This window comes from Chondrus crispus, genomic scaffold, assembly GCF_000350225.1.
Source record: "Chondrus crispus Stackhouse genomic scaffold, scaffold_29, whole genome shotgun sequence".
Lineage (NCBI taxonomy): Eukaryota > Rhodophyta > Florideophyceae > Gigartinales > Gigartinaceae > Chondrus > Chondrus crispus.
This window is the reverse complement of record NW_005179194.1, coordinates 399,048-468,998: the sequence shown is the minus strand read 5'-3', so window position 1 is coordinate 468,998 and position 69,951 is coordinate 399,048. Positions and strand designations below refer to the sequence as shown.

Genomic DNA, 69,951 nt, shown 5'->3' with positions numbered 1-69,951 from the left:
GTTGAACGCGCTTCCGTATAGGTACGGCCGTAGGGTGAGGATGCTCCACACTACGGCCCAGCGTTCCTTTTCGGTAGTCGTATAATTGCGCTCCGCGTCGGTCAACGCGCGGCTCCAATATCCGATCGGTCGAGTACCTCCATCGGGTTGCTCCTGTAGAAGGGCGCAACCCACTTTGTGTCCGCACGCGTCGGTGTCCAGCGTATATTTCCGTCCGTAGCGGGGCAGCGCGAGGATTGGCGGCGCCACGAGGCGCCGCTTCAATTCCTCAAACGCCGCGTATTCCGTATCGGTTAATATCTCGAACTCGTAGGGCTGATTCTTGCCGGTCTTCTTGTTCAGCGGCGCGGCGATCCTCGCGAATCCTTGCACAAACCGTCGGTACACGTTGCACATCCCGAGAAAGGATCGCAGTTCCGTTTGGTTCGTAGGCGCGCGCGCGCGCTCGATCGCGATGACGTTGCGTCGCTCCACCTCCAATCGTCCCGGACGAATGACGTGCCCGAGATAGGTTACGGAGGTGTCGAAAAACGCGCACTTCGCCAATTTTAGCGACACGCCCGCGGTATGTAGAAGCCGTAGTACCTCGCGCACGTGTGCCATATGTTCCGTAACGGTTCGCGAGTAGACGATGACGTCATCGAGGTAGACCAGCGCGGTCTCCCATTTCACGCGGGACAGGATGATGTCGACCGCTCGTTGAAATGTCGCGGGCGCGTTTTTGAGACCGAACGGCATGCGTAGAAAGCGGTAGATGCCCGATTGCGACGCGAACGTAGTTTTGTCGCGGTCCTCCTCGGCGGTCTCCACCTGCCAATACCCGCTATTACAGTCTAGCGTGGTAAAGACAGTGGCATCGCCGAGCGAGTCGATACATTCGTCAATGCGCGGTAGTGGGTAGGAGTCGCGAACCGTAACGGCGTTTAGCTTGCGATAGTCCACGCAGAACTGCATGGTCCCGTCCTTTTTAGGGACGAAGACCACGGGGCTCGCCCACTCGGCCGATGTCGATTCGATGACTCCCGCGCGCAGCATGCGGTCGATTTCCTTCTTCTCCTTCTCGCGCGCGATGGGTCCGGCTCGGTAGGGTGCTTGGTAGATCGGCTTCGCACCGGGCTTCAGCTCGATGCGATGCTTCGTAGCATCGATCTTACGCAAGTGGCCGGACCACATGTCCTTGAACTCGGACAGCATGTCCATAATTTCCGACCGGACGGTACTGTCTTCTGCACCAATATGGACGTCTTCTTCCCACGAGCGGGTCTTCTCCGCGTCCGTATCGGTCCGCTCATCCGCGTTAGCGGGATTGCCACTGTGGGCGTCGTCCGTTTCCGGTTCTTCGCGTCGCGCGCCTCCTCCCGTAGCGGTGGTGGATTTAATTCTGCCATCGTCCGTAACGGGTCCTTCTCGTCGCGCACATTCCTCCGCGGGTGAGGAATTAATCCCGCCTTCGTCCGTAGCGGATTCTTTGCGACGCGCGTATCCTTCCGTAGCGGTGGAGGATTTTCTTCTGCCATCGTCCGTAACTGGTTGTTCGCGTCGCGCCTGTTCCTCCGTAGCGGTCGAGGAATTATTTTTGTTCCCTCCCCCTTCCTTAGCGTCGGCCTCTCCGGGGACCGGCACGCCAAGTGTCAGGATGTGTGTGGGGGAAGGCAGCGCGAGACCAACAACGGTATGCTTGGGGACGTGGGCCGCGCGGCTTCCAAAGTTGCTAACGAGCACCGTAAACGGCTCGCCCGGGAGGAGGTCCATGACCCCCTGGGCCATCAGGCATAAATTCTTATGCGCCGTTTTGGGGTGGTTTTGCAGGAAGCAAAGCCCCCCAACCGGTGTTGCGACGCGTACCATCGCTTGGGTCATCGGAGGTATCGTCACCCCCTTGACCACGCGAATTTTCCGTGACGGTACGTTCGTCGGGAACTGCGCGCGCTTCCGGTCGGCCGAATTTTCCTCCTGCGGGAGCTGCTGCGACGGTCCCCTCGAGGCCATCTTGCGGTCGTGCCTCGAGGGTGTGACTCCCGTCAGCGCTACGGACGGCGCATGATGGAACAGCACCTTCCTCTGCGGTGGCAGGATCGCCTTCACGTGGCGATCCAGGAACGTGGTTCCGAGGATACAGTCCACCGCGAGGTTGGTGACGACCAAGAACGGTACGCGCGCGACGAACTCACCAATCCGGACGTACAGCTTGAGCTCGCCGAGGGCCTTCATCGACCTATTCGAAGCGTCGATGAGCGGCGGGCTCCGCGCGGACTGGATGGCAGCGCGCCACGGTTCTGCCACACAGCGTAGGTGGATTAGATTCGGGCCGGCGCCTGAATCTAGAACCGGCGTGATGGCGCGCATCATCGCGCGTCGTTGTCCGACCGTTGCGGTGACCTTGTAATTTTGCTTCTTTAAGAAGCAAATTGCCGCTTCGTCCGTTCGGCTCTGCGATTGCGCGCGTACCGAAGCGATCGGCGGGGTGCCTTGTTTATTGAGGCTTGGCACGGGGAGGATCGTCGACGCCTCTACGCGTCCTCCCCGGCTTCCCCCGTCAACCCAAGGTCCTCGGGCCCCTCGTCCGTCAGCGGTAGCGCGTGTTCTTCCGATTGGACGGTCTCGCGCGGCTCGACCACGTTGATGCCCGTGGGAGCCTGCGCACGCGAATTTCGCCACGCGGTCGGCGGTTGACGCTCGAACGGCGAGCCTGGGCGGAGACCTTGACGGATCCGAAGCTTTTGGTAATTGGCCTCGCGGGCCTGCAAAAGCTTCGAACGCAGCGCGCTATCCGACACCACAGGACATTGCTCCTGTCGGTGGGTCAGGTCCAGACAGAACCGACACGGCGGGGGTCCAGGTAATCCTGGATTGAAGAACCGGACCCGCTGGTTCTGTACTGGCCTTCCGTACGGATATGCGCGCGCGTCACCTTGTTGGGCGGGCGCCATCGGTGCGCCCGCCGGGGACGAGGCAGGTGACGGATGGTAGCTAGTCGGCGGCGAGCTAAGCGAGCTCGGCGTCGCCGACTGGTCCGTCACCGCCAGTATCTCCTCCGTTTTGGTTCCGCGCGCTGTCGGGAGTTCAGACAGGGACTCGACCGACAGCACGCGCCTTGTCCGCGCGTTGCGCGTGAATCTTCTTACCGAATCGGACGGTGCTTGAGGCGACGCGAAGGAGGTCGCCTGTCTTCGAGCCGAGCGGTGCGTTTCGCCTATCGCTTGCGCGTAGCGTGCCACCGCTTGGTAGTCCACGCCCGGATGCGTCGCCAGATAGTTCCGCACCTGCGCGCACGTCGCTGGCAGAAGTTCCTCAACGAAAAGGGACTTCAAGCGCCTGTCCGAAAATACGGTTCCGCAGCGCAACGCCTTGTCCCACAACTGGTTACTGTACACCTCCTCCGTCATATTAGAGCTCTGACGGAAGGAGGTGACATCACCGACCGCTTCGGAAATAACTTCGTCCGTCGCGTACGTGGGTAATAAAAAGTTAACAAGTTCCGCGTAGGTTTCGAGCATATCGTGCTGCTCCGCATCGACCGCCATGGTGTTCCCGTGTAGCCTGGACTGGAGCAAGGCGTGAGCCTGCCCAGTCAAATAGAACTGGAAACACCATACGTCCGCGCCTTCGCTGACCCCATTGTGGTCGCAGGCCATCTTGAAGCGCGCGAGAAACCCTAGCACCGCGATTGGATCTTGACCACCGAACGTGTCGGTTTTCAGCTGGACGTCCAACTTCTTCCGATAGCGGTTAACTCGCCGCGCGGTACTCGCGTTGTAGCGCGCGCTGCCATTTTCCAGCCTATACGTGCGGTAGTCGACGGCCTTGGTGAACAGGTCGTTCAGCGGCCTGATCACCGGCAACCGTTTCGGATCCCGCCTCGGGGCAGACCGGCGGTCTCTGCCCCTGCGATGGCAGTCTCCTCCGCCGCCGGGGCTACTGTAGCCGTCCAGGTCGGAGTCTTCTCGCCGGAACCGACGTCGGTCGCGCGCATTGCGACCTCTGCGGTCGCTTCTGCGCGATTCGTCCGACTCAGTGTCGTCGTCATCGGAGGGGTATCCACCTCCTCCGGCATCGCGGTATCGCGTCCTTCGCGGTTATCATCGGAGGGGTAACCGACCCCTCCGGCATCGCGGTATCGCGCGTAGCGTCCGTCGCGGTTCTTGCGCGTCGCCCTGTGGCGACGTCTTGGGTCTTCTTCCTCGGAGGGGATTTCTGTACCCTCCGAGTTATATCCTTGAGCGCCGGGTGCGCTTCTTCTGCTCGACCGATACGGCTGTCGCTTTTCTGTCGCGACGCGCCCCGGGCGGTTTTCTGTCCCGCGGGGGCCAGCCGTATCGGCGAGTACGGGAGGGCCATTTTCTGTGGGCCCTCCTGTAGCACCATAAATTGGTGGGAGGTAAATGGTCTTACCCTCCGGGTGAGGGGCCATTATACCGATCCCGGGTGTGGCGCCGATCGGTTCAGCGTGCGGTAGCGTAAAATCCGGAGCGGTTGAGTCGCGCTGCGCGTGCGCGTCGACTCCTGCTTCGGCGGGAAAGGTCGTGGCCAGACGATTGGCCACGGCGGAGCTGATCGCTCCCTTTAGAGCCGTACCGGACGGGGATTCTTCGTCCATAGTAGCGAGCGCTGTCACCACCTCGCGTTGGACTAGAGCGGGTAGTAGCTCGTCCAAATGCGGTGGTATCGCGCTGCGCACGTGCTCGTCTACGAGTGCGGGCACCGTTCGGTCAAGGCACACGCGCGCGACCTGGGGGAGTTCTGTAGTGAGGAACTCCTCGACGCACGCCTGCAGGCGCGGCTGAATCGCGTCGACCATCCATTGGACGCGATTCTCAGTGCCTGCCGACGCGGCCGGCGTAACATCCGATGCGGACGTTCGCGTGCGGCCCGGTTGCGGTGGCGGTCGCAGCAGGGCTTCCGGGTTCTCCACCCGGGGGCGCGGTGCGCCACTGCCACCGCGGGTGCTCAGACGCCCGGAGGCGGAGTCTCCCCCTTGATCCGGTCGTTTCATCGTCGAATGCGCTTCGCGATCGACGCGGTGATTTCTCAACCTTTTCCGTCCGTACGGTTCTGCGCGCGATCGAGCGACTACGCGTGCGGCTCAACCTCGAGAGTTATCCCCTCCACAAGAGTACCAAGTGTGGGATAACTCCTCTCCGCCCTGGGTTGGGTGAGAGGCGGAGGCTTTAGCGAGGGAGCACGCGGCGCGGACGCGACGCGCCAATTGAACCGATCGGACGAGCTCGCGAAAAGGGAGTGGCTCACTGGCCGGTTACGCGCAGTCGCCCCGTGGTGCGTGAATGGGAGCGACCGGTAACGGGTTAGAAGCCAGCGCGCGCGACAGACAACCGAAAACGGACGTACGTAGGCGCGAAAGGGTCGGGGGCGAGCTTGCCCCCGTTTACTGGTGGGGACGGGTGCCAGGTCTTAACCCCGCAGAGGGACGCCTCGGACACCTGTCCCAGTACAGTAGTACAGTACCTGCCGCCTAGTGCGTGCCGTGTACTGTACACAATTAAAAAACTAGCGCCATAATTGCTACTACCGCGCGGACGCTGCTACTACACGTGTGCACTACTGTACACGCGTGTTGCTTACAGACTCCCGCACGGATGACACGTGTGCTAACGCGCACACGTAACACGCGTAGACTACCGCTCGGACGACACGTGCACTACTGTACACGTACGCCAGATTACGACCGCTCGGCATGCGCGCGCGCTCGCTACACGTGGGCACAGCCGCCCACGTGTATACCGTATACGGCCGTCCGATGACCTCCGCGCGCTCGCGCCGGTCATTATACTACAGTACTCCACAGTAGTGATCCAAAGTAGAATTGGATCACAACTGTACTGCCCGGCCGCCGGAGGTCGACGTACTTAGGGGCCGAGGCAGTACGACCCCAGAACAAAGGGGGGCAGCGACCCCTTTGACCAGAACGGGGGGAGAAGCAGATCGTCCCGGCGGGTTATTCTTGAGGGCCGAAAGCACACGCTCCCCAGTTTGGTCGTTCCACCGCCTGGTGGAAGCGTATACCTATTGAGACCTATCCCCTCCGGGGTCGCAATTCCACTCCCCCGTTGACCGGAGTCATAACCGCCGCCCTCGTAGAGAGGTTGGTGCCGTTGTAATTTTACCGCTGCCGTGGACACCCCCTCCGTGACGGTGTAAAACCGAACCGGAAGGATCCATAGTATTACAAGAAATGACAGGAGAAGGTCAGTCAAGAACCAGGGCAAGAGGGAAAGAGAAAAGAAGGGAATCGGAAAAATGAATATAAGTGTTGCTGTGTTAGAGACAAGGGAAAGGTTGATCGTATTGTAATAGGGAAAAGTTCAGAACGTACTTGGGCGTCGATGGAGATATTTCGCACTGTAGACAACCCAAGACCAAAGGAATTCACATATTGGAGAGGCGGAGGCATTGCGCAATGGTGCATGAAAGTAAGTGCTGTCACACTCACAGAAAATGGAACTCGAAGCGAGTGGAAATACGTTTCCCTACTATAGTGTTTCTAACAAGTACTGTTGGTTTATCCTTCTCATAACTTTCTGCCGGGAGATTTCAACAAGCTGCACGTGCTTTCAATTCTGTTGATATTTCATGAGGAAGCCCAATTGCTAACTGCATTGAATTTTTTCATGTATCAGCCCAATTGTTAACTGTTTTGCTTGACTGCCACCATTTGCAGGTACAAAAATCAAATAGGCTTGAATTGAGATGACCCACAAAGGATGTGAAAGTTTCGTCATGGATGACGTTTAGGCACTGCAATGAACCAAATTGCACGTCGTTCATGTTTCCGCAACGACTTAAATACTAGACTCATTTATTAGTAATAGAGAAGGTGGAAAAGACGCGAGCACAGGCGAAAGAGCGAATACTGTGCCTAGAAACTGCTTACATACATTTATGGAAGCGTCGTGAGCAGAGATTCCCGCATCACGGCCATAGGGGGTATACTTAGTCCAACAGCAGATATTGAAATAGCACAGAGAAATTACACGTACTGAAAATACCAACAAGGCAAAATTTCAGGAGTAATGCAGAGTCCTTTCCAAAAGACCGGGCAATTGTGTAGTAGAAGCGTCACCTCTAACCAAGAACGCACTGCTATATCCGTCACTTATATTTGCCCCCTCATTGTCTCTACAAGACAACACCACACGCACGCGGTTTCCTGTGTTCGCTTCCGTCTCTATCATGGCCCCGCTTCTCGCTAATCACGCTGCCGCCGCATTGCAGCTCCTTGCTGATAACGCCGTCGAGGGCGATGACGAGATCCCACAGTTTAGCCCACATGGACTTTTATTGAATTCAGATGACGAGGCTGGCTCCCCGTGCCCCTTCTTTGATAAATTTTCAATGAGGGCGGCCCTGAAGCTACTTGGAATACGACGAACTTACTCCTTCGAAATTTTGAACTTCTGCGGAGTAACTTGTCGAATTTTTTACTCCGATAAACAGCTTGGACGGGGACTGAGATCGAATGTCTCTAGGAAAGACGCAGTTGCAGTTACTATGACAGTGCCCAAACACAGAGGTCAGTAGGATCTGTTGGCACGAGTGTTCGACAAGAAGGGTCCCACATTTGAACGTATGGTCACACGTTTTCTGTCATTGATTTCTCAATGTGTCTTTGATTGCTGCGTGGAGAAGGTTGGCAATCTCAGTAAAGTGGGGGATCTCCAACAATTTCAGCATAACTTCAAGTCGACTCCAGAAGCTCTTTATGCGACAGATGTAACGTTTTCGCAAGCATTCAGACTTAGCGGAAGTATCGACGAAGGGAAGGGGTAGTTGAGCGGAAAAGATAAGCTCTATGCATGGGAAGTGGAATTTTCTGTAATGTATAAGGGAATTTCGCTAGGAATGATTACGCAGTACCCGAGTTCTGTGTATGACTTTGAACTAGTACAACGAAAACACAACTGGAATTTATAGCAGTCAGCGAAAAGAGGACCTGAAGGAGAGTTAGAAGATTTCGGGAAAGAGAGTGTGCAGTATACGCAAATGTGCGCAGCATTTTTCGACATAGACAATCGAGCGGTGCACAAAATATTGCGGGGAGTGACGCTTTGATGAAGCCAAGGAACGCACCACTGCCTCTTAGTGATGACAGGTACAGCCGCAAACTGGTACGCGTCAGAATCATTATAGAGCATTTGTTTGGGAGGCTTTGTGGGCTGTGGACTCTCCTGTTCCGAAAGTAGAGATGGAGAAAGTTCATATGCGATGATTACTTTCGCATTGGCGATGCACAGGCTAATTGCCACATCAATTAACAGCCTCTGCCTGAAACGGACTAAGAGTCATTTACTCGCATTCATAATTGCATGCATCGGATTGCTGCAACTGCTGTTGGGAAGAGGCGAAGGGTGTTCCAGAGGTGCAGGGAACGGCACAAGTAACGTGTCAACCATCGCCCTCCATTCACGCAATATGACTCTGAGTTTCTTAACTTTGAATAATAAGTACAGGAGAGGTCCCGATATTTTGCCATATTTGTTAGTGCCAGCTCCGATATAGTGCTAACCTTCTGCGGGTGGCACGAATTTTGAGCCAATAACGAAGGGTCTCCAGGGAGGCAGTTGGATGGACATGTACTGCCCGAGAGCCGCTGCCGCCGCGGAAAGATATTATGGAGTTGCCAACTCGAATAGAGACTATGGCGGAAAAAGGCAGGGTCGATGATGCAATTGGACATCTGCAAAAGTGTAGGCTGGCATTTATGGCTGCGAAAAAGGAGGAAGTCAATGCAACGGCTCGGCAGCTACTAATAACAGAAATGCATGATTAGAATTGATTCTGTAGTGAAGATACAAAGCATGAGTGATGGCGTCCTTCGAGCGGTCTTTCTGAGCAGTGATGCAAGGAAGTGTTTGCAAAAAAGCCGTAAATCTTATTATCTAACAGTGCCTGGTTCGATGTAGTGCCGTTTTCGGCCCACTGAAACAGCGTAGCACTATATCGCGACCCCCCTGTACTCAAATATGGCGCAACTGAGTTTCTTTTTTGATTGCCTGAGGCCCTACAGTATTAAAACAAATTATTCAATTATTTTGTTTTCACAGAATATCCCATTTGTGCCAGTCCTGGTCACATTAACGGCCTTAGAGCACGTCTATCGGTGCATGTTAAATATCTAAATTCTCATATTTGGCCATTTAGCGTAGCATTCTGCAAGTCTATTCGACGTTATTTATGTATCCTAACATGGTAAATATGTAAATCGAGATGTATCCACGACCGTTTTTTGCTCACGTTTTAGCTATTTAACCTTTAACACGGCTGTACAACGTCCAACCACATGCAGACGACTCGACAGATACCACACCTGTCCACAACGCCCTGAGCTCCTCCCGCCAAAATGGCAATCGCAAGTTCATGATATCCCGCCATCGTCAATATTCCTGGCTGCAACGGCTGCCAACTCAAGTCGAGCTTCCAAACCTCTGACTGCAAACCACTGCACTACTTTCCCTTCCGAATCCCGTTCCCTCAAGCACACAGACACTTTTCCCTTACACGACAACACGCTCCTCCCATAATGACGATTCCACGAACTCCCTCCATGTTCGCAGCCGCTACAGCTCCACTCTCGCCCTTGCCGCCAACAGTTCCCCCAAACACTCCAGCATCTGTTGCTGTTACGCCCATGCAGAGTAATGATTCTCACGTTATGGATATGATGTCTCTGAAGATTAAGGGATCGAACTTTACCCCTGCCGACGACATGGTACTGGCTGATGCGTGGATTGAAGCGACCCGAATCACTACGGAGCAGAACACAGAGACCTTTTGGGATAATATTCGTACGCACTTTAACTCCAACCCCACAGCGAAGTATGCGCGTACGAATACATCTCTGAAGAACAGATGGGCTCTGGTGCAGCGCGTGACGCAGAAATATCTTTCTGCCGATAAGATATATCGCTCACGGAGCCCATCAGGTGAAACAGAAGAGCATATAAAGGAGCATGTCATGACATACTACTGCGAACGGAACATCTTAATGAAGGATGGGGTTAAGAAGTTGTCTGCGTCTATCAGGTTTATTGGTGTCGTCGAGAAGGTCGCGGAACATCCAAAATTCTCCATCGCTGTTGGTGGGGGATCTTCGAGCAGTGCTGCAGGATATATTTCTTCGAGCAGTGAAGGAATACTGAATCGGAACCCGGGCATTTCCATTTTCATGGACCCTACTGATAGTGCACCATCTGGAGCTCCCTCTATCTCTACAGAGCACAACAGCTATGCTGGGAATATTCGCTTCACTTCTCCCTCATCCTACCGCCCCGTCGGCGTGAAGCGTCAGAAAGCAGAAGCCGTTCTTGGCCACAAAACTAATCACGTTGCTCATGCGGTTCACAAGGTTGGTGATGCCGTTCGGTTCAGCGCAAGGGCGAAGCAGACGGTATCGACGTTGGCGCTGAAGTTTAAGATTGTACGAGAGATGAATCTAGATGCGGCTACACTCAATCAACATCTCCAGAATCTCCTCAATGAAGCAAGTGCAATGAATGGCGATGACAAGGACGCATTTTTCTCTGGTGAGAGCGCAAATTCACCAGCCGCGGCACCAGCCAGTGCGCAGGTACCTACACAAGAGCCAACCGCGCAGCCGACAGACACCGTCGATGAAATGTGTGACAAATGAAACTTTTTACTGCGTAGCATGGCAAAGTCCAAGTCCTAGGGGAGCGCCCGGTTTGTAGCGAAGCGGAGCCCTCACGTTGTGGTGCCCCAAATCCTTCTTCCCCAAAATAACTATACCCTTGCCCATGCCATAAATTGTCTCGTTGGACATAACAGCCAACGGGGGAAACCCCGGTCATACCAAGGGCAAGCATGTTGAAAGGAATATCCTCACAATTCAAATTCTCGTCTACAATATTCGTAAGCCGCTTTAGTGGGGACAAATTGTGTTCCATGAGAATGGACCGATGAGCAAACATTCCCTTCGTTAGGAAAACGTTATACCCTGGGGATATATCCGTGGAATAGGTCTCGGGGGTGGAATGCCATCCTCTCGGATAAAAGCCGACCAGTCTCGCCGGGTTCTGCTTCCGCACTTCAAACGCCATTCCAAACGCGGGCTCTGGCAAAAATATATCATCATCACAAATATAGACGCAATTTGATTACATTTGCGATGAAAAATACCAAGTGTTCAATGACTCATCCTTCGGAAACAAAAACATGACTTTCTCGTGCGAGGCCTTCTCGTGAGGCCTTTTTCGCGTTTTGCCGCACCACTCAAACCTCCTTGACAAAATCCAATTTCGCAAACCAAACCGACAACTCTCGGCAACTCTTTCTATCATAGGTGAACAGCAAAACGGATACGCCGCCATCCTCCCCCTCAGAAATCACAATAGTTGTTTACAGAGCAGTCCCACTCCCCACATGCACTGACCCCCTCATATGACATGCCGCCGGCGGCACATCCTTCACCATTTTTCACCATTCAACCATCGCCCTAATCGTAATGTGGCCCCGTCCCTCGGCTTCCCAGACGTTCCACGGCTTCGCATCAACCGAATACTGTAAAATATCCTTCCTCTGCATGCTCTTCTTCCTGACATTCGCATATCGGCCACTACCCGCGATGAGTCCGGGAAGAAGAGGCACATGTCGCAATTTTGTGCGGCAGGCGGAGCAAAAAACACACGCGCCAATCGCGCGTGTTCCACACACATCCCCGCCCGCGTAAAATCTACTCCATCACTAAACGGTTCCACTTCACTGTTATCCTTTACTGCGCTCCTTGACTGTTCCACAAGTAGTGCGACAACTCTTCATGCAGCCGTATATGATCCGCTTTGCTTGTGACAAGGACATTTCTCTCTAGCAATGCCGCAAGTCCAGTACTACCCGAGGCGGGCACTTCCTGCTCCACATGTCCAGCATTAACACTTGCTACTACACTCGCCTCAAAAAACTCCTCCACTAAGGAGTTATTGGCGGTGTCCTCCACGGTGGGGTCTTCATTAATATATGTCTTCACAATCATATTGTGGATGAGAACGCAGACATCGCTGATGAGAATGTAGTGCAATATGGGGCTCTACAGGGGGGGGGGTGGAAAGAAAGGAAAATAATTGGATATGACAAGTAGTCCGGGTTGGGGGACACACGTGTGAATAATTGCACAGATTTGATTTTTAATTATTTTATTTTATTTAGTTAATTAGTTGGCATTATTTTTGCTGACATTAGATTAGATCTAGGATCTAGCGCCGAGAGCTACTGTAGTGGCTCCGGCCGGGCGATATATACCTTAGCCCTCTGACCACCAAGTCAGTAAAGGTAACCCGAGTTGCCGGAGTTAGATCTCGCCTTCGTCGAAGACCGCTTCCGTTCACGCGACGCGCTTCACTTCTACGCTGCTAACGACATCCTCTATTGCTCGAGGTCCCCTTTCCTTATCCTTTTACCATTTCTATCTCTAATTCCTATCCTTTTCTATCTCCACATCTATTTTTCCCTTAATTGTGTTGGTTCCATCGGAGTCGGTCGCGACCGATCCGGTGTTGGTGTGATTGCCATCGGGCTGCACGTAGGTCGTAGCGCTGCTACAGTTTCCTATTCCGTCGGAAGGCTGTTGCCACGACGCCTCCCTCGAAGGTCTTATCATACAAGACAGTGTTGGTACCACCAACCGCGGTTGCGATCGCATTGGTGTCGGTGTTTTGCCATCGGGCAACACGTTGGTCGTAGCGTTGCTACATAGTTACGATCCCGTCGGGTAGCGCCGAACAAGCCCACGTCGAAGACCCTGAATCATACGCAAGGTGCTGAAGACGCTCGTCGAACATTGGCCTTACAACCCAGCGAACCGCGGTTACATTCTCGTACACAAGCCCAACCCGCACTCGCCGAGCACTCAAGTCTTCAAAAGTCTCTACCACCGTTATCCTCCTGGGCCGGGCATCTTTCCTTACCCCCCCGTCGGAGTTGAGCTACCGTGGGCCGCAAGCCCACACAAGGGGAAAGGGAGTCTCGAACGATCCGTAGCGCGTGCCATCGGCAGTGGTTGTTTCTGTTGCTGTTTTTCTTCTTTTTGTTTGACCGTCGGACTTTGTTCGCGGCCTGCCAGGCACATTGCGCTACAGAGAATGATCCCATTGTCGCTCCATTCATGACGTTCTTGTCGGAGGATTTTGAACCGTCCTTGTAGGAATCCGAAGACGCGTTCAACATCCTTTCTTCTTCCCTCCTGACATTTTGTCATGTGACTATATCTGGCGTTTGGCGGTGCATGTATTGGGACCAAAATGGCCCATGTGCGGTAGATTCCATACCCCAACATATACAATTGCCAGTTTCTATGCTGTCCGTTCATGTAAAACCCTTCCGGTAGAGTCATACGACGGTCGCCACCAAGGATATCATTGCATAGGGGACTATTATCTAAAACAGTAATGTCGTTGTTAGTATCGGCCCGCCCAGAGGACCAATGCCAGCAATAAAGATCTGAATCCACCATAGCTTTGCAACTGATATTAGACAACTTCCCAGCTTTCGGGTTATGACACTGCCCCTTGAACTCTTTGGGACAGTTCTTCCAGTGCAGGTGTACGCAATCTACGCAACCAATGCACCCTGGAAACCCCGATGCGGCGTATTTACTTTCTATTTCCCGTAGTTCTGGTAAAGTTGGTTGTCGGTTAAGGAGCATGGGCCCATATTATTGCTTCAGTGCCATTAGAAAGGAGCGAAAGTATGTACGCTGTGACTCAACACTCATACAGGCCATGTGGTCCATTTACTTGAACGACAAGCCCGTGGCGAGACGACGAAGGGGTGACAGGATTTTCTGATGCTAAGTAATCCCGTGTTTCCCAGCAGTATCTTTCTTCTGACGAAACACTGCATAATCGCTCACTAGTTCATTGTGAAGCTGATTATACAGGGGAAGGGGAATGCGGAAGATGGCGCGAAAGTTGGATGGGGGTTAGCGTGGATGTGGGGCCAAGTAGTCTGTGAACCAAGAGCACAGCCCCCACTCGATCGTCCTGGAATTGCGCACGCGTCCGACGAAGCTGCTACGCACTGTCGCGGTTTGATCCGCGGTGATGGCGTTGAGTAGTGTTTCAATGACGCTGTGCTCATCATCACCGTCAAATATGTCTACTATTGTGTCCTCTAGTGTCTATTATCCCAGCGATTTGGATTAATTAATCCTCGGTTTTGGATTAATTAATCCTCATGGAACAGTTGGTGGAGAGGTGCTGGCAAGTACTAAAAGCCCTGGCTTAGGCCCCTTTATGTTGCTTTACGACTCGAAGGAGTGCGTAGAAAGCACGTGGGATGTGAAGCATATCCTTCCCTTGGACGAGTCGCATATGAAGACCTCTTTTGAGCTCTCTTCACGGCACTGCGAGCGCACTCGCGTCGTCCTCTTGCCGAATACAACGCAATTCTTCTGCGCCCGCGCCGACGTCTCCGTGCTGTTGCGTGTCTTCTTCCTCGTCTTCGTCGGCGTTGCGTGCGGGCCGAGGCCTGACGTCGGGGTCAAGACAGCCGCGCCTTCACCAACTGACGCGCGAGTGCGCAGCCCGACAACGTCGTAGTTGTTGTCCACCAGCTCCAACGCCAGCTGCTCATAGAATTCGTTCTGTAGCATAGTTCGCAGCGGCCCCCTCGAGCCCGTGTGCAGCAGACATGCGTCGACGATAACCATGCCCAGAAGAGACATGCCTACCCTCATAGACCAGTCGTGCGTCACGTATGTTCGCTCCAGCCTTAGGTCGTCCTGTCGACAGCGGTTATGCTGATCAATGCGCGCACAGGCGGAATAGTAGACCTCAGCGCACTGTGGCTGCTCGACCGTGAGCGCAACCCGTACTGGGCCGGCCTCAGTCTGGAGCCAGCGACTGCGCTCGTACGGGGCGCCTGCAGCAGCGCTGGACGCGGACGAGATAAAGTACCGCCGCTCGCGGTCGACCCAGACCAAAGCCATCTCCGCCACGTCACCGTTTTCGTCCTCATGTGCGAACGACAGCCAGCGTCCCCTGTTTGCTACTGGCTTCGCCTTCAGCAGGCGCATGGGGAACTTCCTCGTCGCCGTCTTGACCACGCCGATGAAGCGCAGGCCTCGTGACCGCAGATGAGCTGTCGCCTCGTAGCTCGCAAAGTACGAGTCAGCACAAACGATGCGTGCTCCGGCACCAAGCCAGGGGCGCAGCAGTCTGTCCAGCACAACAGTGCCGTGGCCCAGCCCCTCCTCTCGCTCACTTCGACGCTCCTCCTCGTGCTCGGCCGTCGTCACCAGCTGCAATTGCATCATCACGCCACTCCTTCCGCACGCCGAGGTTTGGACTTCGCAGCCGTTCTCCGGCTTGCGGTCTATCGCCACATAATGTGGGAGCCCGTGCTCAATCCAGTGCCCGCCCTGCCCATACCACCGGCTCATACTCTCGTCAACGCAGATGAGGTCGGACGGCACGAAGTTTGCGCTCCGATGGTGGTCGATGGCCTCAACGAAGTCATCAACTAGTCTCCAGCGGTGCTTCTCGGACAGCTCATCCGCTGTGCGCTCGCCCTGCTGGCTGAGCACCGGGGAGGACCAGATGTCCTCAAACCTGTTGCGGGGCATGCCAGTCTTGCTGCCAAAGCACGGAGCGGAGAGCAAGCGGTTCCTCGCATTGACAGCCCACAGCTCCCTCCGCTTCCCGAAGGAGTATCTTGTTCACAAGATGAGAATCCCAAAGAACTTCAGCAGCTCCCCTGTACTCACCGCCTGCTTCCCTTTGTCCTGCAGCACCTCCGACGTCCACTGCACCATCTTGAGCAGATGGGGGTGCGGCAGTGCCGCCATAAAAAAGTCGAGTGGGCGCCGCGTCGACGAGGATCCAGAGTCACCCCCTTCAACAATTGATTGCCCTCCTACGCTTCTCATTTCCCAACTTCGACGCGGCACCGCCCCCCCAACCGGCTCTAAAACCTCTTTCTGACGCCACAATTCTCCATGCGCGTCGTAGGTGGTCTGAGTTTGCAGTGGCGGCTCTGGAGTGGGTGATTCGTTTTGCTCAGGGGTACTGTAAGCACCACTGCCCGTCTGCCCGGCGCTTTGCCCTTGCTCAGCTTGACGGGGCACAGGGGTCGCTGGGCTGCTCTGATGCTGCTGCTGCGGTGCAGGAGTGACCAGGGGAGGATCCCTGAGCGTGACACTGCGCACACCGATGCGCCTGTCCCGCTGACCGGCCAGAGAATCCCACCTCACGGTGAGGAAGATGCTCACCCTCCCTTTTCAGGCCTCCTTTTCCACCCTCAGCACCCCCCCTGACACCAGGGTCTCCTTGTAAAGAGACCCGTAGAATCGTTTAGACTCCGCTTCTCCCAAGGCAAGGTGCGCCCTAGCGTGTACTCGCGCCCCAATCCGCTGTTTTGCCAGAGACGACATGGTCGAGCGCAGCGTGACCTTGAGCTTGGCGTGGTGGCCCTTTTTGCCGGTGGAGGTTATGATAGCTCGATGTAAAAGGCGCCCATCGCCTCCAAGCTAATAAAAAGGCTGCTGAATCGATTCCCGGTGTCCATTTGCTCTCAAGTCCAGCCGTTTACCGTCCAGCATGGTGCTGGAAAAAGGATTAATTAATCCTCGTGGGATAATAGACACTAGGTCCGAGGAAGACGAAGAACTCATTGCTTGTTATGCTGGGTTTGGTTGCTCACGAAAAACGAGCACAGCACGTCGCCGTTACAGGCCTCGTTCTCATGAGCATACTGCCTCTCTGCGTTGACCAATGGGTGTCAAGATTAGCCTAGCATAGCCCATGGTCCAACAGTAGGGCACGTATTTAGCACGTCGATTAATAGACATGCGCCGATTTAGCACAAGTAAAATTTTGCAATTTGGTCCTTTAACATACATATTTAACAGGCAGCGATAGACGTGCTCTTAGTGACCCGCGTATCTGCTGTAGTAGATGTTAAAACTAATTCTGTCGTTACGCCGCAACCAAAGCAACTTTTCGTGTTCGAAAACTCTTCCAAAACATTTCGCATTCATTTTTCGTTTAATTGAAGGTAAAATTTAGTAGAAACGAAGCAGAAATTTTAAATTTTCAGCAGGCAACTTGGCAGGCAGCACTTTCAATTACATGGGTTCACTGTCACGGTCATTCTCGAGTAATTCAATATTGCTGACCTTCTGTTCTTCTATTTCCTCTTCTATTGACTTCCTCGTCGCAAGAAGCGTTTTCAACTTCATTTGCAGATATACTAACAACTCTGCCTCTGCAAAATATTCCTCCCTTGATAAGTTGTTAAGTTTCGTAATCTGAAATGCCCTTTGTACTACTTCATGTACTTTCGCTCCTTCTGCTGACTTTCTATTATTTTCTAATCTCTTCGTATATTTTTCAGACGTACTTAACCCATGCACGTTTTGTTCTTGAAATACATCAAGTTTATTATAAAATAGAAAACGAGCCCCTCGCACGGCTTCAATACACTCATTTTCAGCGATGCTCAAATCTTTCGAGTCGTCAAGTATGATGTCATTTGCTTCGCAGTATGTCTCTAAAAATCGTTTTGTCGAAAACTCGTCCAGTTTTGGTCCTTTGTGAACAAATGGATTGTCGAAGGAGAGCTGCCCATCTCCTATGCAAAGACCATCCTCGTCGATTTTTCTTTTTCTTTGCATCGAAGTACCTCAACGCTTTGGACGAACGTGACTCGAAGTTTGATTTAGAGCTTCCAGGGCTTCATGAAATGAAGTTAAGAGACAACATAAACGTTCACTGTCAGATGTTCTTGGTTGTTTCTTTATGTAGACGTAAATCTGTAAATATGATCAAAACTTGACTGCGAACCATCCAGGCAACAGATTCTCTCCACTAAAACATTTTCTTAATCGCTGGAAGATGACGGTCATGCGAAGAGGACCTGCAGTGCCATTGGAACGAATGAAGCCTTCATTAATGCTTTGAAAGAAAATAGAGAGAACGTTCATATTTTCAAGACTTCTTTTAGGATTTTTGGCTAAAAATGTATCGATCGTGCATGGGCAGCTTTATGAACCTTGCAGTCCTCTGAGACAACTTTTGCAACCATGAAACAGTCAAAAATGAAGCAGCTGTTTATGAAAATCAGATTCGAGACTTCACGTCACAAGATATGGTAACTTGCATTGAAGAAGTTGGGAGAACTCTCTACAACGATTTCCAGAACTGTAACAATATTTCAGAGTGTATTCTTCGGGGATGTGTAAATTTCAAACGACAAAGGGGCAATGACCTAAATATGGACATCATCTCCCCCAACTATTGAAATAGCTTGCAGCGTTACGCCGCACCCACGTAAAGGACTACGGTAGTCCTTTGCGTGGGTTCCTAGTCCACAAAACGTTTCTGAATTTAAGAGAAATATGATAAGACTGAATTCCTCTCTAAAGTTTCTCAAAATTGCTCAAAGTTTGTGTTTGTCCAAACCAGAACAAAAAATGATGCTGAAGGTCCCCAATAGATCAAATGGAGTGTGAACATATTCGTTTGGTGGAGTCGAAAGACTCGCCGTAAACCTAAAAATGAGCTGCAAAAATAGAATTAAAGACAACGTTTGGAGGGTACATGTGAAAAGCTTAGCCTTCATCGGCGGTAGTATTCATTTTGCTCTCTTCAGGGCCCTTGTCTAAACGTTTTGCATCTTGAAATTGGATACAGGCTCTCACGAGCTTCTACTAATGTAAGGCAAGGAGGAAGATTTCAGTACGTACGCCTTTTTTATTTTCTATAACACAACAGACTTACTATGTGAAATTATATGTACGCAATTACTACACTATCAATTTCAAGGTTGAAATAGAAATAAACTACATTGTCCAAATCGTACGTTAAAGCATTGACAGAGAAGGATTCCTGTACCAAATAAACTTAAACAGGACTAGTAGAGGGATTGAAAGGAAAGACTTATACTTCCACATGGGTACAAGATCTGCATTGAAGTGATCGCCAGCGGAGTACAAAATATCGACAGCGTCTTGTCTAAAGGGAAGCTTTGGGAAGAGGGGGAATTGCGGCACTGCGGATCCTTTTATTAACCCTAGGAGCCCCCAAAAATGCAACCACAGGTGTGCTCAACTAAGGATCCGCATTTCAATTAATACTGAACAAAGGAGCCATTACGTCTATTTCTGTTTTGCTGCGCAGTTCAATTGCTATGCCCTATGTAAGAAACCACTGATATTTGCTTCTTCCAAGTGAACAAGTTCCGTCAGCAGGTCTCCATTTAAAATTTTCAATCTACAGCTGACTTGCCCCAATTCGAAATAAAATTAACCACAGGAAAATTCGGAACAAGACTGCAACGAGCGTCCCTAAAACCTTACGTGATCTAGACGCTAGCTCCAAATCTTCACATCCAGACATAAACAAGGGATGTGAACGGAAAAATGAAATGAAAATGGCGAATGGAACCGCTGCAATATTATCACGTAGTACGTGATAATATTGCAGCGGTTCCATTCAGGACTACTAGTCCCGAGTGGTTGTTGTGGTTTGAAGCACTCGACAGTGGTCGTTAATAAATCAGAAAGAAAAGAGAGCAATATGTAAAGCACATGGATTACCGGCAGAGAAAATGCAGATATCAATCCCCAAATTATGGTCCAAAGAGGACCTTAACCATGATATCAGGTCTACTGTCCGGAGGTACATAAAAAGAGACCAAGGTACCCAGATTATTATTATTATTTTATTCTTGCGCCTTGAGGGGTGTTGTGGTATACGGGCTACTTGAACGAAAGTTTAGAAAATCTTCATGTCACGAGGAAGGAACATTCAATTTATAAGGAACCTAACAAATTATACATATAGCTGTCACTCATGCTAATCGTAAATCGGCAAATAAGGGGAAAATATATGCCTTCTATTCCCATTGCACACTAAGTGCGCAATAGGTTTTTCATGATTTTTGGCAATGCCCCAATGCGCCCTTAAGTGCGCAATGGAGGCAAAAATAGGGGTACATTTGACTTCAGATTGCCTTCAAATTGTATCGATGTGTGTCTTTTGAACTAAATGATTAATCTGTACCATCCGATACGATCACACTGCAACTTCAACATTTAAAATCGGCCAACTGGTTGCCTGTCAACCGCCAGCGGCGAGAGAATCAATCCGTTGCCTCGGAAACATGGCGACAGTCAGTGAGGACGTACAAATGAATCCTCCGGATCACACTGGAGACTCAACAGAACCAGCAGGTCGAGGAGGGTTGCAAGGTAACGCTCGAGGTCGCGGCAGGGGTCGCGGCAGGGGTCAAGGGCGTGGTACTGCAACGAAAGAGATTTCTCAATCAATTCCGGGATCCGGAACATTTGAGGAGCAGAACACAGAAATAACCATTAATCACCGCACGATACATAAAAGGAGACGTTAAACTGAAGAGGAAAGACGAGAGGGGCGGCTACGGGAGCGCCCTCGAAGGCGGCAGCAGACAGAAGCGCCATCCGATCAAATTCGTCTTATACGACAGAAGGCTAGTACTACACAGGTACTTACAAGAGCTCCGTCGCGGAGAATAGACGGTCAAACACCGCAATAAGAGTGCAAGAAACTATCTGTAGACGCTCTTTCGGGCCGGCCCAGGAGGAAGTCCGCATACGCAACGCTCTGGCTTGTAGCTAGCTGGGCGCGGCGGGGTGGCAGCAACGATGTTAGGGTGTCTATTCTCCTCTGTTTTCGCCTCACATGCGCTGTCGCGGCCGGTGGAGAGCTTGAGCAGCTCGAGGTCGAAGCCGAAGTTCGCGAGCCACTCGTCGTTGCGGTCCTTTGCAGTGGGTTTGTAATTCCTGTCCTTGTCGAAGTAGTCTTTGCGAACAGCATCGCGCGGGCGATGAGCGGGGAGACGCTCCGGCGTGCAGAAAGAGAATGAGATGTGAGAGGTGCAGTTGTGGCAGAGGCTTTGTCGCGGAAGGCCGCGAAGCCGAAGCGAGAGGGGTCACGAGTAGGGGAGCTGTCGCGCGGGCGGCGCAGGAAGGAAGGCGTGTGGAGGCGGCGCGTGGAGGAGGGGATGCAGGTTGGGGTGACGGATGGGTCGTGGGAGAGGGTGAAGGGTGGGGTTGGGAGGTTGGAGGAGCGGTGGAACTGCGAGGCTCGGAAGGCCGACATGGTTGATGGAGTGAGGCGTAGATTTAGTAATACGATGCCCATGGATTGAAACGGATTCTTGGACGATATTATTTACCTGATGCACGAATTCAGCCCACAAACTGTTGCCCTCCGATGTCAAATTTGTTTCTGAGACGGTGTTAGGATTCCATGTTGTGGATGGATCCGAACTTTTCGGAAGAGAAGGCCGCAAATGTCTGCTCACAGACGCAGAAAAATTCGATGTGGGAGGCTGCGCGGTAAGGTCCGAACATCCAGCCTCGTTATAAGAGGCTTCTAGTCTTCGATTCTCGACGCCGGGGATACGGCCCTGTGCTGAAAGTCTTTTTCCTGTACAGACGCCGTAGGGCTCCGACGCATTTTTTCCCATTCTTTGCGGACCGTTGGATGGTGGAGGAGCAAGGACTTCAACAGCAGGTTCCACACAGTCTTTTCTAAATATTAGACGGGAGGAATAGCGCCGTGTCCTCGGTGCAATGTCAGCTGTGGGTGAAGTCCTTGAAACAAAAACAGGAACAGAAGTGGGTGTTGAATCTTGAGCCCCCTTCGAACTTGGAGGTAATGGTAATTGAAGGGAAGCAGGTGCGGTAGTGTGGAGAGATGCGCGCGTTGTTGAAGGGGGCGGAGACGGGGACGACGCCGTTTCAGTAGACTGCAAAGAACGTTTTTGTAAATGAGAGGACGACGGAGGTCGCGATGAAACCAGGTTTGAAGGAAGTGGAGAAGCTGGAGGAGAACAGGCTGGGTGCGTGGTAGCTGGGGGGGTGATGAAGAACTTTGTGATTGCTGGGCGGGCTTAGACGCGGAAGGCGAAGTGTTTTCCTGGGAAGTGGAGTGGGTCTTCGAAATTGCAGGGAAGTTTTGGACACCACTCTGCGTAAACATCGGAACGGCACGTCTGAAAGGGGACCCCATCAAGACTTGAAGCGCGGCAAACTGGACCTGCGACAGTTTCTGTTTGGGCTGGGAACGGTTTCGAAGGTCGTTCCACTTGTTTCGCGGGAAAAAGACAGTGAAGCTTTCGGAAGCATATATGAGTGAATACCAAAAAAAGAGCTTACATATTCGTACGAGCCCAGAACGTTTTTTTGTTTGAGCGCAAATAAATCTGGGCGAGCTTGTTCTGATGCCACCTCCTACAGCTACAGGTGTGGTACCGAGATCATATAAATTTCGAAAAACTTTTTGAAGCAATTTTGTAGATATTGAAATTGACATTAGCGATAAGATGATGCGGATAGGGGCATGGTATTGGCAGAATGTGTTGTCAATGAAGAGATTTTTGGGACGAGAAACCATTAGCAATGATGAAAAGCCCACGGAAATGCAGTCTCTGGTACCTGGGATACTCATTGAGGTCCTGTGGGACATCGAAACAATTAAAAGGGAAGGACGGAGGCGTGGTGAGAGAACGATTGAATCTGTTTGGTGGCGAGCAGAGTTGGTGACCAAGGAGGTGGTCGCCGGAAAAGTGAAGGCAAAACTGAAGTATGTTGCACGTGAGGGATTCGATGAACAGCACGGGGATGTATGGATTCTTCAGGATTATATTCGCTTAGTGGAAGATGACACCACTCAGTTGCGGTGGCGCTTTTACGAGTGCTCAGGACAGATTAGCTATGACACACATGGAGAACATATCATTCGTCAGAGCGGGAATGATGCTTGTAATGGGGAGATGGGAGAAAACTCAGGAATTTATAGCGTGGAGGGGAAAGTTGCTACGCTTTTATCTCGAGTTGAAGAAATCTAGCGCATGGTTGTGGGGCAGGTTCAATTCTTTTCTCGGATCGGGTCCGGATCAACAGCAGAACGGCAATGTGCACGTCTCCTAAATACTTTGAGACAGAAAACATTGGTACTCATCCAGAAGCCGGTGCCTAACTTTAGACCGCGACGAAGCGACACAGAGGAGGACTCACATTTCGAAGAAAGCTCCTCGGGAAGCATTCGCTCTGAGGTAGACTGTACATTGGAAGAGTATGAGAACTTGGCCCGCGCTGTTCATTCCTTGTCTGGTACTGTTCAGTTCAAGCCATCGTTCCAAGAAACGCAGTATCCTGCTGCTTGCACCCAGCTCGCGGAGATAACTTTCCCCTCATGCCAAGAGTTGTGCACAATTATGGGCATCAAATCTGTCGCGGATATGAAAACTTCTGTGCGACGTAAGAAAGGAGGAGGAAAAAAAGGAACGGTGCATGAAGCAATTCGTCTTCTGGGGTTGTATATCGCATATGAGATCGATGAGAATTCAGCGGCGGCGATGTTGGTTGGAAAATGTGTGTCACACGTGCGTCGCTATGAGACTGTGGATGCCCTTGTCCGAATGAGACGAGAGTTCGATCTGCGAAGCATGTCGTACACTCACCCTCTCTCAAAATCATTGCTGCAAGCAATTGATCTTGGAAGGAATGTGTTCGCGGCGAGGCTTTCAGCCACACCAAGCGAGGTTTCCGAGGTGCAGGCTGTGGAGACTGTTTTCTCACAGCTGAAAACTTTCTCGATGCGGTGGCGTCCCATGCTCCAGCCATCCAGTCGAGCCTGGAGCAGGGCTACATGTGTTTCTGAACACGTGTGCGGGTCTCTCGAAGTAGAACTCCCGTACTTCATTATAAGGGACTTTGAGGCTGTGTCCGAGGTCAGCTCTTTTGTGACAGATGAGTACTTGACGCACGTCTTTGGTACATAAGGTCAAGCAAAAATTAATATCTAGTCATGTACCTCGTTATAGTCACCTCTACAAAATGTGACAGCCACAGAGACTTCATAGCGTTGTCGAACACATCCGTGCAAACGCGATAAACAATGCAGTAAAAACCGTTCTTTTGCAGAAAGAAGCCCCTTCGTCCCGGGTGGCGAATATTTTTTAGCAACGCGCGAGGCTGCAACATCCTTAATCTGCCATCTAAGGCCATACTGCGGATTGGCACCAGCGTCCTGCGATGAACTAGATATCTGAATGAGAGCGTACTAGGTTAGGAAGTGGGCACAGGACTGCAATTCGGCGACGCATGAACTGTACACACGGGTTAGGTGTTGGGCTTTGCGTTGATTTTGTGATGTGATGAGTTTGTTCTGATGGAAAAAAGTGCGTTATCTCACCTTGTCAAAGGTTCTGACAAGTTTCTGCTTAACAGCTCTCTGCCCTGGGCACCATGGACATCGTCAAATGTTACAGAAATTGTGACTCACAGCCCTTGCACAACTGCGCATTTTTGACGCGTTAATTTTGTGTTTGCAAGTCATTTCCTTGCTTTTAAACAATATTTGGAATGTTCATAAACAAAACTTCTGTTGTTTCAGAAAAAGTGACGATGTACCGTTCATAGACAACATTGAGAATGTTTCTTAGGTCTAAATGTATTGCCGCCACACATACAATAGTACTGTTATTATTGCAATCTAATTACCGTCCTTGGACAATAATATTAATGTTTTCCATGTCAAAAAATGCTTTTGGACAACGTTTCGTAAGTTCTTTAAAACTATAGTCCAAAAACAATACCTTTTATTGCTTTTCACGGTTTTGCCGACGCAGTGTCGCGGACGTGCGCGAAGTGTTCCGTTACGACCTTGGAGTAGATGATAACATCATCCAGGTAGACCAGTGCGGTTTCCCATTTTACCCGCGACAGTATAATGTCGACGGCCCGTGAAAGGTAGCGGGGGCATTCTTCAAACCGAACGGCATGCGGAGGAAACGGTACAACCCGCAGTGCGACGCGAACGTCATCTTGTCGTGGTCCTCCTCGGCGATTTCTACTTGCCAATACCCGCTGTTGCAATCCAGCGCGGTAAAGACATTAGCGTCGCCGAGGGAATCGATGCACTCGTCCATCCTCGGCAACGGATAGGAATCCCGAAAGGTGACTGCGTTGAGCTTTCTGTAGTCGACACAGAACCGCATGGTACCATCCTTTTTAGGGACGAATACCACGGGGTTTGCCCATTCGGCCGTGGCGGGTTCGATTACCCCTGCCCGGAGCATGCGGTCGATCTCCGTTTTCTCGTTCTCCCGTGCGGTTGGTCCGGCGCGGTAAGGCGCCTGGTAAATCGGGCGAGCACCGCGCTTGAGCTCAATGCGGTGCTTCGTGGCCTCGATTTTTCCCAGCTGGCCGGTCCACATCCCCTTCAATTCGGACAGTACCTCGAAGACATCCGAGCGTACCTCCTCGCCCTGGGCACCGATGTGGACGTCCTCATGCCAGGCGTTGGGGTCCTCCTCAGGGGCGGCGGTGTCTTCGGGTTTATCCGTTCCAACCGCCCCGAGGGGCGCCTTGGGCGGCGTGGCTTGTTCAGCCCCGCCCTTGTCCGTACGGTTGTCGGCGGCTTCTTCCGCGTCATCCTTTGCGGTTGAGAGGTTGGAATTAAATATCCCTCCCCCTCCCTTAGCTTCGGCCGCTTCCGCGGCCGAGTCGCCAAGGGTCAGGATGTGAGTGGGCGACGGAAGAGCCAGTCCGACTACGGTATGCTTCGGGATGTGAACCGAGCGGTGCCCAAAATTGCTGAGCATTACAGAGAACGGTTTTTCGGGGACAGCATCCATGGACCCCTGTGCCATGAGGGTCAAATTCTTGTGCGCGGTTTTTGGGGAGTTCTGCAAAAAACATAACCCCCCCACCGGCGTGGCGACCGTCACCATGGCCTGCGTCATCGGGGGAATTGTCACCCCTCTGACGAGGCGGATCTTCCGTGACTCTGTGTTGGCGGGGAACGCCACCTTCTTCCGTTCCGGTTTATCCGACGGCAGTAGTTGTTGTGCGGTGCTCCTCGAGGCCATCTTGCGGTCGTGCCTCGAGGGGGTTGTTCCGACCAACGCCACGGGTGGCGCGTCGTGGAACACGACCTTCCGTTGCGGTGGGAGGATCGCCTTGACGTGGCGATCCAGGAAAGTCGTACCGAGGATACAGTCCACGGCGAGGCTCGTGACTACCAGGAACGGGACGCGCGCCACAAACACACCGATTCGGACGAGCAGGGGGATTCCCCCTAGTGCCTTCATCGCGCGGTTTGACGCGTCGATGAGCGCTGGGCTCCGAACCGGTTTTATCGATGGTCGCCACGACTTGGCGACACACCGTAAATGGATGAGGTTCGGGCCGGCTCCTGAGTCAAGCACTGGCGTGATGGAGACCATCAACGCCTGCTTCTGACCAACCGTCGCGGAGATCTTGTAATTCTGGTTCTTGAAGAAGCAGATGGCCTGGACTTCTGTTCGGTTACCCGGCTGCGCTTCCACTGGCGCAGCCGGATCGAGGGTGCCTAAGCTTCTGAGGCTGGGCACGGGGAGAGACGTCGTCGCCTCTACGCGTCCTCCCCGGCTTCCCCCGTGAGCAGCAAGTCCTCGCGGGTTTCATCCGCGGCTTGCGCCACGCAGTCTTCGGCATGGTCGGGGTGCGGTTCCTCGACCACGTTGACGCCCGCGGGGGCCGTTTGACGCTGGTTTCGCCAAGCGGACGGCCCCTGGCGGTTGAACGGGGATCGCGGGCGGAGGCCTTGCCGGATGCGTAGCTTCTGGTAGTTGGCCTCTCGTGCCTCCAGAAGCTTGGCTCGCAGGCCCGCATCGGCAACGACGGGGCACTCCTCTTGTCGGTGCGTGGTGTCGAGTCAGAACCGGCACTGTGGCGGTTCGGGGAACCTCCCGCCGGAGAACCGGACCCGTGTATCCTGTCCTTGCCTCCCGTACAGTCCTGTGCGCACGTCGCCAGGGTTGGCGGGCGGAACCGGGGCGCTCGCCGTCGAAGCTGCTGGCGACGGATAATAACTCGTCATCGGCGAGCTCATCGAGGTTGGCGTGGCGGTTTAGTCCGTCACGGCCAGGATTGCTTCTTCAGCAAACCCCCCGGCCGTCGGGATGTCGGATGCCGACTCAACCGACAGCACGGGCCCCGTCCTTGCGGTGCGGTCGAATCTTCTGGCTGCTCCGGGCGGCCCTCGATGCGCCATAGCTGACATCCCCTGTCGACGGGAAGCCCGATTGGTTTCCCCGATCGCTTGCGCATAGCGAGCGACGGATTGGTAGTCCACATTCGGGTGCGTGGCGAGGTAATTACGAACTTGCGCGCACGTGGCGGGCAGTAACCCCTCGACGAACAGGGACTTCAACCGCCTGTCGGAGAATACCGTACCGCAGCGGAGTGCCTTGTCCCAGAGGTGGTTACTGTAGACCTCCTCCGTCATGTTTGAACTTTGACGGAAGGAGGTCACATCTCCAACCGCTTCGGAAGTTACCTCGTCGGTAGCATAGGTGCGCAACAGAAAGTTGACCACCTGCGGGTATGTCCGGAGCAGCTCGCGCCGCTCCACGTCAACTGCCATGGTGTTTCCATTGAGACGGGACTGGAGTAAGGCGTGAGCCTGCCCGGTGAGGTAGAATTGGAAACACCACACGGCGGCTCCTTCGGTAATCCCGTTGTGGTCGCACGCCATCTTGAGGCGTGCGAGGAATCCCAATACCGCAATCAGATCTTGACCGCTGAACGTGTGGGACCTCATCTGCACGTCCAGTTTCTTCCGGTAACGGTTAATGTGCCGCGCTACTGTAGAGTCGTAGCGCGAGCTACGCCGTTCCAGGCGGTAGGTCTTGTAGTTGACGGCCTTGGTAAACAGGTCATTGAGGGGCCTGATTACCGTGGGCCGTCGCTCGTCGCTCTTCGGGGCAGCCCGGCGGTGTCTGCTCGAGCGACGACGTTCCTCATCCGACTCGGTGTGGTAGTCCTCCGAGTCGGACGGGTCGTGCCGGTGCCGGTCTCGGCTTCTATCGCGGCGTGTCCTGTGGCCCCGCCTGCGAGAGTCTTCCGAACCGGATGGGTCATCATCGGAGGGGTATCCTCCCCCTCCGGCATCGCGGTATCGCCCGTGGCGTGCCTCGCGGTTATCGCGGTATCGCCAGCGGCGTCCCTCGCGGTCTTCATCCGTCCTGTGACGGGGGTCTTCTGCGTCGGAATACCGGGTGTATTCCGCTTCGGTCCTGTGCGTGCCGGGTGCACGTCTTCTGCTCAACCGGTGCGGGTCCCGATTCTCTGTCTCGGGGAGCCCCAGGCGGTTGTCTGTCCCGCGGGGGTCGCCCGTACCGGCGAGTATGGGGAGGACATTTCTGTGGTCCTCCCTGTAGCACCGTGAACGGTTGGGAGATAGATGGCTCTGCCCTCCGGGTGAGGGTCCATCCTATCAATCCCGGGTACGGCGTCGATCGGATCAGCGATATTAAAGCTTGAGCCCGGAACGGTTTCACGGCGCGGCGCCGGCGGCGGTACCGCGCCTCCCGTTTCGGTAAATGTCGTGGCCAGACGGATGGCCACGGCGGAGCTAATAGCTCCCTTTAGAGCCAATGCGGTGGGAGATTCGTCCTCCTCCGCGGCGAGCTCTGCCACCACCTCGTCGCGTAAGAGGGTGGCGATCTTCTCGTCCAGCAGGGCGCGGAGCGCGGTGTCCGCATGCTCCGCCACCAGTCTTGGTGCCGTTCGGTCAAGGCAAACCTGGACGACCTGATGTAATTCCTCAGCGAAGAAATCCTCCATCCAGGTTTGTAGTCGCGGGAGTAACGCGTCGTACAGTACTTGTACGCGGTTTCCCCCACCAGCCGGTAGCCCGGCGATGGTGTCGGAAACGGAAGGGGTCTTCTGGCCCCTGGTAGACGGCGGGCGTAGCAGGGCTTCCGGATTGTCGATCTGGGGGCGCTGTGCGCCTCTGCCACTGCGGGTACTTGCTCGCCCGGAGGTGGTATCTTCTCGGGCGGAATCCGCACGGTTCATCGATGATCACTGGCGATCGACGCGGTGATTTTCGACCTCTTTCAATCCGATCGGTAATTGCTCGCGCTGGCAATCCAGTGCGGGCTCAACCTCTTGTGGTTATACCCTCCACAAGAGTGCCAAAATATGGTATAACTACCTTCGTCCCGACCACTCGGAAACGAGGGGGGCTAGAGGTAAAGGAGCGCGCGCCGCTGGGTAACCCACGCGCGAACGCAAACCGTACGGAAGGACTAGAAAAGAGGGAAGGCTCACGTGGCCGGTGACGCGCAGCCGGTTGGTGGTGTTAGATCCGGACGGCCGGTCACGGGTTAGAAGCCTGAGACTAAAAGGGAAACCGGAACGGGATAGCAATTAGCCGTCAAGGGAAGGGAGGCGAGTCTGCCTCCCGTTTACTGGAACGGGGCAGGTGCCCCCGGTCTTAACCCCTAAGTGGGACGCTAGGACACCTGTCCCGCTACAGTAGCTGTTACTTACTGTATACCAGCTACTGTGCTAAATTGGCTAATTTGTGCCATTAACTACTCATTACTAGTTAGCCACCGTACGGATTGTACACGTGCGCCCGTGGCCACGATCCCGGCTAACGGTTGTGCCACGTGTTACTCGTGGGCACGCCCGCTGTTACCGGCTGTCCTACGTCGGACCCTTGCGGTGCTACTGTACACGGCGGCGGGCGCGTGTACGCCCGCTCGCCACAGTTGCACCCGCCCTCCCGCGCGGTTATCATCTCTCCGGGGGGTTGTGGTACGGAATTATACTACAATGTAGACGAGTCTGGTGATAATTGAGCCGTAGACAAATGCAGGTACCTTCGCATTTTCGAGTAACAGCATTGAAAAGTTCTAGATGGCTTGTTGAATTGAGGCCGGGTCGCAATGGCTGAGTTAATCGAGAACAACCGCTCGGAATCGCCTCAAGAACACGCCTGGTGCTTCACCGTTGTTTCGTGTGCAGGTGAAAACTTGGCGCGTCATCTGGACGAGTCGTCGAATGCCATCTGTGGGTGAATCTTTGGCGTCCAGATTCACGATATATTTGACGAGGTGCACTTCCTCATTCAGATTCTCGGTGCCGTTATCGTCTCTATCAAGGTGGATCACGCCAGCAGCTATGGCTTGTTCGCCTTGTGACGCAAAGACATGACCAAACGCGTTACAGAGCACTAGTACGAGCGCAATGAGAATCCCCTTTATTCTTTTATCTCCTCCATTCGCAAAAACGTTTGACTGTTGAGACCCAAAGCATCAGACCTTTTCTCCATCTGAACTTGTTTGGGGTAGTGCTTAAATGCGGTGGTAGTAACATATCATTTCCCGGAGTAGAACCCATGTCTGGGCCCATAGCTGTGAAATGCATCAAACTAGACATTGGTAAATAGGTGACAAAAGACAGTGGACACACTTCTACTCTACAGGCACAGAGTAGAGTACAAGTGCTCGCAGAGGATTCGCTTGCCCCTCTCCTTCTTTTGAGCGTCTAGATACCACTTCTCTTATACAGGACTTGTGGCGTTGTTTGCGAAGCCGATGGGCGACTCGTTAGCATTCACCAAGTGAGCATTCGCAGTGTGTTGATGCTGGGATATCTACTCTACGATGGAGGGGCATTGCAAAGGTGGCCAATACGTTCATTGCATTCTATTTGTTCATAGTTGCATTAATCATTCAAAATAGAGATAGCTGTTGCTTAGTCAACTAGCTGACTGTCACAACTGTACAGTCCATACCGCTCAATAGTGCAGTACCGTGCCACGCGGTGAAATACTGGACTATTGTCGTATTGCACTACTTAATGGAAGATCTCGCCAATCACTTTTACAGCGTAGCTTTACTTGAAGAAATATACGCTGCACACGTGTCGAAAGTTGTGACAAGCGGCTTTGACGTGCACTATTGACGGTTTGCACTAATCACAACTGCACCATTGAGGAGGTACTCTCTGCACTATATTTTTATATTTTGAATTTGAAAATCAAACCGATAACTCCCGCCCTCGCTTGGTGGGACTTGAGACCTGCGAATGGTTCGATAAAACGTAAGCACCACTACGGATGCCAACCCACACGTTGTATGTAGCATGGTGTTATATGCGCGCTTTCAGGGACAGAAAATCACCTTCATTCCCCTGTATCAACGTCTTGCTGTTTGAAAGAAAAAGACCAGTCACAACTAGCGTGCACTTCGGGGCTGCGCGCCGGAGATAACCTCGATTGAAAGCTTAGAGCAGTCGAAAACTACCAAACAGCAAGAAATCTCTTGCTACGGACTTTATCATTGCGACTTGACGGGTTTATTGGGTGACTAACGCAGAGCCATACCGGAATGTCAAAACCACGCAAGGATATATTGCAGGATTCCTTAGAGGCAGCTTTGCACAACTCATTTCTGGATGCCGAAGCACATGAGGGGCTAGTCTCTGCAACAACACGATACTTTGGACTAAGCGATCATAGTGGAGTGCAAAAGCTCTTGGAAGACGTCTCCGCAGTTCTATGGGGAGTCATGCGCGCTCAAGTTGATGACTGGACATCTGAACGTGGGCTAGGTGAGATTTTGAAAGTAGTCGACGAGCAGTGCCTTCGAACGATCCCTCAAGCACTTGCGAACGGAACCCCTACGGCGTTGGCTGAACCGTCCTTGAGCATGCCCAGTTCGTCATACGGTGAGGTTCGGTACTCTTGCAAGCGGCAGCAGTTGGAAGTATTGCGGAAAGACCTCGCCTCTCGGACTCTTGACATGGAAGAGATTAAAGAGCAGCTTGCCGCAGAGGCAGAAAGAGCTGCAATTCTCAGCCAAAAGGTTGCGACTTTTGGGGAGAAAGGCCTTCCGGCGATCTGAGATCAATCTCGCAGACGTCACCCAGTTAGAATTGTTGTAGTCCAAGGCGACAAACCGCTAGGGTGCTGCATTTCGCGGTTTGTATCGATAGGACCAAAGAACGACGTCAGGCTTTTGTTTGACTGGTGCGGGAAGCGTGTTCGAGCACACACGTTTTCGGCGGATATTACGACTTAGCAGTCTGTACTCCAAATCAATACAAACGGATTCTCTGGCACTGAAGCAACAACGTTTGGGCACGCTGATTGCTGCCATCGCTGTGTTGCTTTTCGGCTTGTTGGCTCTGTGATCAGCTCTTAGACATTCACGATAACCGACATGTATTGTCGACTTGGCTATCCACCTCCGTTTCCCGACTCGATGCTCTAAGCACTCACCGAATTCAAATTTCGGTGGGGTTTTTTCGCAAAGCGCCACGTAAGCTTCGAGAGAAGGGAGAGTCCGGAGTGCTCCATGTCATTGCTACTTAAAGGCATAATGCGGATGAACATTAAATTGAGTTTCTGTTACCCCTGGGCAGCATTCACATCGCCTTTCACAGATTTGTGAATTAGTCCGGCTGCGAGTCTTGTGGAGCATTTCGCGTTGCGGTGGGAGACATGGAAAGCGCACAGCAGATGGAGCAGATGTTGCTCCAGCCAGGCTGACACGTGGGATTCTCAAAATGCTCAGCCGGAATGGGCAACTGATGTTGAGACTGTTTGGAAGAGCTGTGGTTCATGGAGAGTACCGGAAACGTCATGTCCGCCAAAGTTTGGAGAGTTGGCACATAAGCACCTCCACATGTATTTACACTTAATACTGATATGGATAATACATCCTTTCTTCAAACTTGCTACCGAACCACTGGTCGGGTTCAATGCAAAAACCCATGCAGAGTGGGGATTCTCGGATTTTTGACACATACTGTAGCGACTGCTGCGAGATAACACAGCAATGATAGATGGTCTGACCAAATTTGGCCATTAGACTGTTCGAGATCATCTTATCCCCCTGTCACCTCTCGTTGGACGCTTCTGTTTCTACGGTATAATGCGGTGTTGTTGTTCCCAAAACCGGAACCGACTCGGGAATCCTTTGGGATTTCACCTATTCCGAAGTCATCGGCTTCTAATTTACCGGCTTGTCGAAACTGGGAAATTGCGGTTTTCATGACAGATAGCGTTTCGAGTGCAGCCGATGGTTCCTTCTTCTTGACTGCTTTTGTCAATTTCTTCAGAGCTCCTTCGTAAGCATCCGCTTGTGAGTTCATTTTCTCCAGGAATTTAGCGCTGATACTGAGTCCCCCTCCACCTAGAGAGCTCGTGTACAAGCGCATGGGAAGAAGTGCATCACGAAGTTCTTCCTTCTCAATTTCTGCAACTTCGCTCCACTCGTTGTTCCGTACCGCTTGCTCGGCGTCGGGAAGTGCATCCCATGCCAGCTTCACGCGGGGTAAGTAGCGCTTTCGTGCCGTGGGAAAATAGTATTGTCCGCGAAGGTTACTCTCGATTTCGACTTCAGCTTCGGTGGGCTGCCCAATACCAGCTCTCTTCCGTTCTGCAGCGGCCTGCAATTCGCGTTGCTTTTCGAGTCGGACACGTTTCTCTTCTGCGACCCGCGCTCGCTCCTCCTCTATTTCTTCAGGAGTTTTTTCTTCGCGAAGAGATCCCAGCAGCTTTTCTTTACTTGGTTTCCCGGGCTTGAGTGCATACGAAGGGCGCGGAAGACAAATTGCGGCGACAGAAAAGCCGGCGAGACGTATTGCTGAGCGTCGAGAGATGGGCGCTGCGCTCATGTTCACGAATGCACTGTTGTTCCAGCCCATGATGCATGCTCAAGCCCCACCAGAATATTGATAAATTGATATTTGTGAGAGCAACTGTCTAGGATTCTGATGGGTTAGTTGTGCGTTGATGGAATGTTCATAACATGAGAGAAAGACTCAATGCAAAAGTGGCCGAGGTGGACAGACAGAATGCTCTTACTTTTTTGTTTGTGAGGGTCGCAAGGCAGCCAGACTTGCAACTAGAGACCTGGAGATGTGTAGAGATAGAGATAGAAAGTAAACGCAATAGGATTCGGTTTTCACGGTTGAGAGGAGAAATTTAGGAGATGATATCCATGACCATTCGTGGCAGGGATGGCCTGGAATACTGTAAAGGCCTGGAATAGAGAACGGAATGTTGGGAGGATGTAGGAGGAGCGGCTTAATTGCGGTACACACGTGTCGATGACTTCCCTACCTGTTGATCTCAACTTCGTATCTACACTTTTTGGCTCTCAAGAGCCAAAAAGTGTAGATACTGTACGAAGTTCGCTGATCTCGCGTGACACGTGGACTCTAAATGATGTGTAACACGTGTGCAACGTGCGGGCATCGCATAAATAGCAAAGTAGGACCTTTTGCGAGCCTCGATACCCAGAGTTTTGGACACCACAGGCGAGAATCATTTGGTCTGGGAGCCATTAGGCTCACGACGGTATTAGCCTGGACATAGCACGGTGCGGGCTACCAAAGCAAGCTCATGTTTCGACAAAGAGGGCTAGCAGTGGCCAGCCGGACGGCATTGGTATATCGGACATCTACCTCCGAGAAGAAACTGGACCAGGTCTGGAGGTTACATGTCTTGCAGCGGCTCAATCGTAGTTATTGTACAAACTTACCACCAGAATGTGATGACCCAGAATTCGCTCGCGTACTAAAGGCATCACATGATGATCTAGTGCGCGAGGTTTTCATTCCTGCCTCCGGCGAACAAAGTTTTACACTGGACCCGACTATCGATTATAGCAAAGATTTCGACTGGGCCGAGTTTGAGCGTCGCTTTGGACTGGATCATGATGAAGAAAATCTCTTTGATGAAGATAGTCTCTTTTGTGATGATGGAGAACAAATACGGAGAAAAACACGAACCACGAGAAAAAAGCCGGACGAAGAGCCCGGGAAGTTCACTTCTAGTGCCGATAATTGCTACAGTTTTACCAAGCGTGACGAAAAGGGATCACATGCTATGAGTCCTGACTGCGCTGTGGATTACTGCGACGAGGAGAGGCCAGAGGGACAGTGGCACACTTTGAACCGTCGAGTGGCATCTGAACCGATCAAAGAAGATGGGAAAGTCGCAGTGGATGGACCAAATTTATTGCAACACGCATTCATGGAACGAGAAATTCCGGTCCATAGAGGTGGCAAGCAAATACCCCCTGGGGTTGCACAAACATTTCAACAGCCGGTGAACCACAAACGACCAGGATATGAGCGACGAGTGATGAGCATGGAGCGAGAGATGGAGAGAGTTGCGGAGCAAGTCCTATGCAAAGCGGACTCTACTTGGTACAAGGCGGGAGCGAATATTGAGCGACTCTTGCTTTCTCCCAATATGAAGAACCTAACCCTATTTTACACTATTGACAGTCAGGCCCGTAGACCTTCGTCATGGTGGCGAAAGATAAATGCGAAATCGGCTAGTTCTTTGAGAGCAGCCTTGGCCCAAAACCTTAAAACAAAGTACGTACCAAGGGTATACTTTGAGGAAGCGACCATCAATAAGACCAGCCGCGTTACACCTGCAGAAAGCAAACTTGATATCCTCTTCGATAAGATTGCGGCTGAACGTGAAATGAAAGTTCATACCGCCGAAGAAAGTGAAGTCGGGGAGTAAATGACTAAATCACTGTTGCTCTGCTGAGAAGAGTCATGATGCGGGTTTGAAACCTGAATACGTTGCAGTGATTCCCAGTGAGTAGTCCGTGACTGTGTTATTGACGAAACCAGCGTCCTTCATCATAGACACAAACTCGTCTTGAGCTGGAAATTGACGAATGCTTTCAACCAAATATCGGTAGGCTGCCTCATCACCAGCAATGTATTTTCCGATGGCCGGAATGACTTTAAATGAGTAGGCATCGTAAAATGCCGCAGCCGGTGGGTTATCCACCTTTGCAAATTCCAACATCATAAACCTACCTCCTTTCTTAAGGACCCTAAAGGCCTCTGCAAGGGCCCTGTCAACTTGTGGGACGTTTCTCATACCAAATGAGATTGCGTAAACATCAAACTCGCCATCCGGAAACGGCAAACTTTCTGCATTGGCTTCGACAAATCGAACAGCCTTTTCACCTATGCTTGCCTCGCGGGCCCTTTTTTGACCGACCTCAAGCATTTTGGGATTGATGTCTGCCACAACTACCGGTGCGGTTCCACCTGTTCTGGCTGCAACACGAAATGCGATGTCCGCGGTGCCACCTGCGCAATCAAGGATACGCATTCCACGAGTTGGTGCCATATCAGCAACGAAAGCTGATTTCCATAAACGATGCACTCCAAGGGACATGGCGTCGTTCATGACATCGTAAGAGGGGGCAACTGAGCCGAAAACTCGGCCTACTAAACCTTGTTTTTCAGACATCGGGACTCTCGAGAAACCGAAATGAGTTTCGCCTGAACCTTTCTCTTTATCCGGAGACCCGTGCGATGAGTGACCATTTGCGGCTTTTGCAGAACAGTTTCGAGTTGCCAGAGCACCTTGTCGAAGCATGCGAAGTGCTATTCTCGAGTTCTGCCGTAGTGCTCGGCACGAGGAAAGCATTGTGGACGAGTTCGTGGGTACTTACAAAGCGCAGCGAGCAAGAAGCAAAGAGGATTGCTTCTCTTTGCTACTGTGTCTGGTTTGTTCTCCAGTATACATGCGATGCACAGGTTGCCTATTCGAGAGATCTGTAGACGAAGAATGTCCTTCAACTAGTCGTGGGGCGATTAGACAGGTAGGTTGGATGATGTGCAACCGAGCGAGAATCTCACAGGAATCTGCATGTACCGAACCTTCGAGTGTTACGAACTCGGAAGCGGATTGGATAGGTATCCTACTCCACGTTTGTAAATCTTTCGATCAGGATGGTTCAGGATGGAGGCTAGTCGTTGGTCAATTCTTGAGTGTGTATCTTCTTTAAAAATTGGAGGTTTCTTTATGCCCAGCAAACCAAGACCGCCACACTAATGTCTGTGGCCTGCAGCATTTCTTCCTTCATAACAGCAGACTTGCGCTGCAGATATTGACCTCCCTCATCACTAAGCATCTTTTTCTGCAGCTTCTTTGGCAATTCAGGTGCAGTGACCGAGAGCAGCAATGGCTCGATCATCTAAAGTACTCGTTAATGCGGCCTCCCGCGCGGTGCGGACGTTCCAACTGAGGGTAAGTTTCTGGCCCTGCGCTGCGTGCCGTATGCCTTACGCTTCTGCCGTCTCTTCACAAGTTTCCGAATTCTAACGTTTTTCGATGTTCACGTATGGAAATCAAACTATCGAACATTGCAAAACGCGTTAGAATTCTGGATTGCACAATGCGATGGATCCAACGAAAACTTCAGCCTTAAGTACGACAGTTGTTCCAACATCTCTGGTCCACTTGCGTACTGTTCATTCAAGCTCCGCCCGAGACAGCAAAGTTGCCCACTTGAAGGGCATGCAGCCTTCAAATCGCGCGGAGTATGTCGTGACTAAACTTGATGATCTTGTGAATTGGGCTCGAAACAACTCGTTATGGCCAATGACTTTCGGGCTCGCGTGCTGCGCAGTTGAGATGATGCAGGCCGGTGCTTCGCGTTACGACCTAGACCGCTTCGGTTTTCTTTTCCGCCCATCCCCGCGTCAATCGGATTGCATGATCGTTGCTGGCACACTCACCAACAAAATGGCCCCGGCTCTGCGAAAAGTCTACGATCAGATGCCCGAACCGCGTTGGGTTATCTCCATGGGTTCCTGTGCAAATGGAGGGGGTTATTATCACTACTCGTATTCAGTCGTGCGCGGCTGTGATCGAATTGTTCCAGTCGATATTTACGTCCCAGGATGCCCTCCGACTGCTGAAGCGTTGCTGTACGTTGTACAAGTTGCCCCTCCGTATGGTCTAGCTCGATGATTCTATATTTCATTCAGGGCCTTGACTAACAATATCTCTTCATTGCGTGCGTTTGACCGTTTTTGCCTTCTCACATCACTCGCGCACCCTTTTAGATGTACGTTTTGATCCACTGCAAATTCTTGACATGCGGGGAGCAGGGAGGGAAGGAGGTCACTAACATCTCTGCTGATCCAATCACGATTTGCGTTTGCTCTCCGTGCGTGCTACAGACGGGCTTATGCAACTACAAAAGAAAATCAAGAGACAAAATACTATGTATGCATGGCTGAAGCAATAGATTAGGCTGCCTTTTAGAAAGTGTTCGCGTCTCCGTGAGTTCACGCTTGCGTATTTGGGTGCCTTTAGTCAGAATTTTTGAGACGCGTGCCTGCTTCACAATTGCTGTACGCCTCACGAGTATACTTTATGGTCACTTCGGAGTCAAATTGCTAGTCCGTCCGCTGAATGGCATCGCATACTACACGCCTTGAAGCTCCGTGCGTTGTAGGCTTCCATTCCCGCGCGACGTCCACTTTCTTGCGTACCGAATGATGTATGGAGTGGCAAGCATTGACAATGCAGTCGCCCCGTTGATCATTCTCGCTTCTGAGGCGGAAAACAGTTGCAGGGCCTGGCCCTTTGAAGCAATGACGAATGTAAATTCCCCTGCCTGAGCGATTGCTGATCCACATGCCATTGAAAGACGCATTGGCAAGCCTCCCAATGCACAAATTACTAGTCCCATTACAAGAGTCTTGACTAGTAAAATCACAACCAACAAGACGGCCATCTTCATGAAATTCTGATAAAAGTAACGCCAGTGGATCATCATCCCAACAGAGATGAAGAACACGGCAGAGAATATACTTCGAATGCTCGATATGCAGTCCTCCACTCTCGCCTTGTGACGCGATTCTGAAAGCATGATTCCTGCAGTAAATGCCCCGAGTTCGATAGCGAGGCCCATCTCTTCTGATAGATATGACATAGCGAGGCAAAAGACAACGCATCCTATCGTAAAGACTTCCTGACTCTTTGCGGCGTCGAGCCGTTCTGATAGCGACGGAAGTACAAACTCAGCCAAAATCAAGCTAAGCATTACAAAGCATCCAAGTCGTAACATCGCGCTGAGGAGCTCCTCCACGAACTGTCCCAAAGAGCCCTGCAATGTGGGTAACAAGGCCAAAATCAGCCCAATCATGACATCTTGAAACACCAGCAAACCTAGCATTACCTTTCTGCTTCGTGGAGCATCAAAACTTAACGGCATCGACATCGACTTCGTCGGGCCCGACACACTCTGCGAGTCTGCTTGGCTGCTGGGATCGTGTTTGTACTTATCGTCGCCGCCTTCCGCGCTTGCCCCCGCCTCCCCGTGGCCATTTTGAGCTGAACCAGACCCGTGGCCGTGGCCTGCGCCTGGAAGGCACTGTAATACAACGGCAGTAGATGAAAGCGAAACGGCCAGCCCAAGTGCGACGGCCTCCGGAATCGTCTTCACGAGTGCAAGAACGAGGGAAAGGAAGCCGGTTCCGAAAACGACCCCAAACATGCTGGTGATACCGCCGACGACAACGACGCGACGGACGCCTTGCAGTTCTGTGATGGAAAACTCGATGCCGAGGGAGAAGAGAAGAAAAGCAATTCCTAGAGAGGCGAGAGTCTCAACCTCGACGAGCTCTGTAACTACACCAAAACCACCAGGACCGATAGTCATGCCACCAAGTAAAAAACCGATTAGGGGGGGTTGTCTGAAGTTGGTAGCGATGACGCCGCCGATGGTAGCTGCAAGAAAGACAAGAACTAAATCTTTGACAAAAACAATGTCTTCTTGCAAGGTCATTCTAGGATCTTTAGAAGGGTCTTTTGTTTGCTTGAGATTGGAGAGTTGCTTAAAAAGCAAATCGAACTCGCCCGCGCCGACGGAAAGGGTTTCACCGTCAATGGTGATGTCGTGAGTGCCGGGGGTGCGGTCGGCCTGTTTGAGAGCATCCTCTTCGTTCTTCTTTTTGAAAAGAAGCTTGAGCAATGCGGCGACTTCCTTCTCGCTCAGGAGGCCGTCATTGTCGAGGTCAAAATGTTCAAACAGACGAGACGGGATGTGTGCGGCGGGTTGTGTTGGTGGCGCTAATGGAACCGCGGGTGGGGAGAGATTTTGAGAAGATTCGGAGAGCGGTAATCGCAAATGTACCGAAATGGGGGTAGAAAATTTGAGACCATGGTCTGTTGCGGCGGCGCGCTCATAGGGGTGGGCGGTTGAGGGAGGGAAGAAGTGGATGAGGGATAAGGTGATGCAAAGGAAAAAGATTGGCCAGCGACCGCGAGCCATCGCGGCGTTGCTATGAAGACTGGCAGTCTCTTGCCGGCATGAATTGAGTCGAACAAGACGGTGGCAGGGGGGAAAGGAGCCGTAAGACTCTACCGCGGAGAATCAGAGGGCGAACAAGAATTTTCCTGACGGTGAACTGATGTGCACGTAACGGTGTGGGTCTTTGCATCAGGATAAAAATTAATGAGAAAAGAAAAAAACAAACACAAGCATTGATCTTTGAAGTGTCATTCTCATCCCGGCCCCAGCAGGGATGTTTTCACAATTGAAGCCCTCGTTTTGAGAACCACACCGATACTGCACATAGGCTTTACAGTTATCAATTCTGAAAGAATGCGTTTTACTGTCCTATTGTGATTCGCGTTGCGTACGGACACAAAGGTATGGAGGGATATGTCTCACTCGCACGGGCAAGAGATTCGGCACCAACTCGCCGGCTCCCTCCTCCTCAGAGGAGGAGGAGAAGGTTGCTTTCCGTTTATAAACTACATCCCCAACGCCTCACTGCACGTAACACTAGCTCAATTCTACTTTCGCATCAATTGCGTGCGGAATTGCTAATTCCGTCTGTGCATGTATGCTTGGCTTGCTGACGGCTATCATCGTGCTTGCTAGTTGATGGCACACACCCGCAGGGTGTTTGCTTGTTCAATTACGACATTACCTTGATGCCCAATTAGAGCATTATGACATGCAATTGTGTTTGCCAGTCGTGCATGGATGCTCTTCCAATCATGGATGCGTGGGCCGTCAATCAACGACGTTGACACTCCCCCCAGTCGTGATAGTTGGCCACTATTGCGACTAACGCCTTCAGGGGACACAGTTGTGGTGCTACCAGTCATCTTTGTCCAAAGCCTTCTTAGAGTCTAACGTCACAGTCATGATTCCAGATGCACACAACACGTTGAGGCGTTTGGACATTGTTGCATTCCTTTTTGTGAGAGCATCTGAAAGGTTCTCTTTTCCCGGGATCCACCTGACAACATTGAGCTCCTTTGACTCGAAGCTATTTCGGATTCTCTGCACAGTTTGGCGTAGCCTGTATTCACGACCCTCGTGTAGGGTAGTCACAGTGTCCCACAATGCTTTAGAGTCTACGTTCAATTCGTGCTTGACGGGGTTTGACGGAAACAGGGTGTTCACCGCCACCTTGAAATAGTAACCTCGATCGTCCCCGGTTGCTGCTGCGAGAATTTCTGCCCCGTATGAGGAGTGAGAGACTCTTTGTTGCTTATGTGACGTCCAGTCCAGCATATGGAAGACGTTCTGTTCGCCAATGCCACTTCTAGATAGTATGCCGGTGAATGAACCCGTCTGGCCATAGTCGCGGTTGGTTGGATGTGAAGCGTCTGAGAAAGAACACAGGGAGACATCAGTTGGGTTCTCAATTTTTCTGAACATAATGCGCGGATCGAGCTTGCGCAGTTCAGCCACCATCTGGTTTGCTTCACAAAGATGGGCTACCTTGAGCTTTCCAAGGCGTTGCTGCATTAAGGAGACGACAAGCGAGGCCTGGGGCATGACTCCATTTCCAAGGTACAGCAAGGTACCAGCAAGGCTGCGGAATTGTATTACTTCCTGTGCATTAGCATTTGACTCCTGCATTTTGCGTCTTGTGCGAGTCAGGTCGATTGTGCGTATACGCTTCCAATATTTCTGCATCGAGAGTTCGAGACTCCCATCCGGTTCCATGTATATTTCACATCCGCCAAACATGTATAAAGGGCCGTCGACAACCTTCCCCACTACGAACCGTTGTTTCAGCTTTGCAATAAATTCATCAATTGTGCCATGTTTCCCCGCAACTAGGAAATCGTCGCTCAATTTAGCAACAAGTAAAACGATGGACCCTGCTTCGTTTCGCCTAACGTAGAGCTGGCTTATGCCGAATACCCTGCTGAGGCCTCCGGTTGTCAACATCCACTCCTCTGCTGCGATCATCCACTGTCTACCAGCTTCGACTATGCCATAAGGCAATTTTGTCAGCTTCCAGAGGATTCCTCTGCTGTAAAGCTCATTGTAGTGCCATTCCCTGGGAGCCCGAACATAAATGTTTCGTTGAATGGGTCCACTCTGGAGGTATGCGCCCTTGATATCTGCAGTCTTAACCGAAAATGCCAGAAATGTAACAAGAGAAAGCATCAAGCGTATAATGCCGAGTTGGGCATTGGACGAGTCCTTCCGTATGCTATCCTTGTCGTCGTCTTCGTTTCCGTGAGGGCACAAGCGTGCCTTCAGTGTTCTGCGTCCCTCTTCATCGGTCTTAACCTTGTAAACTACGTGCGAGCTCACCACATTCGCATCGGCTGGTACCTCCGACTCGTGCACTGTCTCGTACGCACCGACCCAGTTAGAGTCATGTTCTTTTTGGAAGGCTTCATCTACTATCCACGACGGCGCAAATTCCAATTTCTTGCGCGTGACCTGGTTTGTACCAATCTGATCGTAAATATCCTCCATAACTCTTGGTCTGTGAGATTCTAATTCACATATCTCACCTGTTGGGCCCGTCACTCGATCTGCGCATCTGTCGATGTCCATGCTTGCTTCGTTTGTGTCTGCTTTTATTATCTTAGTCCTATCGAGTGCCATGAATTGCTGTTCTGGGCCTGCCACTGTGTCGCAGCCGACGTCAGCTGTTGCACCTGTGCTTGTTGCTTGTTTGGTTGTGATGAGAGCATTGACATCTGTCGGATGTTGTGCGTTGTCCGACATTTCAACATCCTCCCCCTCATCCGACAGAGTCCCGATTTCCTGTTCTAGCGAACAGCTCATCAGTTCCTGGGTTAGAGGCGACTGCGGGGCCAGACGTACATCTTCATATGCAGGTTTCATTGGTGGACCCCTGCTCACTCCTCCGTTGACAATTCTGCTGGCTTCAAGATAATAAGGATGTACACAAATAACTTGTGCACGCACCCACTCGTTTTTCTCGCTTCCTTTTGTAGAGGAGTGCCATACCCAAATTATGTCCCCCGTGCTGTACGCTGCTTTCCTGGCGTGGTTGCTGGAGTTTGATTTGAGGGCACGCTGGAGTGCCCTTGTTGCCATTTGCTCAACATGGGCATTTAGCAGCTCCTTCGGGACGACTGTAGACGGTATTCCGAGTACAGAGGGTTGGTAACCCCTCACCAGTTGGAAGGAACTGAGAATGCGCGATCCAGAGAAAAAGTTTGACATGAATATTGCCCTGGCTACGATGTCCTCAGCAGAGGAGGAAGTAAGTTCCTTGTCCATACGTCGAATGATCTCCTTAATCGTCTGGATTTTTCTTTCCACTCTCCCCGTTTTGTTGTGCCTCCGAGCTGGTCGTGGCTTGAATATGATTCCGTGCATTTCCAACATCGTCCTGAGTTTTCGGCGGTTATATTCGTCATCAGCCGCTAGTGCTACCGGGGCTCCATGTCGGGTTATCCATAGGAATTCTAGCTTGCTACACACAGTAGCCATGTCCTTTGAGCGTGAGATCGTGCCTTCAGAGAATGCCGTACCTGCATCTGTGATGATTAGGATGGTGCGCTTGCTGCCTCTGACTTCTTCGAAGGCAAAGTCCATTAGAATTTCCATATTGAAACGCTCGTTAACATGCGTGAGAGAAATCTTGTTAGTCGGTGCTGGTTTGCCTGATTGTGCGCAAATGCCGCATGCTGCCCCAACATTGTCAATTGCTGTCTCAAGTGCTTGCGTAAGTACCCCAGCGTCATCACATACGCCTTTGATTTGTTCAGATGGTGCATGGGTTAAGCGATGAACTCGTTTTGCAAAAAGTTTCGGTGCGCGCTTGATTCTGTTATGTAGTGTTGACGATGCCAAGGATGTGATATAGTTGCTTAGCCGTGGAATAATCTCAACCCTTATCCGATTGCATCGGGGCTTATTCGGATCAGCTGCTATGTACGTGGAGAACGTACGAGGTGAAGAATCGTGAGGTCTGCAAAAGCAAATGAATGGAGAATCGGCAATGTTGTTTTGTATTGCATATTTACCAATGTCAAGTCCGATAATGATTGATGAATTCCCAGGGAGCAGATCAAACAGAATTGTGCACGGGCGTTGCTCGTGGTCGAAGATAGTGAGCTCCCAACAGCCTACAAAGGATTCTGCACCTAATCCTTGCTCCCCCCATCCGTGAACCATTTCTTCTCGAGGCGCGTGCATCGTTAGATCTATCTCCAGTAAGTCGCATAACCTGGCGGCGCTATTTGTGCCGGCGGTACAACATGGAGAGCCAGAGTCATAGATCGGGTTCGGATCGACTGTCATGGCTCTCAGTTCTCGAAGTATGGCCTTCGTTTCTTGCCTGTGCGCTCGTCCTCACTCCTATCGGACTGTTTATTGTGATTGAAGTCACTCCTAAAACGCTTCTTATGTGCCTCCTCATAGCCACTCCCTTTTTCGATTTCGCGACTTTTCGAATTTTCGTTGTACAGTTCGCACTGTCGGTCACGCGCCCAATGACCCTTCTTACCGCATGCAGCGCAGTATGAATTCCTTTTCGCGCCCGTTCCTGGAGGGATGTATCCCTTCCTATCGCCACTCTGCTTCCCTGCTTTGTCTGATAGCAACGATTCTATGATTTCTCGGGCATCCGGCTGCTCGGATTTTTTGTCATTCGAGTGTTCATTCTTCTTGCTTATGTCTGTGCTGCACTTCACGTTGTGCAGCGCTTCTAGGACGTCGTCCAGCGTAAAGCGAATGGCAAGCTGCTCATCACTATTGACCTGCGTCATCCTGGCTTCCAGTACCTTGATTGTGGCCAAAGCCTTATCTGCACTTGTTGTCAATTGCTGCGATTCAGTGTTATGGCCGCTCGATGATGACTGAATGCCAAAAACATGTTCCTTAAGTTCTCTGATCTCTTTGTGGTTTATATGCGACATTTGCTCATCTGAGTCTGCAGTTCCGGGTTGCTTACCCATTAACATACTCAGTATGTTTGTATATACAGAGTCGAGGAGATTAGCGTTCTCAAGGAGGATCAAGGCAATGTTCTGTTCCTCTTGCGGTGTTGGTGAGTGCTTTAAACAGTTGAAAAAATCCTGTGCCACCGCGTGGAATCTGCTTGCGAACGTCTCATACGTCTCGCCCTTGCTTCGCTTGCAATTAAATACCCTGCGATTGAACTGTATGAGTCTCCTGGCTGCTTCCGTTGACGAATCTTTGGCTACGATTTTGAGAATTCGCTCTACAAGAGCTTTCTGCTCCATGTATGGTAGTACGATGTCATCGTCATCATCGGGCTCCTGATGAATAGCCGCGTCCTTCAGTTTCGAGTCGATGACCTTCTGGTAGGCATCATCCATGCTCGCGTATAAGGCGTAGGCAAAGCCACTAGCAACACCCTTCGCTCGGGTGTCACCACCTTTAGCAAAGACACGAACTCGGCGCATCCATGTGCGCACTTGGTTGCGATAGCGGTACCTATCAGTGGATGCAGTGAGGCGAGGAGCATCCGTATGCTTGTTGTGCGATGACTGCCCATGCGAGGACTCAGAGCCTCCTGGGCCCATAACTGTGATTCGCGTTGCGTACGGACACAAAGGTATGGAGGGATATGTCTCACTCGCACGGGCAAGAGATTCGGCACCAACTCGCCGGCTCCCTCCTCCTCAGAGGAGGAGGAGAAGGTTGCTTTCCGTTTATAAACTACATCCCCAACGCCTCACTGCACGTAACACTAGCTCAATTCTACTTTCGCATCAATTGCGTGCGGAATTGCTAATTCCGTCTGTGCATGTATGCTTGGCTTGCTGACGGCTATCATCGTGCTTGCTAGTTGATGGCACACACCCGCAGGGTGTTTGCTTGTTCAATTACGACATTACCTTGATGCCCAATTAGAGCATTATGACATGCAATTGTGTTTGCCAGTCGTGCATGGATGCTCTTCCAATCATGGATGCGTGGGCCGTCAATCAACGACGTTGACACCTATACAGTAGTACTTACCCATGCCACCCATTACAGTACCGTGGACACTGCACGTGTCGAACGTGTCAATGGGATCGACAATCATGGCTTCTGCTGGACTGGCCCAGCATTGCAATCAGCCAATCTGATCGTCACTGAGGGCATTGACACATTCCCAATCATTCCCTCAATTCGGGTCCTCTTTCATCTTGCCTTCAATAAGATCCATGCAACTCATTCAGGAATCTACCTTTATATCTTGGTCAACTTTTGATCAACGCCTTTAAGATGCTACGCATTCTTCCTCGTATTGGCAATTCCCTACGTAATTCGTCTCGCTCTCGCGCACTTTCCACCACTCCAGCGGCTGATGGCACGTACACTGTAACTCTATTCCCAGGTGATGGCATCGGCCCTGAGATCTCTGAATCAGTCAAGACAATTTTTGCAGCAGCTGAGGTTCCCGTCAAGTGGGAAACACATATAATCGATGTCCAAGCTGTGAAGCCAGGGGACGATCTCGTCAGCAAGGATGCTCTTGATTCCGTTCGCAGGAACGGCTTTGGACTCAAGGGTCCCATGGCCACTCCCATTGGGAAAGGCCATCGATCACTTAATCTTACCTTGCGGAAGGAGCTCGGTTTGTATGCCAACGTTCGGCCATGTGTCAGTATGCCGGGTGTCGACACACTCTATAAAGACGTCGACGTTGTGACTGTGAGAGAGAACACTGAAGGCGAGTACAGCGGCTTGGAACATATTGTTTATCCAGGCGTTGTCGAAAGCTTGAAAGTCATCACGCGGGATGCTTCCATAAGAGTCTGTGAATATGCTTTTCAGTATGCGAAGAATAACAACCGTAAGAAGGTCACAGCCGTTCACAAAGCATCAGTAATGAAAATGTCAGATGGCCTATTTTTAGAATGTGCCCAGGAAGTCGCCGAACGACACAAGGACGAAGACATTGAGTTTCAGACTTTGCTCATTGACAATGCTGCATCATTCCTAGTATCCAACCCTTCGCTTATAGATGTTATGGTCATGCCCAATTTATATGGAGACATCATTTCCGACCTATGCGCGGGTCTCATTGGCGGTCTTGGTCTGACTCCTTCTGGCAACATGGGAGAGGGATGCATGTTAGCCGAAGCGGTGCACGGCACTGCGCCGGACATTGTTGGACAGAACAGGGCCAATCCAACTGCACTACTCATGAGCGCTTTGATGATGCTCAGGCACATGGATCTTCATGACAAGGCTCAGCTTATTGAAAAGAGTGTGCACAAGGTTCTTAGAGACGGCAAAGTTAGAACAGGCGATATTGGTGGATCTTCCACTTGCACTGAGTACACCGACGCCATAATGCGAGAAATGGATGCTCTGCGCGAGTGAGCCTTGTTCACATTTGATCTCAGAAATGTGTCCTTCACGATCGGGGCAACGTATAGGAAGTCTGTGACTACCAGATCTTTCAACAGAGCCAATTTTTAACTTTGAACTAAAACATCCACGTGATATTTCTCCTACAACTCAGTGACTGCCAAGATTATCGAGGCTAAACTACGACAGTCTCCTCCTGGCATGTTAAGTATGCTTGCGCAGGACATTATAAAGAAAACACAAACTAAGAACACACATCACAACTACAGTGAAAACATCGTCTTACCAGGCATCACAACCCTACATTGATTGCGCTCTCCAGTACTTTCATAGAGGTTGCTCCGTCGTCTCCAGTGCAAAAGGAAATTTGCTGATCTTCTCCAGTTTCGAGGTTAGAAACTTGCAACAGTCTCTCCGTCTCGAGCCATACAGTGTCTGGTGCAATAGACTCCTCATGCGGAAGGGAGAACAGAAAGAATTTAAAGTTTGCCTGAGATGCAGTACAGGAAAACAAGAGCTGACCAGCGTAATCATTCCTCGAAGCAGACTTGTTCCACTTTTCGATTGAACGGAAAGAGCATTCTATATCATGCTGGTCAGTGCAAAGAGCACGCACTAAAAAGCGTCGACAAGCACCATCAGTCTCTATCAAGATTGCATCTGTTCCTTCAAAAGATTCCAGTTCCACATCTGTAGGAGTTGTCATCGCCCATGTATACTCATGTTCGTCTTCGTCTTTCCTCAAATCGTCCGCTATGATCACGTAGGGCCGAGTCGCCCGGACGAGCAGTGTGCTGCGAATGACATGCTCTACCGATGCGAAGCGCTTCCGCCACTGATAAAGCCCAGCAAATGCAACATTTCTCTCGGCATGCAACTTATAGGGAGACCACCAGACGTTGTATCCGAACTCTCGTGGGTCATTGGGTTCAATCTCCCACCCCTTGGATGTATAGTCTTCTCCTTCTTTTGCCCACAATGTCCACATCCAGTTGTACGGGTATGTTAGATCGGCGGATGCCATCGTCGATCCTGAAAATCCGTGAGAGACGTTGAGGAGTTTAGCAAAAGGAGCTTTGTTTTTTTGTCCGACGCCATCAACGCAAGGCAAGGAATAGTCATTCGATTCGTCAAACCACTTCCACTCAGGACAAAAGCCCCATGATCTCCCATCTGCGTTCAAGACGAAAGAGCCTCGGGAGCATACATCATGACCGATGAGGAAGCCGTCAGGACGCGCATCTAAAGTGAACCACATGGCGTTCTCAGACCAGTCAGATCGCATTATGACTTTCCCTCGAGCACGGCACACAAAGTCAAGAGGCAAGCCAAGCCTCTCAATCGGCGCACGTTCTTTCAGTTCAGTACTTAACGCAGGAATGGCAAATGTGAGGGCAGCGATCCGGGACTGCACTTTCGGAAGTCTCGACCACGGCTTGCCACCTTCGCACATAAATACGCGATATACATGATCGACAAGAGGATCTTTCGGAAACATGTACTTGGTAAGAATGGCTGACGTTGGGTACCTGTATTTGCAATTCATGTCACGCATACTGTTCAGTCAGTCAAACGCTGTTGGGACCGCACGAGTTATAATAACGGCAAATGAACTACATCTTACTCCCACAAGTTTCCGGATGATCCACCATATATCTTTCCGCTATTATTCGGTTCAAGAGCATATGGAAGCCATTTCGTCCAGATCTGCTTGAAATCTTCTCACCACAAAGCGGGTCACCAAACAAGCAACAACAAAATCGTTCATATGAAATAAGTCCGTTAGGACGGAACCATTTTGAAAGGTTATGAAAGGAGTGTAATTGTTATCAACTTACGAGGATGATTGAAAAAATTGAAACCCCGGCGCGCCATAGCAAGAAAACAAAGCGAACCCTCACGGAAGCCGACATTCAAGACGTAAGAATCTTCAACTGGATGTCCGCTATCGTAAAAAGCGAAATCCATGTAGTGGACCATCAGGTCCGAAAACAGGAGAGTTACTTCTTTATCGTATCCTTCTTCGTCCTCAATAGCAGCATTCAAGATGAAAAGGTCTCCATGATATGGGGCCCAGTTGCTCTGTATACGTCTTGAAGCCCATCCCATCCCCCATACTCTACGACCCTGCACCGCAGATGAAATCGATTCCCGCATAATGATGCGCTCTTCCTCAGATAAATCGTTGTACATTATGTCGTACAAGAAAGCGTAACTGTTTCCTCCGAACAACCAACCGGTTTGAAGATTCCAATCGCTTGTATGCCAGACATTAAAAGGGTTCTTGCGAATATCTTCGTCTAGAGCTATCTCTTTGGAGCGAAGAATAATTTTTGCATAGAAGACAGCAACTTCTTGGGCCGATTGTGCAGTCTCAGGGTCATCGTACAAAATTCCGTAAGCATATGCGCCAAGCATATTAACGCATCTTTGTTCATTTGGAGTGAACCATGTATCTACAGTTTCTTTCAGTGTCGGCGATTCTTGTTCCTCTTCGGAGAGTGCTGCGTAATCTTGGAAGGACTGCTTCAAGAAAACATCTTTGCAGTGCCGCAATATCTTCCGCAACTGCGGGCCCAGTTCCGAATGGGAAAATCTTGCAAAGATTCGCGGGATGTCAGTTTCAGTGAAATAGAGTCGAGGATGTTCACCTGGCGGTGGTAGGGCCGAAAACTTTCTGCAGCCATTCGAATCAACTTCAACGTCTGAATACCATGGACATTCATCCTTTCCCCTAAGCGGTTCATTTTCGACGCCATAGCAGAATTCCTCACAAACTCCTTTCGCGAAAACGCCCCCCATTTGTATCTGAAGATCACAAGGGGCTTTTGTCGTTGATGCGTTGATACTTTGATCTTCACCTTGAAGTACTCGTCCTCATGTGCTCGTCACCTCACCAAGCAGCCAAGCACTCAATAAATTTATTTTCCGTGCAGGGATGAGCCTCAAAAACAGCGACGTCTATCTGTCCTTTGGTATTGGATTGAGTGCGAATGTTATTTCTCTGAATAATGCAAAAGCGGTGAGGTGAAATTTTTATTCCACAGTTTCTTTTGCGTCAAGTGGTTCTGAGGGAAAATGAATAGAACATGGACATGTAGATTGCGTTTTATAATTGAAGTGATGACGTTGAGGGCAGCCTTTCTCATTATCAGAAGCGTGGCATTTTAAAATCGAAATAAAAGAAGAGAGTATTTTCCAGAACAGGCATTCAGGACGACGACACGCAGAAGCCTGGTCACTTGTCTGATTTTATGTTGCAGGGTAGTTTTCAAAAAAAAGAGTGTTTCTTCAGCTCTGAAACGCTCTCCCGCGCACAATGCACGCACAGTACAAGGGAGGCTACAAAGTTGAAGAACTCTTTGGACGTCATTTGCGTTGGCTATCGCAAGGCGCAGGCCCCTTGAATGCCCGGTTGAGTCGTATTGCAACAAGCTGATGATCCCGGGCCGCTGTGGTCCTGCATCGTATTGCCTTCGCAGCTTGTCCGGGGTGTCACAATCATCTTTTGTAGATCATCGGTGTATATCTTGTGTAGGCAGAATGTTTATGTGTATGAAATTCCTGAAGAAGTAATAGCGGAGTTGGCCAAGCACAGGATGACTATGCTCGGCGCGTAGGATGGGATCTTCTGATGCCATCCTACGCGCCGAGCATAGTAGAAGGCTGGAGTAAGAATTTTTGTGGTGGGATCAACAGCCGCTATCGCTGTTGCTTGTGGAACCCTCGACGACATCCTGTGCTTAGAAGCGAAGAGCGGTATACCAGCCACAGTCTGGTATTTATCACCAAAGACAACTCTTTATTTCGTGTGGATCATACTGTGCTCCAGAAATCTCGATCGCCCGTTCTTGCCCGTTATTGCTACCGATTGAGACTGTAGGAAGGTGGTATATGGGAGTCAGGCGGAGGCGCTTGCCATTTAGAGTAGGATGTAAATTTAAGGCTAGTACATCACTGCTAGGACACCGCCCTGTCTTTAAAGATAAAGTTAATCCATTTCGATAGAGATGTGCTTATGCCAATCTCGCGCACTACTGTTGTCGTAATTCGGGGGTTAGACATGGTAGTCGGTAGTGATGGCTCAAGTGTAGCTCTGCTACGAACAGGGTGATTGAGTACCAATGTACTCCCGAGGTAACTCCCCTCTGGTTGTCTATATTCTTCGACCCTCCCGGTCGGTTCTCTTATATACTGAGTAGCTCTAGACCTCGAATGGTCATCCCGCTATCTCTTGCATTCCCTAGTGTCTAGGTGACAAATGGCCTCATATGAGGTCACTTTTCAACTTAATTTTTCTCGACTTGCGCTAGCTGAACAAAATGGAAAAAGATACTCTTGCCACCGCAGTTGACTTCTGCGCTGTGGAAGGGTGGAGCTTGGTGAGATCTGCACGTCCTTTCCAGGCTTTTTGAGAATACCTAAAGAAGAAGCTTTTTTAAAGAACATCAAAACGTTTTTTGTTGATATCTTCGAAACCAAAACGCCTGTTTGAAATATCATCCGATGGTTGAAACTATATTATATTCTTAGTATTTCTGTGTATTCATAACTGCTATCCTGATGTTTTGCAGGAAGCTATTGCCGAGGGAATATTGGTTAAAGAAATGGTGTCTAAACTGATTTTATAAAATTTCGATTTAATGTATACTTTTTTGCAAAAAAAAACCGGCCTCATATGAGGCAAATTGCCGGTCGTCTAGACACTAGCACTGTCCTTAGTAGACGTCCCGCTAGTGAAATGCCCTTTCGAAGGTTAGCTCTAGCCTTAATACAAGCATCCCGCTACCTACTGTCTATACAATTCAATTCACTTCAATTCCCTGTTAACGCATCCATGTGGAGTGATGGAACTCCAGGGTCCGCTGGCCCTTTTTACTCTGCTCGCTGTGCGTCGTTTTATGTGCTATTTTCTCTACTGTCCTGGACAGGCTGTCTTGTGCGGTCTGTCATCGAGCGCCTCTGTGCGCCGTATCTGACCCTTGGCAGCGACTTCGATTCGTCCATAGCAATAAGCTTGGTTATGCACTTACGAACGTGGGAAATTGCAGGGGTGAATGTCATGATCTACAGAGCTGTGTCACCATCCAGGTGTACACGTAACACAGCTGTAGGCACCCCCGCCGGCGGTACGCCCAGCACCGGATAGACCTAGGCCTAGTGTCTAGACGACCGGCAATTTGCCTCATATGAGGTCACTCTTGACCTCATATGAGGTCAAATGCTCTACAGTAAAATTTAAACAAAATTTAAGATTTTCGCAAGTATAGAACAAAAGGAGGGGGGGGGTAATTTTATCAATGCATCAGGGGTGCGCTTACAGATACACTAGCAGATAGGAAGCTGAGTTACACTTCGATCGGATATGAGATGTCCGCGACGTGTGTCGGTAGGCGAGAAAGGATCGCAGCAGCGACAGTGGACCAGATGGCGAAGCTCAGGCGTTGGTGGATGCGGGCTTGAGCGGAGGCAATGGTGCAAGAGCTCCGAAGTGCTATTAGCTTCGCGTGTTCATGGATGACATGCAGTGTAGACTGTGAGGGGGCGCCTAGAGTGTCAAACGATAGTGGCTGAAAGTGCCAGTCTAGGGGTGGCGGAGGAAGGTGATCGTCAATGAGCAGGGTGGATCGAATAGTCCGCTCGAGGGCCTGACGCTTGCGAACGTCAGCTGCTTCTGCAGCTCCTGCAGAGTGGCGGGCAGCGGGATACAGCATGCCCCTGCGGAATGGACTGCAGATTGTGACGTCGTAGGCCGTAGGTTTGTCACACGGGAGCCCTGGGGCAGGGTGGGACGGTTGAACGAGGATATCGGCCGGTCGTGCAGCAGAGTTTGGTAACAGGAAAGGGACCTCGAGGGAATATGCAAGTCCAGCCCCACGGAACACGTGTCGTGCGAAGACATTTCGGACGGTATTGTGTCTGTGGACAGGGCCGAAGCCATGGCTACAGATGGTCGCGTGATCCCCTCGAGGGTCGAGTGGCTTGGAACAATGTGCGCAGCGCAACGGCGAGATAGAATCGAATGTGATAGGAGCGTCCAGATGACGACGTAGCATGGTTGACCATGTGGCGTTATGAATGCGGGAGGTGGCAGCTGGGTGGGCAGTGAGGAAAGATGTTGCGCCAGGAGCGAGGAGAGAGCGAAACCGTACCCTCCGACGAATTGAAGCTGCACTGTGCTGACGAGGGTCGGGAGAGGATTGCCAAAGGGGTTTCTCCCAGAACCGGCTGGCCGCTGCGCTATGCTGCGCCTGAAGTAAAAAGGTATGTATGCGTTCAGGACGCGCTAGAAGTGCGGTAGGTTCGAGGCAGCCAAGATCCGAGGATGTAAGGGAGAAGTGAGGTGGTTGTACGCAAGGAGGTAAATTGCCGAGAACCACCCTCAATGATGTTCGTGCAAAGCGCTGGTATTGCCTGAGGTTGGGAAACTGGGGCCCCTTTAGTCGTACCGGGGCGGAGTCGATGAGACTTGCAGCGTAAGAGGCGTGTGAAGTATTGGCCAATGATGTGAGGCCATGTCCCCCATGAACAAACGGCAATCGGACTTGAGCAGCCAGGCTCGGTGAAAGAGTAACACTATTGAAGCGCTCGTATGCCTTCAGCTGATCTCTATCAAATTGCTGTGCGAACGAAAAGGCGAACGTCGGCGGGACCAGCCGGAACAGATGCTGCATGCGACAGGCGGAAGCGGAGACCCTGTGTAAGTGAAAGCGTACGCGGGCCTCTGGGATGTGGTCCAGGTGGGCGAGGGCGGAATTGCAGTTTTGCAGTTTGCGGGTGATGTACTGCGTCATGAACGAGTCAGACCCAATAGGGGCCCCGAGGAGTTCCAACCCGCCGTCTTCGATGACGTGCAAAGGGGCAACAGTGGTGAGGGGAAGCAGGAGGTCTGGGGAGAGGCTGGGCCAAAAGACACGTGTCTTAGCTGGGTTGAGGAAGAACTGGTGGGTTGGTCCTTCTGTGTTGAGGATTTTTAGGGCTTTGGCAACTTCATCGATACGGCCGATGATGGTACCGTCATCTGCATACCAGCGGTTCATAAGAACGTCACATTCGTGCGAGATGCGGCGGGCGAGAGGCTGAAGAGCGAGAGAGAAGAGGAGCATGCTCGCAGGGTCTCCCTGTTGCGACCCTTCTCGACTGACTAGCATCGTGGGCGGGGACGAGGGCAGTATCAGGGGGGAGGTGGTGCGTGCATAAACCATGTCAAGAAAGCGGGACAGGGAGGGCGCTCTGGTTGGGAGCTGGTCCAGCACTTTCTGGCGGGAGAAACGGTTGAAGGCATTGGAGGCGTCAATTGACACCATGACGTAGTGTGGGTCCCTTCCATGCCGACGAAGTAGCATCCGGGCGTCGTGTACGATAGCGTCCATGCCGTTCGGAACACCATTGGCTAATTGTTCAGGAGCGAAGTGGTCACGGCAATCCTCTATTGCGGCTGGGAGGAGGACTTTCGTGACGAGTCGACGGATGCTTTGTCCAATTGCAATTGGGCGAATTTTGGCCGGGCGTGGCTGTAGGGGCAGCAGAGTTGCGGCACTGACAAGGGGGATGGTGCAGGGCGGAAGGGAACCACGGGCCAGGCGGCTGACGAGATTGGTGAGCGCGGAGATGCCGGTCACTCCTGCTTCGGGACTAATTTGTGTGTGGGCAAAGAGGTGCAGGAGCTTGGGCGACATGCGGTCTGGACCGGCGGCTGAGTTGGGATTGAGGCGCCTGACGGCACGGAGAACGGATTGCTCCGAGACCTCTGGCGGCCGTGGTTGTGCGGAGGGCGGCAGAGGCATGACGGGGACAGGAGGGTCGGGGTGAAGGGCTTGCAGTGCTGCAACCGTGGCCGTGTCGTTGAGGTTGGCGAGAGGAGGGTTGGTGAACGTGCGCATCGCGCGCCCGTACTGGGCTTGGGAGGCTAGCCGCATGGCGCGGGCGGCTTGCGCGGCGCGAGAGCTGTGGGGTGAAGGGAGCTTGGAGTGTGTGTGCTGCCATGCCCGCCGTGCTTCGTGAGCATGAAGGGCTTCTCTCCACAAGGTACCCCATTCGCGACCTGTGCTTGCCCTACGTAGGCGGAGACGGAGGGCGTGCATTTGACCGCGCGAGGAACGCCATCCGGGCTCTCCACGGAAAGCTTTTCGGAGCACAACAGTAGGCAGCATGTGAAGGCGCATAAATGCTTGATGAGTGGCGTCGGGGGTGTTAGCTGCTGTGGCAGCGCGCACGAGGCGAATTAGAAGTAGAACCGTGCTATGCAGGCAAGGGCCAGGGATAGAAGTGAAAATGTCCGAGGGCCGAATCGGGGTCGAAAGGAGTTCGTGGACCGACGGCAAGGGGAGGGGTGGGGCGTCCGGGAGGGGGAATGGTCGGTTTTCAGGGGAGGGCGAGAATGCGTCTGTCATGGATGGTGGAAGGGAAGCGCTGTGAGAGGGGGCCAGGGGGTCGGCGGTGGGGCTATCTGAGATCATTGGTCCAGGGGAGAGAGTGCTGCGGCCTCCTGAGAGGGAGAGGCGCGCTTGGGAGGGGGGACTGATGCGCTAGTGGACAGAGCTCTTTTGATGCGGGGCGGGGCGTTAAGAGCCGAGACAGGGGGCCAGTGGAGAGGATGAGGTGCATGGTGTGCGCTTTGAGGAGCAGGAGGCGAGTGTTCGGGCGACGGAGCGGCATTGTGGGGCTGGGCGGGGTGGAGGTCACTTTCATTGACCGATGTGGGGAGGGGAGCTACAGTGGCGGTTTGGGTGGTACCCAGGGGCGCCAGGCGGTATAAACTTGGCAGGGGAGTGGTGGCGGGAACGGGGGGCTCGGTGACAGCGGTTGGAGGCGGCGGGGGCTGAGAGGTGACGGCGTCGGCGGGCGAGCGTCTCGTGGCACGGACCTCGGTAGGTTTGTCGGGCATGCTGGCATCTGGTGCCGGCCCTGGACTGCAGAGGGGCGCAGCGGGGGCGGCGTCCAAGGCCGGGGCAGTAGTATGCATAGGGATCGGGGACGCAGCGCGCGAGGTCGCCGGTACAGGGGGCGACGCAGATTTACGAATGCACGGTTGTGTAGGTGGGCTTGCAGGAACGACGGGCAGAGCGGTAGCCGTTGCGGTAGGTCGACGGGAGTACCCGTCGTTCGAGGCTGCGGCGAGTGCCGCATAGATAGTACGGGAGGTGTGACGGAGTGCCCCGGCGAGGGCGGTTCGAAGACGCATGGGAACTGAGGTGGGGGTACTGCGACGAAAGGACAAAAGGAGCACAATTTTTACGAAGTAGAACTTTGAACGACTATAAAGACAACTATAAACGACTAGTTAGTAACTGACAAGCCAGCTCAGTGGTCTGCAAGGATCGCTGAGTCTTAGAGGCCGGGGTTCAACTCCTCGCTGAGCACTTTAGTGGTCGAAAAATCCCTTCGGGGATCTCGATGGTTCTTGTTCGTGACCTGCAGCCCAGGACGCTTTATAGCGCCCACTCGAACATGAGATTGAATACGGTGACATCTCATAAAGGGGCATTCCGACACGGCTGCAAGTCTTCCAAGCAAGTCTTTAGACGCAGGATAGAACCATAGGGGGCAAAAGGAGTTTTTTATCTCTTTTTGCTCTATTTTACTCAAATGCTGACCCATTGAGTCATTTTTAAAGGCCTAGAACGCTTTAAGCACTAATAGTACTTACCTTTGTAAGTAAGATCGTGACGTTCGTCGACGTGTTTCTTAAAACAGTCACGCCCAGTCTGGTGATGACAAAGGTATACTTCTTTGTCAAAATATGCCTTGCAGGCTGAGCAAATAAACTTTGACTTTTTTGTACCTTTGCAAATATTGCATCTGGATTGATAAAGAGCACAAGTCTCCTCGCCGGATGCTCTTTTACGCTTGCGAGTGGTTGGAGTTAGGTGAGTACCAATTCCACTGCCAAACCCAACATCTTCATCTTCAACAGCACTGTCTGATTCTCGCTGACGTAACGATATACGATCATACTTGTTATCAATCAACTGGTCAGCAAGCTCACAATAAAACTGATTTGGAGACATCTTAGAACCATCTCCTTTTGCACCTGCATACAGTTTCCATGCATCCACAATGCAAATGGCCAATAAAGAAGTATTGACACGCATAGACCACTCCTTGACTTCAAACTTCTTTTCCAAGCCGAGATCATCCTGACGAGATCTGTTGTGGCGGTCAATCTGAGAGCAAGTTTCATAATACTGCTCACAGACTGAGGGAATACGGATAGACAATTCCTCTTTTCTTGTCACGCCATGACGTGTACGCCATCTCTCGCGGTAGATTGGAGTTCCTTCGTTGGATGTTCCGACAGAACTAATAAAGTATCTGCGGTCTCGGTCCACCCACATCACTGCCATGAGATGAGGCCCGGCCACCGGCTTCGAAACTAGTGTGACGTGCTCTCCCTTTTCAGCAATCTCCAGATGAGATAGATATTTCATCGGATATTTCTTGGTGGATGTCTTCACTACACCTGTGAATCTAAGACCTTTCTCATAAAGTGATTCAGCCGTGTGGACAGAAGCAAAGTACGAATCCGCGCAGACAACACGATTGCTGTGAAACCATGGCTGTAACAACCTCAAAGTCACTGCGGTTCCGTGTAAGTGGTCACTTTCAAAATCCTTTAAAGAAGTCTCCTCAGCTGAGACGACGTTCTCAATTCTTATTATGATTCCACTTTTTCCACATGCAGCAGTCTTCAACTCACAGCCATTCTCGGGTTTTCGGTCCATGGCCACATAATGAGGAAGGCCGGTTTCAATCCAATCTCCTCCAAGTCCATACCAGCGTGACATACTCTCATCAACGCAGATGTTCTGTGATGGAATCACATGTGATGCTCTGTGATCATTGATTGCGACCATGCAGTCCCTGATCATACCCCATCTGTCATTTGAGTCAGCTGGAAAGCTGAACGTGACATTCTGACGAAGCTCCTCGAATCTTCTGCGGGAGATGATGTTTCCGAATTGAGGTTGCGGGAGATATTTGCTGGTTTCCTGTGAGCTCCAAAGAGACCTTCTGGTGCTGAATTCAATCCGAGTCATAAGGATTAGCACCCCGAAAAACTTCAAAATTTCACCTCTTGTAGTCAAGCGAAGTCCCCGTGATTCCATTGCATCGTTGGTGTAGGAAACCATTAATGCCAAGTGCTCCTGTGGGAACATCCACATGAAGTAGTCCATGGGATGCATTTGAGATGGACTGTGACCACGGGATATAATCTCATCAATCGGTCCAATCACCTTCCATCTTCTCGGCGGTATCATACCATTTAAATGCATCGTGACTTCCTCACGCTTCCAGGCCCGGCCGTGGACATTCATGAGGCCATCTTGGGAATCCATTTCGTCACTCTCGGAGATTCTCGTACTCGGGCTGAGTGCTCCTTCCAGTGGCGTCACACGGTCCTCTGTAGGCTCCGGTTGCGCATAATGTTCAGTTTCTTGCTGGATATGATCTTCAGGACCGTCATCGATCAGGTCCATCACTTCACCAGCCTTGATGTTAGCTATGCGAAGCGTGACTTCCTTGACGCCATCTGATAATTCCCATTTAGCCCTGACTGAAGTGACACTGCGACCCTTCACTTTGTCAGTTTCCATGCTAATGACAGTTCCCGTGACCAACTTGATCTTCCAGGAGGCTCCATACATGCGACGACATTTACTCTGAGCTGTGAGCAGTCTTGCACGAGTGTGGACGCGGTTACCTGCAATAATTCGAGGATCATTGACGCTCACCATTTTGAAGAAAGTTTGGGAAGAGGAAGACGAAAGTGTTGATTAGGGAAGACTGAGATATGGAATTGCATGTTTTCTGGTTTGCCAACGTTTAATACTCTAGTCGTAAGCTTTTCACTACAGTAGCGATAAATTTCTACAATTATTCGAATTGCAAAAGCCCGCCTAAAAACTGGCCTCATATGAGGTCAATTGACCTCATATGAGGCCATTTGTCACCTAGACACTAGGGCGACCACCAACTCTGAGTAAAAGTCTAGGCACTCGTTGAACTCCATCGTCACAGTGAACGAACGTTGTTGAGTGGGGTAGAAGGGTAGAAGAGGGGTACCCCGCGGTGTAAGGGGGTGTAAGGTGTAGTGGAACGACCGAAATGTAGAAAAGTGGTGGAACGCCAACCCCTACGTGACTTCCCCGCACACGTCACGCCGACAGCCGTAGAGAGCCATTAGCATAGTACAGAGGACCCTACGCATTAGTACCGCCCAGTGCGATGACTAAAAAGACGGCACTAACTTGCGGCAGCAGTAATCAGTTTGGTGAACCATGACCCATCCAAAACCAGTTTGAAGTCTGCTGACCGTTCCTCTAATGCCGAGCGTCCGAAAAGGCTCGTTTTGAGGACCTCAAGTGCGATAAAGCATTGCTCACATCTCACAGCACACCCAGACTCCCCAAAGATCCAAACAACCTTGCCAGCACCACCGCATTCTGGACGTCGTCTGTGGCCCGTCGCACGACCTGTGCCTGCCAGTCTTGGGCGGCACTAATCCGAGGGTTGCAGTAATGGAAGCGGAACTATTGCGCGTCCCGTAACTATATGCTGACGACCGAGGACCAGAATAGATTCTTGAGGAAGAGCCAAAGGTTTTCTGTAAGTTGAAGCTGTATAGTCGATTTTTGGTCAGGAAAAGCCTCAATGGGGACCACATACAGGTGTGGAAAAGCAGAGGTGAATAAAAACAGGGTAACTGCCACCCTTCTACCGCTATGGAGCACATGATTGGCTCAATAAGGGGTAGAAGGGTAGAAGGGGTAGCATTTTAACGGTGACAATTCACCTCTTATACCTCTGACAGAACGTGGGAGACAGTGAAGGTAACCGAGAGTTTCTGCGTTCCTGCAGGCTTCGCATTTCAGAGGTGAATAAATACATTACATTTGCTACCCTTCTACCGCTCTGGATCACATGATTGGCTCGAGAAGGGGTAGAAGGGTGGAAGGGGTAGCATTTTAACGGTGTCAATTCACCCCTTATACCTCTCATCCTTCCAGACACATTAATCCTAATAACTGCGTCCTTCCATCGTATACTTCACAACGTCTTCCAGATGGCCATCGGTGATGCTGCAATTCAACGGTGCACGGCGAAACTGCACGGAGCCGCATCCTCATCTGTTCATGGGAAAAGGCTAAACTCTGCGTTGCATATGCTCCAAAAGACGGCAGAGTATGTAGAATCGATGGTCAACTCTGACCCTACGGCAGGCAGTATTCGTCTGCTAATAACTGCGAATGCCGTCAACCAAGAGGGACCAGAGATACTGATTCTGCATGGTCCTACTGGAATCGCCCCGCCCACAAGTGGGAAATATGAGTTTCAAACGGTCAGTCAAAGCAATATTGTGGCAGGGCCTGTCTCCATTGCGCCGGCAGTCGCTACCGCAGGCGCTTCATCAGCCTTTACCGCACAAGAAAATGAGACTCACCTGCCTCATGATGTAATTCGAGCTGAAGGGGGCAATGTAACAACACCCGCTGGACTAATAGATACAAGTGCTCCAGTCTGTCCAGTTGTTATTCCCGCTGCTGTAAACTCTGGGACAAGGGTTAACAGAGAATCTAGAAATCTAGCAGTACCTGATGATGTAGCCGCTGAATGCCTTTCTCTTCTTTTGAACGCATCAGGGTGTAGCGGAAGAGTGCAGTACAGTAACTCAGATGATAGTTCTTCGTCAGTCCCACTTCGTGTCATCAAAAAGACCATGTCGGAACTCTTCAGCTCCGCGTCTCGCTACTACAAATCAAGACGACAAACTACATCTGGAATGAAGTACGCGACTTTACTGCCAATGGGCATGAGGAAACGACAGGCAGTTTTCTCGAGTCTATCGCTTAGAAAATCCCGTCACGGAAAGCCCTTCATCGTTACAGGAACCCATCAAACGACACTGAACGTAAAGAAGGCTAGTGTGAATGGGAAAGAAATGAATATTGGTTTTCTCACCGTCGTTTATGCGAAGAGACCCCCCACATGGATGTCCAAGAAATTTTTCTTAAGCTCGCTCTTGGCGGATATGCTTTAGATGGATGTACTTCGTGCATTGGGGATTGTGTTGGCAAGCCGCGGAGCCTTTGCGAGATATTCTCTGAAAACTTGAAGACTCTCAGTATCGGAACCGGATGAGCAGATCCCTTCGAGACGCATGTACTAGGAACTCCCATACCTGTAGATTCCTTTCATGTACGTTTCGCAGAGGTCAAGGAAGGAACACCATCACAGGCCTTCCCAGGAGTGGATGAGGGAGACGTGAAGAACATATTGGAACGGCCCGTAGTGTGGCCAAAAGACAACATTAGTCGTGTGACGGTGAAGGGAGAGTATGGGGACGTCGTCGGAACTGCTATCCTTGTGGACCGCATGCCTGTGAGGTCTTCTGTGGGTATGCGAACTGCCCGCACTGCAAGGGCCGGAACATTTAATCTGTCTGGTTCCATCCTCTTGACTGACTTTAGATGCGCTGTGCTAAGGGAGGGGCACCAATCGGAAAATGATGACCGTCTGAGATACCCATTTGCGGAGTGGTATAAGGTGCCTGAATTGGAACGGATGAGGACTCTACATTTTCATGTTGCAATGCAATCATTTGTTTCGCTGTCTCTTATTCGGGCGAGGCCGCAACGAATCCGGTGAAGGCAATTTCCGGGAATCTACTGACTCTATGTCAATTACACGAGAAGGCTAGTGCTTGCGCGGTTTTTTGCCTTCTCGACAAGCTCTGTAGCGGAAGAACTAACGTGAATATGTTTGGGAGTCAGGCCACTCACCCAAAGGCCGTCCAGGGACTGACAGTGTGATAGCGCGACGTACACCATACCGGACGGTTTGCACCGCTCAATTTCTGCCGGTTGAAATAATATCGATACTCTCTGTAGATTGAGGCCCTGTGAGCGGTGAACTGTCATTGCGTAAGCAGGTAAAATGGCGAACTGCGTCCTGGAAGCGACGATAGATGCATCTCTCCTTCGTGAGGAGAACCTCCTCGGGTAGATCGTGTAAACGGTGTTATCCTCATCGCGCAGACGCAGTGCACAGATACCTTCTCTTTGATGGTTTGGAATGATGCCACAGACGGTAAGTTGGTGACCAGGGAGTAAGTTTCCTGTCCTGATAGTCAAAATGACACTTGCCCCGATCTTCACATGGACTGTTTTCTCGGCTAATTGCTCGAGAACGGCGAGGGGCGTAGTCGAGTCGATCAAGCAATCCTCTGCGGTATGGAAGAAGGAAGGGTAGGGAATTGACGCCGGCGTTTTTTCGTTTACGGTGACAACTTCTTGTTTCCTCAGACACAGACGTGTACTTCGGCGATCTGGCTCTGTCCGAATTGAACCTGTCTTGTTGATGATATCCAGGTCTTGTCGTGCACAACAGCCACGTGTGGCGGCTGTAGGCAGAGCGACGCGCGTTCGTCCCGTAAGGGAATTCGGGAGACCACCCGGTGGATGACCGGAACCGGGATCCGGGCGCGGCTTGCGCGCTAGAAAGGTAGAACTAGAGTCAGCAATAAAGAGGAAGAATTAAAGGAAAAACAGACTAACAGAACGGCAGCACCGTAGTTAACGTAGCGCTTGCGCGGTTGGGTCGACGCGCGCGGGGAAGGCAGTTGGGATTCCAGAGGTGTAGATGGCTCGGTCGGTATGGGCGAGCCAGTACCGAGTCGAGGCTACAACCTGGAATCCAGAAACCAAGGTAAAAGACCCGAGGCTTCGTGCCTATTTACTTTGATTATCGGGTTGACTATATAGTCCCCGTCGTCGTCATGACGAAGCTAAATTATACTGTAAATTAGAATAACTATAATATAAAGGGTGTAGCCCCGAGGGGACCAAGTAACGGCCCCTATAGGCCCGACAGGTGGCAGAGGGCTCACACGTGTCCACCGGTATGGTCCGGCAGAGAGACAGGGTCCACGTGTACCCGTGGCACACGTGGTGGCGGCGAGCGCGATTTTGGCGAGATTAGGACAGCTGTCCCGGTACAGAATACAGTGCACTACAGATCCCCCTTCTCAGAGAACCACGCGTCCCCGCGTGTAGGTACCGTAGAAATCATCACCAAATTATCGGGGTTTTTGGATCAGCGACCGAGGGTAAATTGAAGGCGTGCGTTTTTGCAAGCCAGCTTGTCGGAGGCGGTCTTCCGCAATATTCCAACTTTCCATCTACCGCGGCCGGCTTGTCTCCGCCTTTCTTTTGCAGTTTCCTCCACACAGTCCACGCTGTTACGGTACGCGGAAAGGAACAATTTGTCATCGGAGAGGCGTCTTGCCCGGGTCGGCGCGGCGACGATGGATCGGTTCCGCAACCCCTACGGGGAAGGGGAGGACGCGGAGGAGGCAGAGGTGCGGGGGTGGCCGTCCCCTCGGTTGCTGCGTGGCAAGAGCATGTCCGACGATCCCTTGCTCTTCGAACGGGCTCCATTCCTTGCTCCCGAGGGGTTACGGGACACAACTCTCGTGCGTTCGTACGCGGATATGACCGGTGCTCTACCCGGGGGTCTCAGCCTACGAGCTGTATGGTCACGCGATTTTTGCTACCGTCTCGTGGTGGACGGCGAGCATGTCTGGCCGAAGTATCGCCGTATTGGGCGTGATCGACGTCAGAGATATATGACGTCATTGGTTCGTCGGCTGTCGAGGACGCCGTGCAACCGCCCAATTCCCGTTGAATGGGACTTCGATACGTGGGCGTATCGTACAGAAGGCGACCGCGTTTACGTCGCCAATCTGCGGCGATTGTTGGACCATCTACCGGAGCGGGTCGAGGAGCCGGGGATCGCTTTCATGGCGTGGGACAAGCCGATCCTCCCTCCCCGTTACGAGAGGTACGTGGAGCGGGAGAGCAATTCGGGATACTACGACAAGCTCAAATACGAGCGTCGGATGCGCAACGCCCTCGGCGTGTTCGTCGCATACGAGTGGATTGAAGCAACGACTTTCGAACCGCGTTCTCGGTATGAGCGGTATCCTCAGATACCGCATTGGTTTTCGCAGTACGAAGTCCCTGCGGACTTCGATGCGGAGGTGCCACCGTGTTTGGTGTATTTCGGCTTGAGTCTGAACGACTCGCCGCAGTCTTCGCGGTGGATAATATTCCTTAGTGAGTGGATCGCCATAGTGGCGAAGAGGTTCATTTGGTCATCCTTGGACGGGCGGTTGTACGTATTACCGACCATGATTGTCACATGGTTACGCAAGCTCGACTTAAAGGAGGTCCTCGGCGGCGCTTGGGTTTGCGAGCAGCTCAACACGCTGCTTGATATTCACGACCAGGTGGAGTGGGCGCGAGTGCACTACTGCCAGGGGCATCACTATGACCGTGTAGATCGAGCCAACATTTCGCCGGGTAGGCGGGAGGATGCCGGGGGTCTGGGGTCCAGAAATTGGATCCGATTTGACCCAGAGGCTTTCACCAGTTTACAACCGGAATTAATGCCGGGAGGGACACAACCTGGAACGACGTGCAGAGGTGAGCCGCGTACGACCAACACGGGTCACGACTCGGGGGAGCATCCGGACGGGACGGCAGCGGTGGAGGCTCCGAGGGTGGGCGATGGACCGGGAGCCAAGGAGCACCACCGACGGGTGACACTGGCGGATGAGGCGAGTGCGTGGCGTAGGATTTTTGCCGAGTTAGGCGTCTCCCAGGACGAAATGCTCCGGTTAGTGAACAGCGCCGAGTTTGTGGCGGGTGTGAAACGATTGAGGACGGCGGCAGAAGCGGGTCCGCCCTCGTCCGTGACGGATACCCCGATAGTGGTGGTGGCTCCGAGCTTAGAGATCGCCCGGATAGGGGTGCAGGCCCCTGTAACAGTGGAGGTCGATGGGGACCCTCTCGATTCCGACGGGGGGTCAGTTCCCTCCGATGCCCCGGTCGCGCCAGTGGCGGGGGTAGAGGAAGACCTGGCTGACTATGAATAGTCGGGGTCATAACGGGTGTGCTTCCTCCATACAGGGCACCCCGTGACAACGCGCGCCGCTGGCCCCACGCGTGAGGTAGAGAAGAAGAGGTACACCAGAGAATAAAGGGAACCTCCCCTCATTTCAATTCTCCGAGCCCGGCGCGCTCTGATGCTCACACAGTGCGCGGAGGTCGATTGCGGCCAGCTCGGATCCGACACGTGTTCGGCGATTAGGGAGCTCCCACCGGGGAACCGGTAGCAGGAGGAGCCGAAGGTGATAGGGTAATTCTAACCTCTTCCGGTCGGGAAGGATCCGGGACGGGACACGATGCGGTGCAAGCGCGCAGAGTGGCGGTCGAGCCCAATTCGGGCGAGAGGTGGAAGTACCGGTTCGCAGGTGTGCGATCGGCGGCTCTCCTCGTTGGCTTCGACTGTGTACCGAGGCGGACCGAAGACAAGTCTTGGGGGACAGGGCGTCGTTGACCCGACAGGGTCGCACGCAACGGCGGTGAGCGGGGCGCTCAACAGGTCGAAGGTCCCCTCTATTGGTGGGTGTACGGGGGGTCGTACCCATTAGAGGTTACGCGCGGTGACAGGGTGAACCTGAAACGGGACTCGCGTGCGTAGGACGGTCGCAGTGAGGCGTTGACGCGGCGGACAATCTCGCGTGAGACGCGGGGAGGACTTTCTATAAAGCGATGGGACGCCTCTTGACCGGCGAGGTACAGAACACGGGGGAGGTTCCCGAGGGCCAACAAAAAAATCAAGGGACAGACATGGGGTCGTGATCGACGCCCCCCACGTTACGTAACGTCGGCATGGTAGCCGATAGAGTACGAGAGAAGGGCGGGGTTCCCTTCCGCACACAAGGTCTCTTGGGCCACGCGTCGGACCAGTTGAGGTCGACTACCCCCCCAGGGTGCGAGTCGCATTTTTCCCCGGAGAGAGAGCGGCCACCCCGGGGGGATCCTCTGAGAGGCAGATCAGTAGTTCTCAGTTACAGTGACTCGCTCACCGGAAGGGAGGAGCGGATTCGATACGCCCCTCTAGTCGGCCGGTGCTCACCCCTTGGCGGGTGTAGGACGCTATTGATAGGGTTGTGTACCGCTACCGAAAGGGGGCCGCAGTCCGGGTACGGTGACACACGTTTAGACGTGCCATCATACGAGGAATCACTCTTTGATTCCCAGGCAACCCGGGAAAGCAACGATGTTCCCCGGTTCGACAGTAGCCGATTACGAGGCAACCGGGGCGGTCGGGATTGTCGGTCACGTTAACGTACAGTCCGTCGGAGGCTGCGACGAGTTGTGATTGCGGCGGTTAAGGCGGACGGCGGGTGTTAGTTGGATGCGGCTTGGCCGCCGAAGACACTTCGGGTGTTGTGTCTATCGCGGGTAGTAGACGCCTCCACGGTGGTCCCTAGGTAGGGGGCCGCCGCAGGTTTCTCCCAAGAGTTGGAGAGGACGTTAGTTGTCGACCCCCACACTGTCCGGGGTCGACCACAACTGAAGTGTTGGTACGGGGATGCCCGTGCGTTTGCAGTACCGTGCGACCGTGTTGTAATCGATGAAATTAGCGGGTTCCCAGGTAGCGTCGTCTTCTGAGTATCCATACCACCGCACGCGTAATAACGGCATCTCGTCTGTCCCCGGTTTGTGGCCGGTTAGGGCCTCGACCACATAGGTCTTGGGGTCCTCCATCGTCAAAGGGGGTCCGTCCGTCGCCTCTGAGGGCGGGTTTGACGCGTGTTGAGATGAAGCATCAACCGCGAGTGCCGGGGGCTGAGGACGTCTCGGAGAAATGAGGAGAGGTTGGCCGAAGGTACACATAGACGCTAGTTTCGTGACGTGTCCTCCGGCTATCTCCTCTGTACCAGGCGGCGTCTCATTTGGGCGGCGAGGGGAGTCCGTGATCCCCACCCGTGCGGCGGGCTTGGTTGGGGAGATTTTCTATTGATTTTTCTCAGGGTCCTGTCTCCACGTGTCAAGTGGCTTGGTGGTGAAGGTACGCTTTCTTCCGTTCGACGACGTATCGCCGCTTGGGGCGTCGGTCGCTCGCCGAGGACGGGTGGCGGTAAGTCTCGTCTCCACGGTCCGCGAGTCTCGGAGACGAGGCGGCTCTACCCGCAACGGCAGTCGTGGCGGGGGTTGTCCCTCCTTAGACACGGGTTCTTCGCCTACAGTGGCTGGTCTCCTCTTCAATTGGGAGATGATCTGTGCGTGTGCACCGCCTTGGAGAGCGTCCATTAATCCCGATACCTGGGGGGTCCCTGCGGTCCGGGTGTTATATTTCGACCTCCGGGGTCGCCTTACTTCCGCGTCACGCGTCGCGTTTTCGCTCTCGTTTTTATCGCGAGTCGTTTCTTGGCCCTCAGGATCTGTTGACTTTGGCGGAGACATATCCGGGCTACCTGGGCCGAGGTCGTCTCTCAGCGGCCGGGGGGTTACCCCGGCGGGGGGGAAGGTAGAAGCGTCGCCGTCTGCCGGCATAGGTGACGAGTGTTCGGCGTCGGCGGGTATAGTCCGTAGAGGGGGAGCCTTCACAATGCGGTCTCTCGAGACTCTATCTTTCAGGCCTGTAGTCCGGAAAACGGTCACTGTATGCTCGTCGAGCGCCACCACCGGGAACGGGCCTTCCATCCGTGGGGCTAACTTGTTATTGACCCGGTCCTTATCCGTCTTCTCATCCACTCGCAGGGATGTCTCTCGCTCGATGAGGACTTGATCACCAACCGAATATTGTGCTGTCGGCGTTCGTAATTTCCTATCGAAGTCGCGTTTATATCGGTCCTGACCCGCGAGTAGCGTGTCGCGGGCTGTTGACATGAGCCCGCGTAACCACGTTAAGAAACGGAGCTTGTACTGCGTCCGCGAGACATCCTGTTCCAGTGTAGGGGTCTGTTGGATGGAAAGCGGCGCCGGCGTCCGAGATAACACGAGATCAAACGGCTTCATGCCGATCATGCGGTTCACGGTACAGTTTTAACCGTAAGTTACCGCGTCCGTAAACTGATCCCAATTGCGTTGGTTGTCGGCTAGGTAGTGCCGTAGGGAGGAAACCAGGGTGCGGTTGAACCTCTCCACTTGTCCATTAGCTTGTGGGTGATAGGCTGTGGTGAACACGCTTGCGACGCGGAGGATTTTGCACACGGCAAGGAAGAACCTTGACGTGAATTGACTCCCATTGTCGGAGAATAGCTTCACTGGGGCTCCGTATACGAAGACCCACTGTGTGACGAACGCCTGAGCAACGGTCTCGGCGGTAGTTCTCTTAAGCGGCACCGTTCGGGTCAGCTTTGAGTAACGATCAGATATTACCAAGAGGTATCGATTGCCTCTTGGTGTTCTGGGGAGTTCGCCTAGGATGTCAATAGCGATAAACTCCAAGGGTCCCATCGGAGGGAACGTTTTCAACTTCGCGTTGTGCTTACGCAATTAAATGCGAGCGTCCGCACAGTCGGAGCACCTTCTGACTGTGGCGTATGCGTCGACGGACATACTCGGCCAGTAGTACCGTTGTCTTAATGTGTAGAACAGACCCCTGCCTCCGGGATGTCCCGAGGCGGCGGGGTAATGCGCCATATACAACACTCGCTCGCGCAGAGTGGTTGGTACGACGATTTGCTCAACACCGTCAAGGTGCGCTTTCCGACACAGTACCCCTTCCTTGTTCATGAAGAACTTGGAAAGGCGACCTTCACGTACGTGACGTCGAAGTCAAACTCGGCTAGGCGTAAGCCCCACGGTGCTAGACGCCGGCTTGTGTCGGCGAGATTCATCAACCAGCGAATGTAATGATGGTCGGTGTTAACCGTGAATCGCTCGCGTTCCAAGTAAGGTCGCAGCGTCTGAATGTCCCATATAATGGCCAAACATTCTTTCTCCGTCGTGGAGTAATTCCTTTCCGCCGACGAGAGCGTTCGCGACCAGAACCCGACAGGGTATCTGTTACCATCCTCGTGTTGCTGTAATAACGTGCAACCGAGTTGGGCGTCGGATGCATCCGTGTCGAGGGAATACGGTAGCCCCAGACGCGGTAGTCGCCATACCGGTGGGGAAATCAGGCAAGTCTTCAGAGCTTCGAAGGCAGACCTGCGGTCTTCGTCCAGTTCGGGGAGCCGATCGGGCTCCCCCTTCTTGAGCATGGACGTCAACGGCGCCGCAATGTTGGCGAAGTGGTCGACGAAACGTCGGTACACGTTACACATACCCAGAAACGAGCGGAGCTCAGTCTGGGTTCGTGGCGGCTTGGCCTCGGCCAAAGCCGAGACATTCTTCGGGTGGACATGAAGTTCCCCGGGCCGAACGATGTGGCCCAGGTACTCTACGGAGTCCTGAAATAATTTACACTTGTTCAATTTCAGTGATAACCCCTCTTGTTGTAACGCAGAGAGAATAACCTTGACATCCTTGAGGTGCGTTTCATAATCCTTCAATAATATGATAATGTCATCCAAGTAGATGAGGCAGCTCTTCCATCGGTATCCGGAGAGGAGAATGTCCAACATCCGTTGGAACGTGGCGGGCGCGTTCATTAGCCCGAACGGCATTCGGTTAAATTGATAGGTGCCGGCCTGACACGTGGACGTGGTTTTCGGACGGTCTTCTTCCGCAACGGGGATTTGCCAATAACCCGAGTTACGATCTAGAGTTGTGAACACGTTTGCTTCGCCGAGCGAGTCCAGACACTCGTCCATGTGAGGAATGGGGTAAGTTTCCCGTACTGTCATCGCGTTCGAACGTCTGTAATCGACGCAGAAACGGAGGGATCCATCCGGTTTCGGGATGAGGACCACCGGGGACGCACACTCTGATTGTGATCGGGAGATGA

General features: G+C 52.1%; 7 protein-coding genes; 5 read left to right on the top strand and 2 right to left on the bottom strand.

Moving 5' to 3' along the window:
• Nucleotides 1-31,182: 31,182 nt before the first annotated feature.
• CHC_T00005418001 (hypothetical protein) lies at nucleotides 31,183-32,207 on the top strand. XM_005717290.1 is given in 2 exon segments: nucleotides 31,183-31,698; nucleotides 31,699-32,207. 1 exon segment carries the CDS (start codon nucleotides 31,183-31,185, stop codon nucleotides 31,696-31,698), a length of 516 nt encoding a protein of 171 aa, XP_005717347.1. The 3' UTR covers nucleotides 31,699-32,207.
• Nucleotides 32,208-34,691: 2,484 nt separating this feature from the next.
• On the top strand, nucleotides 34,692-35,342 carry CHC_T00005417001 (hypothetical protein). Its single transcript, XM_005717289.1, has one exon. It carries the CDS (start codon nucleotides 34,692-34,694, stop codon nucleotides 35,340-35,342), a length of 651 nt encoding a protein of 216 aa, XP_005717346.1.
• Nucleotides 35,343-35,375: 33 nt separating this feature from the next.
• Nucleotides 35,376-36,269, bottom strand: CHC_T00005416001 (hypothetical protein). The gene has a single exon (XM_005717288.1). It carries the CDS (start codon nucleotides 36,267-36,269, stop codon nucleotides 35,376-35,378), a length of 894 nt encoding a protein of 297 aa, XP_005717345.1.
• Nucleotides 36,270-36,366: 97 nt separating this feature from the next.
• On the top strand, nucleotides 36,367-36,630 carry CHC_T00005415001 (hypothetical protein). Its single transcript, XM_005717287.1, has one exon. It carries the CDS (start codon nucleotides 36,367-36,369, stop codon nucleotides 36,628-36,630), a length of 264 nt encoding a protein of 87 aa, XP_005717344.1.
• Nucleotides 36,631-36,768: 138 nt separating this feature from the next.
• Nucleotides 36,769-37,883, top strand: CHC_T00009457001 (Putative NADH2 dehydrogenase (Ubiquinone) chain PSST). XM_005717286.1 is given in 4 exon segments: nucleotides 36,769-36,806; nucleotides 36,807-36,872; nucleotides 37,005-37,555; nucleotides 37,811-37,883. The coding sequence occupies 3 exon segments, from the start codon at nucleotides 36,807-36,809 to the stop codon at nucleotides 37,881-37,883; spliced, it is 690 nt and encodes a 229-aa protein (XP_005717343.1). The 5' UTR covers nucleotides 36,769-36,806.
• Nucleotides 37,884-37,889: 6 nt separating this feature from the next.
• On the bottom strand, nucleotides 37,890-39,909 carry CHC_T00005414001 (hypothetical protein). XM_005717285.1 is given in 2 exon segments: nucleotides 37,890-38,058; nucleotides 38,059-39,909. The coding sequence occupies 1 exon segment, from the start codon at nucleotides 39,907-39,909 to the stop codon at nucleotides 38,059-38,061; it is 1,851 nt and encodes a 616-aa protein (XP_005717342.1). The 3' UTR covers nucleotides 37,890-38,058.
• Nucleotides 39,910-46,110: 6,201 nt separating this feature from the next.
• On the top strand, nucleotides 46,111-47,214 carry CHC_T00009293001 (isocitrate dehydrogenase (NAD+) subunit 2, mitochondrial precursor). Its single transcript, XM_005717284.1, has one exon. The coding sequence runs from the start codon at nucleotides 46,111-46,113 to the stop codon at nucleotides 47,212-47,214; it is 1,104 nt and encodes a 367-aa protein (XP_005717341.1).
• Nucleotides 47,215-69,951: the final 22,737 nt, after the last annotated feature.

Excerpts from the sequence above, each read along its gene's own strand:
- CHC_T00005418001 (XM_005717290.1), top strand. The coding sequence starts at position 31,183 with ATGTCAAAACCACGCAAGGATATATTGCAGGATTCCTTAGAGGCAGCT.
- CHC_T00005417001 (XM_005717289.1), top strand. The coding sequence starts at position 34,692 with ATGAGTCCTGACTGCGCTGTGGATTACTGCGACGAGGAGAGGCCAGAG.
- CHC_T00005416001 (XM_005717288.1), bottom strand. The coding sequence starts at position 36,269 with ATGCTTTCCTCGTGCCGAGCACTACGGCAGAACTCGAGAATAGCACTT.
- CHC_T00005415001 (XM_005717287.1), top strand. The coding sequence starts at position 36,367 with ATGCGATGCACAGGTTGCCTATTCGAGAGATCTGTAGACGAAGAATGT.
- CHC_T00009457001 (XM_005717286.1), top strand. The coding sequence starts at position 36,807 with ATGGCTCGATCATCTAAAGTACTCGTTAATGCGGCCTCCCGCGCGGTG. Across the intron at positions 36,873-37,004 it reads TGCGGACGTTCCAACTGAGG|AATTCTGGATTGCACAATGC; the intron begins GTAAGTTTCTGG and ends AAAACGCGTTAG. Across the intron at positions 37,556-37,810 it reads CCGACTGCTGAAGCGTTGCT|ACGGGCTTATGCAACTACAA; the intron begins GTACGTTGTACA and ends TGCGTGCTACAG.
- CHC_T00005414001 (XM_005717285.1), bottom strand. The coding sequence starts at position 39,909 with ATGGCTCGCGGTCGCTGGCCAATCTTTTTCCTTTGCATCACCTTATCC.
- CHC_T00009293001 (XM_005717284.1), top strand. The coding sequence starts at position 46,111 with ATGCTACGCATTCTTCCTCGTATTGGCAATTCCCTACGTAATTCGTCT.